General features: G+C 41.5%; 2 protein-coding genes and 1 long non-coding RNA gene across 5 annotated transcripts in view; 1 reads left to right on the forward strand and 2 right to left on the reverse strand.

Annotated features, from left to right (window-relative positions):
- Positions 1–3,702: 3,702 nt before the first annotated feature.
- Positions 3,703–51,097, reverse strand: LOC132541708 (uncharacterized). 2 transcript variants are annotated; one of them, XR_009552808.1, is made up of 4 exons: positions 50,942–51,097; positions 34,584–34,659; positions 10,143–10,244; positions 3,703–4,001 (listed from the first exon to the last, which is right to left on the reverse strand). It is a non-coding gene; the product is annotated as an uncharacterized LOC132541708 (long non-coding RNA). The 2 variants fall into 2 exon arrangements; XR_009552806.1 differs by lacking the exons at positions 3,703–4,001; positions 10,143–10,244 and adding an exon at positions 16,458–18,382.
- A 9,893-nt stretch (positions 51,098–60,990) lies between these two features.
- On the forward strand, positions 60,991–62,059 carry ADO (2-aminoethanethiol dioxygenase). The gene has a single exon (XM_007517393.3). The coding sequence runs from the start codon at positions 61,139–61,141 to the stop codon at positions 61,949–61,951; it is 813 nt and encodes a 270-aa protein (XP_007517455.1). The 5' UTR covers positions 60,991–61,138; the 3' UTR covers positions 61,952–62,059.
- A 6,144-nt stretch (positions 62,060–68,203) lies between these two features.
- Positions 68,204–72,089, reverse strand: part of EGR2 (early growth response 2) — a 7,235-nt gene continuing 3,349 nt past the window's right edge. For both annotated transcript variants that reach the window (XM_060192995.1, XM_060193043.1), the window contains exons 2-3: positions 71,963–72,071; positions 68,204–70,692 (exon numbers count right to left, since the gene is read on the reverse strand). In XM_060192995.1, coding sequence (XP_060048978.1) covers positions 69,443–70,692; positions 71,963–72,071 — 1,359 coding nt within the window. In that variant the 3' untranslated portion in view covers positions 68,204–69,442. The remainder of the gene's footprint in view (positions 70,693–71,962; positions 72,072–72,089) is intronic.

Consider the following 72,089-nt stretch of genomic DNA (forward strand, 5'->3'; position numbering starts at 1 on the left):
AATTCAAAACAAGAAAACAAGCATCCCAGGGAAAAAAGTGGGCAAAAGATCTGAACTGAGAATCTTTTAAAGAAGACATTCAGATGTCCCACAGACATATGAAAAAAAAAAAAAAAAAAAGACCATCCACATGCTTATCAATAGAGAACTATAAATTAAAAACCACTGGAAGATATTAACTCATACCTGTTAAAATGGACAACATTAGCAAAACATGAAATAACAAGTGTTGGTGAAGATGTGGAGGAAAAGGAACTCTGATATTCTGGTAGTAGAATGCAAACAGGTAATAGCCCCTATAAAAATATATGGAGAGTTCTCAAACAAATAAAAATGGGAATGCCATATGATCCTACTCCTATGAATGAATGATAGCCAATGAACACTAAAACATGGACTGTAAGAAATGCACCCCTATGTTCACAGTTGCACTATTCACAATATCTAAAACATGGTGGCAACCTCAATGCCCAACAACAGGTGACTGATTAAAAGTTATGGGATATATATCCAATAGAGTATTACCCTGAAATTTAAAATGATGAAGCTGTATTGTTTGGGACAGAATAGACAGAGCTAAGGGTGACTATGCCAAGTGAAATAAGTAAAAGGTAACAGTCAACAAGCAGATATTTTCATTTATAAGTGGAATATAGACAACTAAAGCAAATTAACTTATAAAAAAAATGGTAACCAAACTTTCTCTTAAAACTGTAACACTCCCCACCTGCAGGGGAGTCGATTCACAGGCGGTGAAGCAGGTCTGCACGTGTCTATCTTTCTCTCCTCCTCTCTGTCTCTCCTCTTCTCTCCATTTCTCTGTCCTATCCGACAACAACAGTAACTACAATAAAATAAAAAAGGCATGGCCTGGGAGGCATCGGACTCTCAAATATGAGGTCCTGAGTTCAATCCCCAGCAGCACATGTACCAGAGTGATGTCCGGCTCTTTCTCTCTCCTCCTATGTTTCTCATTAATAAATAAATAAAAGCTTTAAAAAAATAATAAAGGGCAACAAAATGGAATAAGTAATTTAAAAAAAAAACTGTAACACTTTGGGTTGGGGCAATGGCACATCCAAATTAATTGCATTCATCATCATGAACAAGGATCCAGGTTCAGGCCCCTGGCACCCATCTGCAGGGAGGAAATTACTTAACTGGTGAAGCAGTGCTGCAGGGTCTCCCTTTCTCTCTCCTCTCAATCTCTCTATCCCCCTTGAATTTCTATCTGTCCTGTCATATAGGAGAAAATGTGGGGAAAAGACAACCACCAGTGCATGATGATCTTACAGGCACCAAGCCCCATCAATTACCCTGGTGGAAATATGAAAACAAAAGCTTGTAAGAATTGTGGTGGTTAAGCAGCCATTAAAAACAATGAAACCACTTTCTCTGACCCATCTTGGATGGAGATAGAAGGAGTTATGTTAAGTGAGCTAAGTCAGAAAGATGAGTGGGAGGATTCCACTCATAAACAGAAGTTGAGGAAGAAGAACAGAAAGGGAAACTTAAAGCAGGATTTGACTGAATTTGGAGTAGGGCACCAAAGTAAAAAGCCTGGGGTGAGGGTGAGGGTGTATGTTCGGCTTCATGGGGCCGGTGGGGGCGGGTAGGATGGGACACAGTCTTTTGGTGGTGGGAATGGTGTTTATGTGCACTTCCATTAATCTGTAGTCATAAATAAATTAGTAATTAATAATTAGTAAATAATGGTAATTAAATTACTATTTAATTAATATGAGAGGGGAAAAATTGAATGTCTCAAACTTTTTAATGCACAGATCATAGGCTGAGTTTTCGATATGTTGACTCTCTTAAAAGTTTAGACCAGGGAGAACAGAAGCAACCAGTGGCACAGCTATATACAAATAATATCAAAGGACATAAATTATAGTGATGTTGTGTATGATACAGCAAATCCTAACAAAGGTATTTTGCAAAGTTAGACCAATTTCCAAATAATATGATTATAGCAATAACTATCTATTGCCTTCTTAAACCCTAAGACAGCAGGAACCTCCCACTTCCTCTAAAGACCCTATATTTGCCTAGTCCTGGAACCTCTAGGATGGGGCTCACTTTCCTGCATGCTTCTCTCAATTCATACCAAATGATATTGCATCCACTGATCCCAACCTAATCAACACAACGAGTACCACCTCAGCATGCTTCACTTCAGACTGTGTCCAGAGACATATGGCATGGAATATCATCCCCTCAGCCTCATTACTCTGGTGAGACCTTTCCTTTCATAAGATTCTCTAATTCCACTCCAGGTGATTCACTTCCCAATAAAGTCCAAAAACCTAGATATAGACCAGGTCCTATAAGATAGGGCATATATTCACATGTATCCATAAATTAGGGCAAAATATATACCTGAAAGCAAAAGTACACAATAATCTACAGTGAATCAGTATGAAGTTCATAATGAAATAGTATCTACTTGTACTTAGATACCCTCCTCACCTATTACCTATTATATTTCCCTCATTCACTCCCAAGCTATCAAAACAAGGACTGCAAAAGCTTAATAGGGGCAAGAGACTGGCATACTTTAATGATGACTCTTTAGTCACTATCAGGCCACCCCATCAGCTGGGGCCCTATCTGGGGAGTCCTGAGATTCCCAAACAGACATGATGGGCCTAGACCTCAAATAAATCCCTCTCTCCATTGTTACCAGTCATCTCTATCAGGAACAACAAAACAGACCCCTTTATGGGCCCCCATAGGACCCTGCCCTCAAGTTGGATAAACAAAGGTAGAGAATGTTCCATCCTCTGAAGAAAGGATGGACAACATACTCTATGCTACACTTCAGGAAGATGGGTCGATACTGGGGCAACTTGGAATGTTCCTACTCATGACCACAGAATGTGAGGTTGAGTCTACAGGGATGCAGAGGTCACATAGGCTCCTAAGCTGAATATGGGCCCCAGGTCAGATCAAAGTGATGGGGTTTACAGTCAACAATATTTATATACCTTTCCCATATTTGGGAGCTACTCTCTTCCCTGATCCAGCTTTCTGGTCCTTTTTCCAGTCATGACATCATCTCCCCAGACAATAACTAGAATCCACCTGCATATCAGATTTCAGGCTCGGGGGGAAAAAAACTAGTACATCCACAGGACCTTTGGAATATAAATGAAATATGCCTACTAGCTATCTACAGAATGGAGACTCCCCCCAACTCTATTCCAGTCTTTAGGTTCATGATTGGTCAAAAACTTGTTTGGCTTTATATGTTAACTCTTTTTAGCCACCAGGTTCCAGATGCTAGCATGATGCCAACCAGACATTCCTAGACAGATGACCCCACCAGTGTGTCCTAGAGCTCTGATTCCCCAGAACCCTGCCCCACTAGGCAAAGAGAGAGGCAGGCTGGGAGTATGGATTGACCTGTCAACACCCATGTACAGCGGGGAAGTAATTATAGAAACCAGACCTTCCACCTTCTGCATTCCACAATGACCCTGGTCCATACTCCCAGAGGTTTAAAGAATAGGAAAGCTATCAAGGGAAGGGATGGGATATGAAGTTCTGGTGGTGGGAATTATGTGGAGTTGTACCCCTCTTATCCTATGGTCCTTTCAGTGTTTCCTTTTTATAAATAAATTATATATGTACATATATATATATATATATATATATATATATATATATATATATATGAATTGTGGTGGTTATCAGAGGAGGTGGGGCATAGGACTTTAGTGACTGGTGCAATGACTTAACACTTACCACATGTGGTTATGAAACTATACCCCTGAAATCTTACAGTTTTGTAAACCACTGTTAAATCACTAAAAACAAAAAAGTAGTGGAACTCTTTTATTCACTGTAAATAAACTTTTAAATAGGTTCACAAACTGATAGTGAAAAACTTAAGCTTGTTAATCCAGATAATTTGGTCACTGCTTTATTCTAGTCTTCTTGAGAGAATCATAGTTTATTTCAGGCTTTTTTTCTTCCCACTTTCTTCTTTCTCATTCCTATGGATGAGAAAACATGTTGAGAGAGAGTATTTCAGTACTTTCTGGTGTTAGGCCATAATTGTTAGTAGGGATGTACTTGAGATTTTCAGGAAGGAATACAGTAGAGACACCAGTCCATCAGCACAGACATCAGCTGTCACAACGGACAGGATCTTGCTTGTGAGTGAGAGCTGGTACCTTCTCTGTCCATTTGTTCTCATTCACACTGGCTTTCAATGGAACATGCCCTTGCATTCCTGAGACCTACCACTATTGTATCCCTGCAGTTTCCTGATTTCAAGCTGATGGATCTTTTAGGCTGATTGAGTTCATGCAAACAACAGCAGTTTGGGGGTCAGATACCATCTAGGCATGAGGAAGGAAAATTAGAATACATTGATTCACATTTACAGGAATTATGAACTTATTTTTTTCTTTGTTGGGGGGATTAATGGTTTACAGTTGGCAATAAAATATAGTAGTTTGTACATGTGTAACATTTCTCAGTTTTCACATAACAATCTAACCTCCTCTAGGTCCTCCTCTGCCATCATGTTCCAGGACCCGAACCCCCCACCCCAGAGTCTTTTACTTTGGTGCAATACACCAACTCCAGCCCATGTTCTGCTTTGTGTTTTTGCTTCTGTTCTTCTTTTACAGCTTCTATGAGTGAAGATGATCCCAATCATAGACAGAAGTTAGGAGTTATGAATTCTATGTGTTAAAGTTGCTAATTTCAAAAGTTTTCATTACAAGTTAATTTGGGGGTGATGGGGAATTCTTGACTCTGGAATCTCCTAAGGGCAACAGGCATGTTGGAGCGCTGCTTTAACTTTTCCTGCCTAGATCTTCTGTTGCCTCACGCCTTTCTCGTTTTGCTGCAGAACCAAGGTATAATGGGAGGTGTGACTACAAGAATTGGTTTCATTAGCTTGAACTTCATCAGGAAGAAAGCCACAAGACTCCAGATCCATCTTATCTTGCTTGCCATTTGGTTCTCCAAATTTCAACAGGAAGAGGAAATGGGGCACTAAGCATTTACTAAGCATCCACTCCAGCTCCTCTCGCAACTTCTAACCTCTATTTATCCTCCTGGGGGACAGTTATTCAGCCTTCATCTCCCTCATCCAACACTCATGAGCCATTCCTTCCCACTCTGTGGTTTGGCATAAACAGTGTGCATTGAAATTTTGTGACACTTAAACTTTTGGAGCTCAGACTGTTGCTATAAAAACTCTCAGACTTTAAGAGCAATGTTTCTTTCTGGAATTTTAAAAATAAATTCAAAAACTAACTTAACTTCTTTTAGATCATCTATTTTGATCTTCTCTCAAAGTGACAAATTCCAGTAATTCAATGGGTACAGGAATGTAAAGAATTAAAGAATATGTCACAAAGAAAAGCACATGCAATAGCCCTCATTGTATAAAACCATATCCTTTATTTATGGTATGGTTATTTCAATATTGAAGGAGGAGATCCAGAGGTTCCTAAAATAATTCATATGAATTAAAAGCTATACAATGTTTTTGAAAGGTCATGTATACATCAGTAGTTTATAAATGTGATGCGTTGAAGATATTTAAAATGTAAAAATATCTTCAAATTCAACAAATTGTCAAGATAGGTACAGCAGTTTTCTGACTTTGTTCACAAAGAACATGTTTCAAAAGACCAACTCCTCACTCTCCAGAAGAAAGGATTTGTAACACTGAGTTTTTTTCGTAAGTCAACACCTGTGGATGCTGACAACCTGTTTCTTTTTTTTTTTTTTTTGTAAACACTGGTTTAAAAGGAGTATCTCCCACTTGGATTCCTTCCCCCCCCCCCAAATTCATGAACTTTTACACACACACTCTTTCTCTTTACCCCTCCCAGCATTTACTGTATCATACTAAAATAATTTTATATAATGACTCATACTTAAATAACAATTCTATCATTGAGAATTGAAGATTGAAACCCTGTTGAGTATGGTAGCAGTCCAACATTAAAATCTCTCTTTGTCTTCTTTATAACCAGGAAGATGTTGTTGTGTGCAGTGGAGAAGAGGGAGAGGAGGTCCAGAGCAAAGAGGGAACACAAATCTTTATTTGCACTGGCACCTCAGAGTTGGGTGCTAGAGAAACAGGTTGGGCCATGTGGAGGTAGCGAAAATGGCCGCCTCATGCAGTAACCTTTCCTGCGTCTGAACACCAAAGTGAAGCGCTGGCAAGAGAACGAGGTGCGGAAGAAGAAGGGCTTTTATAGGAGTAGCTTTCGTGAGAATGGGAAGGGGGAGGAGTAACCATAGCACTTCAACTATGGTGGGGAAATAGACAATGCCCTGAGGGCACAACATGGTGGAACAGGTGCTCCGAGAATGTCCCAACTCTCGCAAGAACTAGCAATAGCCTGAGGGGACAACATGGCAGATGTGACTGCACAATTTCCCAGCAGGAAGACATAACGCATCATCCTGGTGGTAAGAGTGAAAACTGAACAGAAAAAGAGGTAAAGACAAAAAGAAGGGGGCACATATGTATAAAGCACCTCAGAGACTCCTACAAACTCCTCCTTTTGTCCCCAAAACAACCTGAGCAGCAGGAGGCTGATGTCACCATTCCTGTTTTACAATGAAAGCAGTGTTGAGGAAGACACTCAAGGTCCTGTAACTAGTAAGTGGTGATCTTAAACAGATACAACCCAGGTATTCTGATTTCTTCTCACCAAACCACAGTGTCATCCCAATAGAGTTGCACATGGACTTACAAGCTGCAATTGTTTCTCTATGAGACCATTTACACTTACCAAAAAAAAAAAGTGTTTTTTTTTTTTTTTTACATATGTTGAAGCCCATAGAAGAAAATGCTAACACTCACCAGTACACATTCTAAAAGAAGGAAGAAGGGGACATCTACAGGCTTCCTCAAGAATCCACGAATGAAGAGTATCCCTATGAAGACTTTCAGAATCTAAAATGGACTGAAATGAGCAAGCTCCCTTAATTTACATAGAAATAAAAAGGCAGCCTTCCCGGCCGCCTAAATAGGCTACCAAAGACACATCAGTCCAAACTAACATTAGTTTATAATGACATCAGGAGCACTGTGATCAGTGCAGAACCTGAATCAAGTGTTTCCCAGGATGCACTTTGGCAGGACTACTCTTGATGTTTTGAGGTGTGTACTTCCTCTTTAATGACTACTGCAAAACAAAAGTGAAAACCTTCTTCAGATTTCTTTCCACCAGCTGATATAGGTACTAATGTAGGTCTTTCATAAAGTACAAGGTAGAGTAGACATACTTTAGACTGTTTGGGGGTGTGGATGCCAAGAGGTAGCTCAGTCTGTTAGAGCAATCGACTAAGGCCTCAGAGGCTACAGGTTCTAGCCTTGCTTCATCACAGTCTGCCAGAGCTGAGCAATATTCTGACCCTCTCCTGATTAATCTCTCTCTATATAACTAGCTCTCATGATAAGTAATTAGATGATTAAGTAAATAAATCATTTTAAAAAATTGTTGGGACCAGGCTATGGCACACCCGGTTGAGCACATAGGTCACCATGTGCAAGGACCAAGGTGGGGGGCAGATTTACTAGTTATGAAGCAGTAATGCAAGTGTTTCTCTTTCGCTTTCTCTTTCTTGTTCTCATTCTTTCTCCCTATCTCTCCTTCCCCTTTCAGTGTCTCTGTCTTATCAAAATAAATAAGTTAATTAACTTAAAATAAAACTGTCAACCTTTTAAAGTGAAGCAAAATGACTAAATTGTAACAAATGAATTACAGGCAAAATGAGGCATACCACTTTCAGATCTAAGTTCTAGGATCTCTTTTACCAATCTCCCCATTTGTTTTCTCATCACATCAGCTTCACAGATGAAAAAGAAACAGTGAAGAGACCAGACAGAAGAACTGGTGTCCCAGAGAGATGGCCTGGAGCAGCAGAGGAACCTTTAACATAAATGGCATATAAATCTTTAACATGAAAGCTATCTTCTAAATGTTTATTGTGAGATCATTACCGTGATTATAGCACTAGTGATTTATCTTAAGTTATACAAAAAAGCAGGGAAATATTCATTTTAAAGCCTAGGATATCTTGAAGCCAAATATTATTTTATGATCATAGCAATGTATCCTAATGATTTTTCTCTTTTTCTTTCTTTTTTTAAAACTGTATATAAACCTCTAAATTGCAGCAACACATGCAAAAGCACTAGTACATACAAACTAGTTTATAGTAGAGTCTTTAGCATATTGGCACGACCTCCCATCTCCCTTTCATTGGTTTCCAGGAGATAGACACATCAGGATCCCAAATAGTTCAAATATACATACACCCTTTACTGTATATTAAACCATATTATTCTTGGATAAGGTACATCCAGGTTTAGAAAGGACAGAAACAGTTGTAGTGGAGTCTTCTTGAAGAACCCAAAATTAAGTACAAAAGTGAATATTTAATGTTAAATTATAAAATAAATTATAACTAATTTAATATCTAAAGCTGAAAAATACTGTAAGCACCACAAAAGAGAAAATGATACCATGCTCCTTTAAATTAAAATCGGCATGGCATACCTACAGAACGCTTATCTGAAAATTTCTTTTTCTTTCCTTTTTGTGGTGGAGAGGGATAGTGGCTTACAGAGCCATCCCTGTGCATGTACATGAGTTTCTTCTTCTCTGCAGAACACTCTTCCCCACAACCTACATCCTTTAACATCATTATGAACCAGGACCCCAAGGCTCTCTTCGGCCCCTCCCTCCCTCCTCCTTTCCCAGAATCCTTTGCTTTGATGTTATACACCATGCCCAGTCAGAGTGTCACTCTGTGTTCTCCTTCCCTGTGCTTATTTATTAAGTCCTACCTATAAGTGAGATTATTTGGTATTTATCCTTCTCTTTTTGGTTTATCTCACTTAACATGTCTTCAAGTTCCATCCAAAATGAGGCAAAAGAGATGACTTTATCATTTTTAACAGCTGAGTAGTACCCCATCATATAGATAGATAGATAGATAGATAGATAGATAGATAGATAGATAGATAGATATAGATAGATATCTCATAATTGTTTTAGCCACTCAGCTATCACTGGACATCCGAGTCACTTCCAAGTTTTGGCTAATATAAATTATGCTGCTATGAACATAATAAGTAGGCATAAATTTCTTCTTATAGGTTCTTTTGTTTCCTTTGGGTAACAAAATAACCCAGGAGGAAAATTGCTGGGTCCCAAGATAGGTCCCTTTCTAGTGTTCTGAGAAATCTCTAGACTGTCTAACAATCTTTTTGCCTGCATACTCTTTCATCCTCCTTCTTATGATAATGACTTCATATATATTTAATAGACACAATTGAGAGAATATTTTACCAGCATTAGTGGTCACAGTTTATTTTTATTATTGATGATAATGTCATATGCATATGTAAGAATCATGCAAACCTTGGAAAACATGTCAAAGTTGTTCAGAAGAATTGGTCGTCTACATTCATCTCCGTGTATTTCAATTCTCATCTCTCCTTTTCAATACATACACACTCCCAGTGCTAAGGAACATCAGACATAATAATACGAAGACAGAACCTCTGCTCCCAATCTTTGCATCATGATGTAGAATGAGTCGGCACTATAGGAAACAGACTTGTCCTAGATGATGTACAGATACCGGAGTGATGAGCCATCAATCACACAGAGGTGATCACAGAGTATGTAGGCATCCCACCAAGCCTGTACTGCCATGCCGTGTGTATGTGTAGCCTCAGCTCTGCTTTCCCTAAGTCACAGGGTTATATATATATATATGAAATCTATGACTCCCCCCAGACCAAAGGAGATAAAAAGAAATGTTGCATGAGAAATGCAAAGCTGGAGAGGAAATCGAGAGTGTAACAAGGAAGTGAGTATAACAATTAAGATCAAGGTTTTCCCCACTGTTCACAAAGCAGAACTTCCCTGTGAAATCTCTGCACAGAAAAAGGCTTATAGCAAAAGAAAGGCATTAACGTTCAGTTATAGGGAAAATAGCTGAGTGTTCCCAGGTCCAAAAATAACCTACCAAATAGCACATACAAACTAAAATAACACTAATGGATAATAGAAGCAGGGATGATAGGTTAAATGCACAGCCTGTATAAAGTGGAAATTATATACCCACAGTATTGCTTCACTTACCATAATTAGGAGAGCAGCAAACACGTTGGCAGGTACAGAAGTGGTGGTGATACAGAACTGGGTGGAATTGTCATAAGTCAGGATAGTAAGATATGCCAGGAACTGAGGTGTTCGAGAGAGGGGAAGAGAAGGAGAGTTAACCTTTAACATCTCACTGCCATGTGAATCCATTCAGCAGGCAAGTAACTAGTCAGCACTTTCTTCTATTTTGGTTATCAAGTCCGAAGTCTGGATGCTTGCTGACTTCATGATAATTGCTATGAAACAATTAGTAGATGCTGTCTTTCCTTTCCACCTCTTCTCATAACAAATTACTATCAGACTACCTTATCACCAAAGAAAAGAAGTAAAAGTTACAAACATAGGTGTTTTGTATGGCCAAATATCATAAGGCAAGTTATCAAAAGAGTGGGGGATATATGTACTGGAAATGTTCCTGAGGGCAGGGGAGATAGCATAATGGTTATGCAAAAAGACTTTCATGTCTAAAGCTCCAATGTCCTGGGTTTAATCCCTGGTACCATCATAAGCTTTGGTTTCTGTCTCTCTCATTAAACTCTTGTTTTTTTTTTTTAGTTTGTTTGTTTATTTGTTTATTTACTTATTGATTTATTTACTAGTAGAGCACTGCACAGCTTTAGATTATGGTAGTGCTGGGACTTGAACCTGTGCCATGCATGTCTTTTGCATAACTATTATGTTATCTCTCATTAAAAGAAAATATTTTTAAAATGCTTCTGTGCTGAATGTTTTCTTGAAGTTCAAGCTTATGCACAAAGTTTCTTTCAGGGTTTGGAACATTAAAATTCTCTGTGTCCAAACTGACGAAATCATAAATATCACTCAGGAAATCATAAATAAGTTTTGACCACATTTATTGAAAAGTAAACATCTTCATGCTTTTATTAGGTAAAAATAAAGCAAAATATTCTCAAAGTAAGTCCAACCATATCCCATAACATCTCTTTCTCATTGTAATATAAGCAGTCTAGCAGTTACACTGACTGCTGTGGCTACTCACATAAAATAAAGTTAAAGACCAAGGTGCCAACGTGCATAACTGAAAGGCTCTGCTCACTCACACATAAGTTTTGAAGCAATCACATTAGCTAAAAACAGATTTTTTAAATCCTTTGAATTTCCCACTAAGTGTATTGAAATGGAAAGTGAATTGAGATATATGAGTTAGAAATTGAGAGAATTTAGTCTGGGAGTGTTTCTTGGGTGAGATATGTAATTTGGTGTCGTATCAGATATCTGTTCAGCTCCCTAGTCCATAGGACATTGTCTGCTGTGTTAACTAGCGGATTCAATGCCAATTACATCACTCAGAACACATGAAACAATCAATACATTTTTATCTGTATGGATGACAGAAGGAAGGAAGGAAAGGGGGATGGAGAAAAAGAGTGAAAGTGGGAAGGAGGGAGCAAGAGAGATCTTTGCCTCAGGTAAATCATAAGTTAGAATTTCTCAGATTCTAGATTCCTCACCTGCAAAATGAGGATGTAACTCATCCCTTGTGAAACAGAACGAGAGACAAATAAGTGGAAAGACAGCCCATGCTCATGAACTGGAAGAATTAACATCGTCAAAATGACCATCCTGCTTAGAGCTAGATACAGATTTGATGCCATCCCCATCAAGGTACCAATGAACTTCTTTAAAGGAATAAAACAAAAAAAGCTTCAGAAATTTATCTGAAAGCCCTCCCCCCCGCAAAAAAAAAAAAAAAAAATCCTAGCATTTCCAAAGCAATCTTAAGAAGAAAAGAAGAGACAAGACAAGAGGCATTACACACCTGACCTCAAGCTATACTACAGAGCTACTGTAATCAAAACTGCTCCCAGAACCAAAACAGACACACAAACCAGTGAAAAAAAAAAATTGAAGGTCCAGAAATAAGCTCCCACATCTATGGCCAACTAATTTTTTGACAAGGGGGCCCAAACCATTAAGTGGCGAAAGGAGTGTCTCTTCAAAAGATGGTGATGAGAAAACTGAATTGAAACAAGCAAGCAGATGAAATGGAACCGTCACATCACCATGCACAAAAGTCAACTCCAAGTGGAACAAGGACATGGATGTTAGGCCAGACACTATCAAATACATAGAAAAAAACATTGGCGGGGAGCTTCATGACCTATGTTTCGAAAAACCCTTCAAGGATTCAAATCCAACAGCATTGAAAACAAAAGTGAAAATAAATCAGTGAGGTTACATCAAATTGAAGAGCTTCTGCACAGCAAAACGTGCCACCACCCAAAACAGAAAGACATTTTACAGCACAGGATAAGATCTTTACACAACACACACCAAAGGACTAGTAACCAATAAGCAGTTCAATAACTAAACACACACAAAAGCAACCTCATTAGAAAATGGGGCCAGGACACAGATAGACATTTCACCAAGGAAGGGGTCCAGAGGGCCAACAGATCTATGAGAAGGTGCTTAAAGTGACTGATCATCAGAGAAATGCAAATTAAGACAACAACAAGGCCAAGCTTTACACCTGTGAGAATGTCAGTTATCAGAAAGGACAGAAATGCCAAATGTTGGAGAAGATGTAGAGAAAAAGGAACACTTCCAAACTCTTAGTGGGAATGCAAAATTGTCCAGCCATTGTGGAAAGCAATCTGGAGACAATCAGGACACTAGACATAGACCTACCCTACAATCTAGCCATTCCTTTCCTGAGGATTTACCCAAAGGAAACAGAAATATCTATCGGAAGAGATCTATGTATACTTGTGCTCATAGTAGCACAGTTTGTAGTCACCAGAACCTGGAATCAACCCAAATGCCCAATAACAGATGAGTGGCTTAAAAAAAAAAAGTGGGAGTCCGGCGGTAGCACAACAGGTTAAGCGCACGTGGCTCAAAGCGCAAGGACTGGCATAAGGACTGATGTAAGGATCCCAGTTTAAGCCCCCCCCCCCCCGGCTCCCCACCTGCAGGGAAGTCACTTCACAAGAGGTAAAGCAGGTCTGCAGGTCTCTATCTTTTTCTCTTCCTCTCTGTCTTCCCCTCCTCTCTCCATTTCTCTCTGTCCTATCCAACAAAAACGACATCAATAACAACAACAATAATAACTACAACAGTAAAAAACCAAGGGCAACAAAAGGGAAAATAAATAAATATTAAAAGTATTTTTTAAAATTTTTTATTTAAGAAAGGATTAATGAACAAAACCATAGGGTAGGAGGGGTACAACTCCACACAATTCCCACCACCCAATCTCCATAACCCACCCCCTCCCCCGATAGCTTTCCCATTCTCTATCCCTCTGGGAACATGGACCCAGGGTCATTGAGGGTTGCAGAAGGTAGAAGGTCTGGCTTCTGTAATTGCTTCCCCGCTGAACATGGTGTTGACTGGTCGGTCCATGCTCCCAGTCTGCCTCTCTCTCTTTCCCTAGTAGGGTGCGTCTCTGGGAAAGCTGAGCTCCAGGACACACTGGTGGGGTCTTCAATCCAGGGAAGCCTGGCCAGCATCCTGGTGGCATCTGGAACCTGGTGATTGAAAAGAGAGTTAACATACGAAGCCAAACAATTTGTTGAGCAAAAAGTATTTTTAAAAAAAAACATTTTAAAAAAGTGATGTATATACATGATGGAATACTACTCAGCTGTTAAAAATGATGTAGTTGTCTGCTTTGTATCCTCTTGGATGAAACTTGAAGACATTATGTGGAATGAAATAAGCCAAAAAGAGAAAGAGGAATACCAAATGATGTCGTTTATTAGTGGGACTTTAAATAAAGTAGGCATGCGGTGGAAGAGCACAAAGTGAAATATGGACTGGACATGGTGTATTGCACCAAAGCAAAGGAATCTGGGGAGGGACAGGGAGAAAGGAGAGAGAGGAGACTTAGGGGGCCTGGTACATAATGAAATTGTGTGCATATGTCAGTTATTGCACTGGAAAACATTAACCCCCCTCAATTAAAAAAAAAAGTTCTTAAAAAAAAAACTAGTCCCTTTACATAAAGTTTCTGTGAAGATTGAATTAGCTAATACATACAAATCTATAATCACTTATACGGGAAGGGTTGGCACCCAACGAATCTGAGTCTGCGATGAGGAATATTTGGTCCTCACTTCATTCAAGTATATCCCATAGGAGAGGATACTGCTAGTGACTGGCAGACAAAAAGAACTGAAGTAGAAGGCTCACTGGCAGGGAGAGGAAAAACTATTCTAAAATGTTTCAATCTAATGGAAGAGTTCAGAAGATCTGGGATTCGATTCTGCAAGAGAAACGAGGAGAATAAAAGAGCATGTCTTGTGACGTGGCAGGAAGACTCATTTCAGACCTCACTGGGTAAGCGTAATCAATAACATCCTGTCAGGAACTTTTTGTGGTCTCATGTGAATAAAAGATTTTTAAAAACCTGTGATTTCCTCTCTAGTGTTGCAGTGTGATGATTTGTCTACGCCTTTGAAGAAACTGAAAAATTGCTTGAACTTTCCTGGCTGTATGTGTCCATTATGGAAGATAGAAAAAAAAAAATGAAGATGATAGAATTTTTAGGGCATTTATAGAAAAGAATGAAGAGTCACTATTTCATTACAATGGACAAGTCATTGTAATTACTCCTCTGACAATTTACAAGGGGAAAAGTGTCTGTCTTGGGTTATTTAATCAGTCTTGAACTGTGGGGGTGACTAGTTACAATTAGATTCAGTCCTGAACTGCAGGGGTGACTAGTTTTCTAGTTAATACAATACAGTTATCATTGGCCAGCCATAATCTTAATGCAATGTTTCCATATTCTTTTTTTTAATTTTTCCCTTTTGTTGCTTTTGTTCTTTTATAGTTGTTGTAGTTACTGTTGTTGTTGTTGATGTCGTTGTTGGATAGGACAGAGAGAAACGGAGAGAGGAGGGGAAGACAGAGAGGAGGAGAGAAAGACACAAGACACCTACAGACCTACCTCACTGCTTGTGAAGAGACCCCCCCCCCCCGCAGGTACGGAGCCTGGGGCTCAAACTGGGATCCTTCCCGCAATCCTTGCGCTTTGTGCCACCTGCGCTTAACCCGCTGTGCTACTACCCGACTCCCTCCATATTCTTAAAGAGTCATTGTAGAACTCTCTGACTTAAGATTTTCACAGAAAATCTTATTTCTTAAGATTACTTATAAATCATAAAGCATATGATAACCAAATATGTTTATGTTTAAGTGGCAATATAAAAATCTGACAGTTTGGTAGCGAGCAAGATGGCCTAACACCTCGGGGAAATGTATCCTTCTGATTACAACTCTGTAAATCAACATTTCTCCAATAAAGTGATACTGAAGCTAAAAATGAAATCGCTGAGGCAGAATGTAGATGCTATTTTAACATAGAGGCAAGCCATTTAAATCCTTTAAATAAAAAAAGGCTGACTTCTGAGCATAAAGAATCAACTCTCAACTGCCTCCCACTATTGACAATTCGCTTTTGTTCTTCAGGGCAGTGTGTCATATTCAGCAACATCAACGTGGAAGTCTTTATAAAATGCATTGCAGAGTTCTGTGTTTCCAATAACCTTGTCAGGGGGCGGGGAGGGGGGGGAATGTGAAAATATTCTGAGCAGGCAAGTTGAAGGCAGCAATGGCTCCCCAACTAGGCTCAGCCTGAAGGCTCATCTCACCTCACTTGGCCATTGTCGCAGGTTGACACTGTTTAACATTAGGCCCTCAAGCCTAAAGCTTCCAGGATACATATGAAATCTTACTGTGATCAACCATAAGGGTGAGTTCAATAGGTTTCCACATGTCTTAGCTTAACTTTTGAAAAACCTGTACTTCAGATTATTTATTTAAACAAAACTAAAGATTATTTTCAAAGTTCTGAAATAACAGGACACGGTTTTATAGTCATTTTTATTTATTCATCAAATGAGTCGATATTCATTCAGAGTTAAAATGGCTGTATCATAACCATTCCAAATTGCAGCAGCAAATGAGATTGAAGCATAGAACAAAAGTCAGACAAAGCTATATAGAGTAAGATCTCAACTTACTAGAAATACAACCCAGAATAAATTACTTCACCTGAACAATCCCTTCCTTTTAAATTTTATTACATATATATTTTTTAATTTTTCCCTTTTGTTGCCCTTGTTTATTGTCGTTGTTGTTATTATTATTGTTACTGCTGTCGTTGTTGGATAGGACAGAGAGAAATCGAGAGAGGAAGGGAAGACAGAGAGGTGGAAAGAAAGAGACACCTGCAGACCTGCTTCACTTCTTGTGAAGCGACTCCCCTGCAGGGGTGGGGGGCTCGAACCGGGATCCTTAGGCCGGTCCATGGTCCTTGCACTTTCCACCATGTGTGCTGACCCTGCTGCAACACCGCCCAGCTCCCAATCCCTTCCTTTTCTTAACTGTAAATGAAATTGAGAAGTTGTACCTCATAAGTTAGTTTGAAGAAGTAATACACATTCTAAAGAAATAGTAAGGCCTCAGGGCCAGGCGGTGGCACAACTGGTTGAGCGCACATGTTGTGTTGCGTAAGGACCTGGGTTCAAGACCCTCGTCTCCACCTGCAGGAGGAAAGCTTTGCAAGTGATGAAGCAGTGCTGCAGGTGTCTCTTTGCCTCTCCCTATTACCCCCTTCCCTCTCAATTTCTGGATGTCTCTATACAATAAAAAAAAAGTAAGGCCTTAATAAATACTCTTATTGTTATAGAGAACCATCAACAACCTAACAATTTTACAGTAACTCAAGAAAGACAGAATTTTTAGTAGATCTGAATTCCACTTCTGCAGGACCAAAACACTGTCACTCAGATGATATCAGACCAATCAATCAAATTCAATTTCTTCTTCTTTAAATGAGTATTACCAGCTGCCATCTTTACAACATAGACATTTTAAATGATGATAAAGTGAAAATCTTTACAAATCAAAAAACACAATGTAAGATACTGGTCTTTTTAATTTATTTTCCCTTTTGTTGCCCTTGTTGGTTTTATTGTTGTTGTAGTTATTATTGTTGTCATTGTTGTCAGTTAGGACAGAGAGAAATGGAGAGAGGAGGGGAAGACAGAGAGGGGAGAGAAAGATAGACACCTACAGACCTGCTTCACTGCCTGTGAAGCGACTCCCCTGCAGGTGGGGAGCCAGGAGCTCGAACCAGGATCCTTTTGCCTGTCCCTGTGCTTCCCACCACGTGCGCTTAACACGCTGCGCTACTGCCCGACTCCCATAAAATACTATTAATATAATTGGTGGCGCTGGTAGAATGACCAAATGTCCCTTTTGGTTTTGTTGTGGCTGTTTTCTATGTCCTCTCGGACTTTCTGTGTCCAACCAAATGTATAAGATGTCTGGGCTCACAACAAGGGCAACAAAAGGGAATAAATAAATAAAATAAATATTAAAAAAAAAAAGATGTCTGGGCTCACCTCCTTTGATCATGCCAGCGCTGTGAGGGCAGCACCAAACCACCTTTGTTCTCTCCCTAAAGAAAATATGACATTCTTCCTAAGATCTGGCAGTATTAAACAGGATGTGGTGGTGGTGTTCAGTATGAAGGCTGATATATTTTCTCCCCTTAGGAAATACTCAGGAGGAATCCTTGTCCTACTACACAGTGTTTTTATTATCTGGGACACTTTATCTCATTTATCATAAGAGTTTTTCACCTCTTAGCCCTTCAGCACTTTTCCCAGCGCCCCTTGTTACTAATTTTGAGCTCCTCTGGATAGGCCTTATTTTCCTAGGCAAACATACCTTGAGGCCAGGGTCTTATTATTTTTGAAACTTGCATATCCTTTCTTCTCTACTGTCTTCACATTGGTTGATTGATTCTAATCTCGGATATATACTTCTTTTTTTAAGTACTTACAACCTGAACTGAGCATGATTATTTACTTATTTATTTAATTTTTTATTAGTGATTTAACAATGATTAGTAAAATTTTAAGATAAGAGGGGTACAATTCCATACAATTCCCACCACCAGAGTTCCATATCCTACCCCCTCCATTGGAAGCTTCCCTATTTTTGGTCCCTCTGGGAGTATGGACCAAAGTTCTTTATAGGGTACAGAAAGTGGGGAGTCTGACTCTGCAACTGCTTCTCCATTGGACATGGATGTTGGAAGGTCAATCCAGATCCCCGGCCTGTTTCCCTCTTTGCCTAGTAGGGAAGGGGTCTGTGATGGTGAGGTTCCGGACACACTGGTGAGGTCATCTGCTTAGGGAAGTCAGGATGGAATCCCAGTATAGTCTGCAACTTGGTGGCTGAAAGGTGGTAAAATATAAAGCATGAGAAATTGTCTTAAAAATAGGAACTTAAAGGTAGGAATAGAGCAGATAAAAGTAGGAGGTCTTTGGGAGGAAAGAAGCTAGGAAGTCTATTTTAGGTATGTTCCAAGAGGCTCATGACTTTAGCAATTTTTGCCTGAGCCTGATAGCTAAACATGCAATTGGACTAAAAAAAAATGTCTGGTAAAATGGTGACAGAGTTGGGAATAGGTCTAGAAAGTTGGATTTGGGGGCGAGGAAGGGAGAAGTCAGTGGCACATCTGGTTAAGTACTAACTGCAAGGACCAGAGGAAGGATCTGTGTTTGAGCCCCTGCTCCCCACCTGCAGGGGATACATTTAACAAGTGGTGATGCAGGTCTGCAGGTGTCTATTTTTATCTTCCCTTTCTCTCTCAGCTTCTCTCTGTCCTATCCAATAATAATAATAATAAAAATAATAATAAAAAAGGTGGCCACCAGGAGCAGTGGGGACTGAGCACCAGTGATAACACTGGAAATAAAATAAAATAAAATAAAGCTGGATTAGGGCAGAGAGTACATAAATGCAATATATATATATATGCATATATGTACATTTATATTACATATATATGTATAATGGCATATAAATACCATTAACTCTTTACACCTTCGATCTGACAGCAAAAATATTTAGTATCTCCAAACTCAGTGGCCAGTCACCTAACTCAAGTTGGACGTGCTAAGATAGACCCAGTCTGGAAAAGAGAAATTTCCCATGAGTGGTCATCCCACTTCCGGTTATCTTGTCCATCTCCAAAACTCTCTCCCTTTACACTGTCTGAACTGGAAGACGCTTTGAAGAGGGTTAAACCGGGAACAGCTGCTGGCTATGATAACATCACCCCAGAACTCATTCTTAACCTGGGCCCCGCGACAAAGAAGTGGCTCGCTTCATTCCTGTCCCACATCTTGGAATCTGAGTCTATGCCCAAAGTTTGGCGTCATGCGAAGGTAATAGCGGTTTTGAAACCAAAGAAAGACCCAACACTGGCTGCCAGCTATACACCAATTTCTCTCCTCTCCGTGTGTTACAAACTCCTTGAGAGGCTGCTTCTGTCACGTATTTCTCACCTTACAGAGAAATTCCTATCACCCGCCCAAGCTGGTTTCCGCCCAGGAAGATCTACCTGCGAACAAGCCCTGGCCCTCTCAACTTACATTGAAAATGGATTCCAGAAGAACTTAAAGATGGGTGCTGTCTTTGTTGATCTCACAGCAGCCTATGACACGGTCTGGCACTGTGGTCTCCTAGTCAAGATCTCAAGATGCCTGCCTCCATGGGTGGCCAACACTATATCATTTCTTCTCCAAAACAGAAGATTCCAGGTGCATCTGGGTGACAAGTCTAGCAGATGGAGACTTGTCTCAAGTGGCCTCCCCCAGGGCTCTGTTCTGGCTCCTAAGCTATTTAATATTTGCATCAATGACTTCCCAGAAACTTCTTCAAGGAAGTTCATCTACGCCGATGACATCTGCTGTGCAACTCAGGCATCCAAGTTCGACATCCTCGAGGAAACACTCACGAAAGACATGTCTCTGATATCTGATTACTGTAAAAAATGGCAACTAATCCCTAGCACTGCAAAAACAGTATCATCTGTTTTCCATCTACACCATGCCTCGGCCTCTCGTGAGCTTAATGTGCAGCTTGGCGATACGAGAATCCGGCATGAAGCCCAGCCAGTCTATCTTGGCGTTACTCTCGATCGCACTCTGTCATTTCACGAACATCTCATAAAAACTGCAGCAAAGGTGGGCGCGAGGAATCACATCATTGCAAGACTGGCCAGCTCCTCATGGGGCGCGAGCACTTCCACACTACGATCATCATCTCTGGCATTATGCTATTCCACTGCAGAATACTGTGCCCCAGAATGGTTTCCGTAGCCCCCATGTCCACTTGGTCGATTCCAAATTATATTCCTCCATGAGGATAATTTCTGGAACCATCCGTTCCACCCCGGTTCCATGGCTGTCAGTTCTTAGCAACATCGCCCCGCCAGATATTCGTCCGGATGCGGCATCATCTAAGTTCATTTCCCACATCTACGCTCGACCGGACCTGCCAATATACGCAGATATCTTTGCCCACCCTGTCCAACACTTGACGTCTTGTCACCCAATCTGGTCCCCTACGCCTACACTGAACTTCTCTGTTCCAGACTCTTGGAAACAGAGCTGGCAGTCAGCTGAGGTAAAGAACAAACACCTCATCACAGACCCCTGCAAGCGTCAACCCGGCTTTGACCTAGCACGTTATGACTGGGCCCTCCTCAATCACTATCAAACAGGCCATGGCCGGTGCGCCACTATGTTCCATCGCTGGGGAGGCAGAGACGACCCGAACTGCCCCTGCGGCTCCAGACAGACTATGACCCACATAGTCAACGACTGCCACCTCTCCAGATTCAAAGGAGGTCTCGAAACTTTACATCAGGCTCAACCTGACGCTGTTGACTGGTTACAGAAGAAGGGCAAATGCTAGAAGAAGAATCTGAAATTAATAAAATGATTATCCAGCATCATAATGGGACAAGTGTGAATTTTCTATCGGATGAACAGGATAACACTGCATGATGATGACAATAATACTAATTATTACAATTAACACATTTCAAAACTGTAGAAAATCCCATTCCAAGCACTCTATAAATATGACTCTCTTTCAGCCTCCCGGTCACCTAGTAAGATAGCTATCATTATCTCTACTTTGGAGAGAAGCAAGGGAGCTAAGACAAAGAAGAATAAAGGAATTTGCTCAAGGAGTAACGTAGCCTGCTCAAGTCTGTGGTAGTGGAGGCAAGATCCTTACCCAAGGTCTATATCACCTGATATATAACTCATGTACATTCAGTTTCTCCAAATTGTACCAAGGAAGAATTAACTTTCTTTTGGATAGGACTATGCGAAAATGCCTACATCTCACAAAACTTTTAGGAGCCCACAAAAATGTTTTAATTACCTTAGGATACCTTAGGATCCAAAGGAAAAGTGCAGTTTCAGGCTAAAGGAAACATTATGACCTATCATTTTAATATATTTATCTACTTACCAAAATATTCCTAAAATTCATTTATGTTGAATTTTATTTCCATGAAAAATGGGGCCAAGAATGGCCAAACAAAAAATGGCTTGGATTCCTGAAAGTCCTACTGTGACAGTGACTCTCTGCGCAGGGCTTGGCAATACTCTATGTGTTATTGATATAATTTTGTCCCAGTGGTTATACTGTTGCTACATTGTGACTTCTGCCTCTCTCCTGTCAAGTGCAGAAAGGCCTGGCTTATAGATACTGTGACAAGTGTTCTTTGCTGTAAAGAACACATATTGGATGTGAAGTGTTAGAAAGGTGGTTTCCCTCTCCCTTCAGTGTGACAAGGAAATGAGACTGAACTGAGCCCTCTACAGCCCCCACCACATAAAGGTTTTCTGGCCACAGATGGTCTAGCCACTAGAAAACATTGCAAACAGTAAAAGGATATTACAGAGAGGAAATACAAAATGTCAGGAAAAATTTTTGTTCACTGTGTTGCAGGAAGCGTGTACTTGTTACAACCAAGTCACAATGACAGTTCTAAGGTCCTCATGGCCAAGACCTAGAAGACTTTCCCCAACTGGAGACTACTTTGGGTCCATTCTTCCCCTTTCCCAGACTCTTTTTAAGAAGCTCAGGACCCAACTGTTTAAAGATGAGACCCCCTAGCCTCCAATGACAAACTCGAGGAGGTCCTTGGGTTATGTCTCCAAGGCACAAGGAAGCTAAGGAGACGGTAAGTATCATTTGGGCCCCAGCTAGGCTGGGTTTTGTACACTGAAACCTGTAGGCGTTGACTTCCATCACACGTGAACTGTAATGACTTGTATTTTCAAGTCTGGTCTGTGAATAATAAATACAAAGTCCTCTTTTCAGCCTCTTCGTTTAAAGAAAGAGGAAGGAAACAGCCCATTGTTTTTTCTAACCTTGCAGTTTCCTAGTGTCAGATGGAAAACTGAGGATGGCAAGTGAAAGCAGCAGGCACCTCTATCGAAGGACATCCGGTGAGGCCCGGCCTGCTCTTTGAGGGGGCGATTTGTTGACTGCAGGGCAGTGGGGAACAGGGACAAAAACAAGCTGAAGCAAGTTTCCTTAGCAAATACATCTGAATACTCATTACAATCAGCTCTCTAAAACCTAGTAAACAGTCTATCAATTCTGTATATTCAATCCAGGGGGAAAAAAAAGAAAAGAAAAAAAAAAAACATGTTTTACCCAAAGTAGGAAAAATGTTTCATAGTGGTGGTTATTCTCTACAGTTAAACAATATATATATATATATATATATATATATATATATATATATATATATATATAGTTATATATATAGTTATATATATAGGGTTAGGGTTAGGGTTATATATACATAAAATCTGAAAGGAGTGACCAAACTGATTTTTTTTTTCATATTCTATTCTGTTCCTCCACTAATATAGTAAAAAAATGCTGTCTCAGGTATGTTCAGCACAATTTGACCTTCATAATTCATACACAGGTGATTATGGGCCCCTATTAGAGTTTTCAAAGAACTTGGTACATTAGGGACCTTTAAACAGTCTCCTATAATAAAAACAAGCTCATAAAAATCCCACACATTTCACATAGGCCTTTGATAACCCATCACATAATAATGAGCTTGCGTTACTAGCAGCCTGTGCCACATTTAAACCAGTACCTTCCAGGTAAGAGTTTTTATATCTTATTATCTCTGCCTAGAGTCACCCTGGGCTTGAGAAGAGGCACACACACTCATACTTGCTTCGCCCCTAGTTGAGCAAATTCCATGTGTCATCGACATTCTCACCTTCCTCTTCTAATCACTTTCTTCTGGGCAGGTTTGTCAGAGTGGAAAGTCTGGATGGGAGCTCCAGCCTCAGTCTACGACTATCTCTCTGTGAAATTCCCCATCTCTTTCTCTCTTTGAGCATCAGTTTCTCTTCTGAGGAAACAGAGAATTTGACCTCTACTTAGTGTAATTCTGTGCACAGGGCTTTTATGTTGGGGGAAAAACAAAGGAGTTCTGTCCACCTTCTCTAAATCAAAACAGATCTCTTAATGCTTCAGAGGTAAGGCTCTGAATTACCTTCAGTTGGGTGGGGGGGGGGGGGAGGCTCTATCAGACTAGCAACTAAAGGACCCTTCATTTAAACATACTCTGAATCTGTGACTGCTAATAGACTGGCCTAGGTGCACAGCCCCTTTAAGTCAAGCAATTATGAGGGGTGTGGGGGGAGGAGTAAAAAGATTCATAGTTACCTTTTTGTGGCATGGTGCCTCATATATATACAATTTACTTATCCTAAAATGGCTTTTTCTCTCAGATAAGGAAACAAGAAAGAGAGACAGAAGTAGATACACCACAATACCAAAGTCTCTCCTCTAGCTGTGTCAATCCTATGTGGCACCAAGGCTTGAGTCAAGTGCAAGACAAGGTCAAGTACATGACAAGACCCATGGCCTCATGGTTGAGCTATCTCTTTGACCTCCAAGGGGATTTTAATGTATTAATATCTGTCAGTAGATTTATTAATTAATTCACTTTAGTAGAAAGCTGAATTCTAAAGAAACAGAGTATTGGGCAAATGTCTTGACAAAGAAGCAGAGAGAAGATCAGAAGAGACTGGGAAGCAGTAAGGCTTTCTCTGAGGAAAAGAGGTGTCAGCAGTGCTGCCTTAGAGCAACAGGATGCTTTCGAGCTTCCCCAAAATGGCCACTGGGCTAAGATCAGAGTTCTCACCTTTTACTTGGCATTGGCTTTGACACATGGTCTCTCACTTTCCCTTTTCAACAAAGTTGGCAGCATCCCCACTTCCAGGTGCAGGAAATAAGATGCAGAATGAGTCCCCAAATGACACGTTATCAATTCCAGAGTTGGAATCCTGACACAAGGAACAAAGAAATATCACAGATGGAGGGGAAAGAAAAGACCAAATCTGAGGACTCTTTCCCATTTTGTTTCAGTTTTATAGTCATTCAGTTACCTAATATTTATGTAATTTGATATTTGGAGAAAAGCAAAAAGGAATGAGTCATCATCTGCAGCTTCAAGAAAAAAATTTTAAATGTATTTATTTTGTATAGAGATAGAAATTGAGATGGGGGGGCAGAAGAGAGAAAGAGAGAGACCTGTTATACTGCTTCACCACTTAAGAGGCTTTCTCTCTGCAGGAGGGGACTAGGGACCTGAACCTGGGTCCTTGCAAATAGTAGCATGTAAGCACAACTAGGGTTCCTGCTTTTAAGAAGTTCGTGGCTGGTAAGACATATATGTAAAGGTGGTAATATTCATCCATATGCATCTCTTCTCCAACAAAACACTATTATAGAACTTTTAATTTTCTGCTTTCTTACAGTTGAGAGCATCCACACTTTGGTTGAAATGTGTGCCACTTCTAAGTGGAAGCTCTCTTTTTTTTTTAATATTTATTTATTTATTCCCTTTGGTTGCCCTTGTTGTTTTATTGTTGTAGTTATTATTGATGTTGTCGTTTTTGGATAGGACAGACAGAAATGGAGAGAGGAGGGGAAAACAAAGAGGGGGAGAGAAAGACACCTGCAGACCTGCTCACCACCTGTGAAGTAACCTCCCTGCAGGTGGGGAGCCGGGGCTCAAACCAGGATCCTTACACCAGTCCTTGCACTTTGTGCCACATGTGCTTAACCTGCTGCACTACAGCCCGACTCCCCTAAGTGGAAGCTTTCTAAGCCTGGGCTCAGTAATGTGCAACACCAATACTCTGTTTCCCTGGGCCCTGACAACTGGCAACATGCTCCACAGTGCCTGGTCCATCCACCTGAGTCCACAAGGGAGGCTCATTTGGAGCAGAGTCCCAGACAAACTGATATGTTCTTTTCAGGTAAAGAAGAAATAAATCTTATTGTTTAAACCACTGAGAGTTTTGCAATTATTTGTTGACTCAGCATTCAGGGGCCTAACCATAAGCTACACCTTTCCTATTCTGACTAATGTAGTAAATATCCACCAAGACAGACCTAAAGTACTGAGAAGGGTCAGACAGTGGTACGCCTGGTTACCACATGCAAGGACAAGGGTTCAAGGCCCTGACCCCCACCTTCAAGGGGAAAACTTCATGAACAGTGGAGCAGTGCTGCAGATCTCTCTCTTTCTTCCCCTCTTTCTCCCTCTCTCCTTTCAAGTTCTCTCTGTCTCTATCAAAAATAAATACATAAATATAATAAAAAATTAAAATATTGAGAAACAGAGAGTCCTCTGTCAATTATCACCCACGTTAATTGACCTACAACAGCAATTCTTTTAAGACAGTCGTTTTCTCTTCTTTCTTCGTTCTGAGACCTAACAAAATGCACTTCACTTCATTTGCCTGTGAGAATGTGGGCAGCAGGAATCTTTAATTGAATAGCATGCATGCTAATGAATTCCACTGATACGACTTATTCTTAAATTGAACTTCTTTTAAGGTCACCACATTCTTTTTTATATATTTATTTATTTATTTTGAATAGAGACAGAGAGAAATTGTGATGGGAGGGGAAAATAGTGTGGGAGAGAGACAGAGAGACACCTGCAGACCTGCTTCACCACTCATGAAGCTCTCCCCCTGCAGGTGGGGACAGGGGACTTTAACCTAGATCCTTGCACACTGTAATGTGTGCGCTTAACCAGGTACGCCACCTCCTAGCTCCAGATTACCACAAAAACAGGGATAGAAACTGATGTAGATTTTTTTTCAGACCCATTTCTTCGACAGCCATAATACACCTGGAGAAAGAATCAGGGATACCCTGTAAAGATGGGGAAAGGATTCTATGAAACACTCTCACTTTGCACCCTGCTGAGCTGCTGCCAGTCTCTTTGATTTACTCCATATAATATCTTTGGCAAATTCTCAATTCCAGAATTACCTTTCTGTGATACTTAAACTACTGCTGCAATTCTCATTAAAAATCATAATTCTCTGTTTCAAATTTTCTCCTTTCATTAAAGAGTTATCCCTATCCTATTTCCCTTCTAAATGCCTAAACCTTTCTTAAAAGTTTAACAGTAAGAGACCATTTGTAAACTATGGCTCAAGCTCTTGGCTTTGTATAAGTTCTCTTACTGACCCTTATAATAAAGGTATTAAATAGATATTTCTTGTTACAAATATATAAAAGAGGAAACAGGGACAGGGGGAGGGGTTGGTTCAGAAGCAAGTAATTTGACCAGGTCCCATGACCAGTAAACCAGGCAGTTTGCTTTGGGTACCCTCACCCTGGCCTCCCTGTTATTACAACACTCTGGATAATGTAGCTTGGAGACCTTAGCCCTCAGACCCCTATTCCTGCCACAGTGGGACATAGGAACAGCAAGGAGGTCAGAGACTCAGGGTTGCCTGGGGCGCAGCCAGCCAGCCAGAGCACAGAGGCCTCACACCCCTGAGAACAGACTGTGCGACTGGAGGCAGCCAGCCAGAGCCCATTGTCCTGGGGCTCTTCTGCAAGAGTCTTAAAATAGCATTTGGTAATGTGGAAACACACAGGTATCTGCTGTGACTGAGCTCTAGAACTCCACGGATGCCTTGAACACTGTAAAGAGACAGATGGTCCAGGATTGGGCTTGACTTCGTCCTTAACTAGCTCCGTGACAGTAGCTGATAATAGTAAACAACACTGGGCAAGAAGCCTTAGAATTACTGCCAAGTCCTTTGCTTGAGACTTCATCTGTATATTCGCCTTTCATTTACTCTTCTTTAAAAGAGCAAATAATAATAATAATAACCATTTCTATTGGTCTGCACTTTAGAGAGGGCATCAGATTTTTTGCACATATTATAATTTTCACAGTTGACTTGTCCAAGAGCACACAGAGCGGAAGCTGGAGAGTCAGGCTTGGTTACAGACATTTTCTTTCCGTGGGACCTAGTCTATTCATCTATAAAATAAAGTTTGCTCTGACAAACTCAGAAATCTATTTCTGCCCTAACATTCAGTCTCTTTCTTTTTTTTACTCTATTGTAAAGGACCCTTTATACAAGCACACAACTCCAGGGAGAGTGAGATATTCAATCTACATCAGCTTGAAATAGCAAGATGTCCTCATTCCACTCTCACTTTTGCCCAATTTCGCCGGGACTGGCCAGACTAAACCAGTACTTATCAACCCAGCAACTTTCCTACAGTTCTCAAATATTACTGTCACATGCTTAGCAGTTCTACTCTGAGATTAGTTTTTTTAAATTTTATTTCTTTATTTTATTTGCCTCCAGGGTTATTGTGGGGCTTGGTGCCTGCATTACAAATCCACTGCTCCCAGAGGCTATTTTTCCTCTTTTGTTACCTTTGTTGTTTATTGTTGTTGTTATTATTATTGTTGTTGTTGCTGTTCTTGGATAGGACAGAGAGATATGGAGAGAGTAGGGGAAGACAAAGACACCTGCAGATCTGCTTCACCGCTTGTGAAGCGACCTCCCTGCAGGTGGGGAGCAGGGGCTCGAACAGGGATCCTACGCTGGTCCTTAGCTTTGCGCCACACGCACTTAACCCGCTGCACTACCATCCGGCCCCCGAAATTAATTTTAATGACATGAAAAATGACATGGAAAAGCAAACATTGAAACATCCTTTTTCTGGTGGCAGAATAATGTAACTCTGTCCTTGTGGATACAATAAGGAAAAGAGGTTCAGAATTAAGACTAAGAAAGAATGCATGCTGGAGTTAGCACTAACCCTGAGGGTAATTCTCAGATACAAGTTCTTAATGCTCATGTGTCTTTAAATTAACAGACCAATTAAGAACGATTCCTGGGGGTCGGGCAGTAGTGCAGCGGGTTAAGCACACGTGGCGCAAAGCACAGGACCAGCATAAGGATCTGGGTTCCAGCCCCCAGCTCCCCACCTGCAGGGGAGTCACTTCACAGACGGTGAAGCAGTTCTACAAGTGTCTGTCTTCCTCTCCCCTTCTCTGTCTTCCCCTCCTCTCTCCATTTCCCTGTCCTGTCCAACAATGAATGAAGTCAACAATAACAATAATAACCATAACAAGGGCAACAAAAGGGGGGGAAATGGCCTCCAGGAGCAGCGGATTCATGGTGCAGGCACTGAGCCCCAGCAATAACCCTGGAGGCAAAAAAAAAAAAAAGAATAATTCCTAAATTAATGAATATTCCTTAGGTCCAGAATGTTTTCTTGGTCATCCCATCTCACCCCAGGTATCCTCAAACCTTAAAACACAGCAGAATTAACTGGAAAGCTTATTAGAAGTTTGAACCCCCTCCATTGATTTGGGATCTACAGCAAATTCTTGGAATATGCTTTCTTACATTTCCTGCTCCTCCAAGCAAATTCCATGATCATATCTTGTGTATTATACTTTCGAGAAATCCAGCTTGGGTTTAGATTGTATTAAATTTATACTAGAGTTATAGCATTGTATTAGATTTATTTGACTTCAGTTTCCTCACAAGAAATAAATACTTTTGTTTCTTTCCTCCTTTCTTCCCCCCACTTTATCTAGGCACAAACCAATCAGGCCAGTTTAGATGACCAGCTCATTAGAGGTTGTTTGGCTTGTTGAGACAGTATTGATGGTATTGATGGTAGACAATAAAAAAAGATGAGGTTTTACTATCTGAGATAAAATGAAGGGAACTAGAGATTATATACTAGTGAAATCAGTAAAGAAATGATGGACAACTACCAGATGGTTTCACTCCTATATAGAATACAGGTGACTAAATCAAATGATCTTGCAAAAAACATTATGAGCAGTCTCTCAGACTCTGAGAAATTTTAATTATGACATACAATTGATACTCAGTGTTTGCTTACATTGAAAAAATCACCATTTTATGTTTTTCTGTAGAGTGAATAGACAATTTTCATTGACTTAACATACCCAACTACTTGCTCTGGGTCATTAGTCTCTGCTTTAAAATCTCTTCAAAACAACTGGGTTTGTTTCCTAATTGTATGAACCTAGGGAAGTTAGTTTCTCTGAGTTTTATTTCTCTATAAAATACAGGTGACAGTACTGACCTGGTATGTAATAATGCTAAGATGATCAGATGAGATAATCTTATCACCTATCAGAGCTAGCTAGACAATAATAATTCCCTCTCTTCCCTTTCAGAAAGTCAGGTCCTGCTGAACAGATACAGCTAAACTAGAGGGGAAAAAAGTCATTGCTTAACTGCTTTAGTTACTACTGCAACATACCAAACCATTCCCAACTCAACCAATGTAAAGTAACCACCTTACTTCATTCACTGACTCTGTGTGCCAGGAATTTGAAAAGGATGCAGTGGGAACAATTTATCCTATTCTGTATTATATGAGACCTCAGCAGAATGGCTCTGAAAGTTTGTGGTGATTCAAGCTCTAGGGCTAAGAATTATTTGGAAGCATTCTTCACCCACACTCCTCATGTTTAATGCCGCAGTAAGCCAGGAAGGTGCCACGTGACCTTGACTTCCTTGCAGAGGGAGACCACCAATTTCATACACAAGCATTTACAGCTCCGTAGGCTGATATTCTCAGAGAGTGGGCAGAAACCTGAATAATAATATGTATGTGTGTGTATTTATTTATTTATTCTTTACCCAGTCATTTTGGATAGAGATAAAAACCGAGATAGAAGGAGGAGAAAGATCTTACTCACAGGCAGAAGTTGAAAAACAAGATCAGAAGAGAAAACACAAGGAGAACCTGAACTGGAGTTGGCGTATTGCAGCAAAGTCAAAGTCAGGAGACACTTCACAAATGGTCTTCAGGTGTCTCTTTTTCTCTCTGTCTCTCAAATTCTCTCTGTTCTATCCAATAAAATAGGGGTAGAAATAGCCTCCAGGACAGTGGATTCATTGTGCCAGCACAGAGCCCCAGTGTTAACCCTGGAGGCAAAATAAATAAGTAAATAGGGGCTGGATGGTGGCGCACCTGGTTGGGCGCACATGTTACAGTGCGCAAGGAAGCAGGTTTGAGCCCCCGGTCCCCACCTACGGGGGGAAAGCTTCATGAGTGGTGAAGCAGGGCTGCAGGCATCTCTCTGTCTCTTTCTTCTATCTCCCTCTTCCCTTTTGATTTCTGGCTGCCTCTATAGCCAATAAATAAATAAATAAAGATAATAAAAAATTAAAATACATAAATAAATAAGTACATAAAGATGTTAATGGGAAAGTAGGAGTGATAAAGCCAGGTAGGATGATCCCTAGCCAAAGCAGGTGCTTCCCATCTCTCAGGATTTCTTCTCTCGTGATTCCATGTTTCTGTGCTACACACACACATTCATGGCATATACATACAACACAGCCACTTAAAAGTATCATGAACACCTAGGAGCTATACTGTTCAGGAAATTTAGAGAAAAAGATTCTCAGAAATGTACAGACTCATTTTAATGAAGATATTTCAAAAATTTACTGATCTTTTCCTACTTGACAAGAATCTCTTCAATCTTTGGATTCCTACTTTTCAAAACTACATTCATCTCACCATGAACATAAAATTACATTTTATATAGTCTTTAAGATACATGTGATTCTTCTTATTGGTACATCTGAGCACCTCATCTACTAAACATTGCCATCAAAGGGAAGAAGTCATAAAGTCCTCCTTTATAATTTCATTTCTTTTTAAAAATATTTATTTATTCCCTTTTGTTGCCCTTGTTTTATCATTGTAGTTATTGATGTTGTTGTTGTTGAATAGGACAGAGAGAAAAGGAGAGAGGAGGGGAAGACAGAGAGGGGGAGAGAAAGACACCAGCAAACCTGCTTCACCGCCTGTGAAGCAACTTCCCTACAGGTGGGGAGCCGGGGGCTCGAACTGGGATCCCTAAGCCAGACCTTACACTTTGCACCACCTGCGCTTAACCTGCAGCGCTACCGCCAACTCCCTATAATTTCATGTCTACCTCTACTTTGGTTACTGGGTTTTCTGTAAACCCAGGCTACACTGTCTAGTCCAGTTTTAGTTACTCTCATCTTCTTTTTTTTTTTTTTTGCCTCCAGGGTTACTGCTGGGGTTCAGTGCCTGCACTATGAATCCACTGCTCCTGGAGGCCATTTTCCCCCTTTTGTTGACCTTGTTGTTGTACCCTTGCTATGGTTATTATTGTTATTGTTGACGTCGTCATTGATTGTTGGATAGTTGATAGGACAGAGAGACATGGAGAGAGGAGGAGAAGACAGAGAGGGGGGAAGAGAAAGATAGACACCTGCAGACCTGCTTCACCGCCTGTGAGGTGACTCCCCTGCAGGTGGGAAGCTGGGGGCTAGAACCGGGATCCTTCCCCTGGTCCTTCCGTTTTGTGCCAAGCACGCTTAACCTGCTGCGCTACCGTCCGACCCCCACTCTCATCTTCTATGATTCTTGATTTCTTCTTTTGACTCCTTGCTCAGTAGTCTACGAGTCTCCAAATGGGACTCAGCCTGTGGATTAATCTCTGCGTCTAGTGATTCCCAGCACCAGTTCCCACCTTAATGAAGCACTGTCCTCTGTTCTTTTAGCTACAGCTGGAGAAGTCCTGCTAGGCTTGCTGCCGGTCATTCTCTCTGCCTTGATCTACAAATATCTCCTTTGTTACTAGCCTTTGATGACCTCCATCTACCTAAAAAGACTGATTACAAGGGAGCTAGTAATGCCAGAAACACTGGGCAATTTTTTGCATGCTCATATGCAAGTTTGTTTTTCTTGAGAGTGAGTCTTTAGAACTTTCTGACTTCTAAGAGTTCCATGACTCTGAGAAGGCAGAAACCAAACAGTAACCATCTTCGAAACTAAGAAATATGATATACATATCAGGATAATATTCATTTTTCATTTTTTAAAATATATTTATTTTCCCTTTTGTTGCCATTTGTTGTTTTTATTGTTGTTGTAGTTATTATTGTTGTTGTTATTGATGTTGTCATTGTTAGACAGGACAGAGAGAAATGGAGAGAGGAGGGGAAGCCAGAGAGGGGGCAAGAAAGATAAACACCCGAAGACCTGCTTCACTGCCTATGAAGGGATTCCCCTGCAGATGGGGAGCCTGGGGCTTGAACTGGTATCCTTATGCCACTCCTTGTGCTTTGCACCACATGCACTTAACCTACTGCCTACCGCCTGACCCCCTTCATTTTTTTTAAACAAAACCAGTCTTTAGTGATAAAATGGTATTTGCCAAAGATCCTCAGTGTGTGAAGAGACCAATACACAAGTCTAGTTATGCCATTTCTTTTCCACTTTATCTCTGGCCTATGTATCTCCTCCAATCAAACCACTTTTGCATTTCCCTTTGCTGGCCATGCTGTTGACACTATCTCTGCTTTTAAACAAGGCAATGCAGTATATGGAACACCATAAATACATTCAACAAAAATGCCATGTTGACAGTCTCAGTCAAGTAGGCCCCCTTTAATTTAAGTGAAAAGTCATGTTTTAGTGACCTTTCTCCCTACAAACACTATGAATTTTGTCCATATACACAATTGAATACTACTCAGCTATTAAAATGGTACTTTCACCATTTTCAGCCCATCTTGGATGGAACTTGAAGGAATCATGTTAAGTGAAATAAATCAGAAACAGAAGGATGAATATGGGATGATCTCATTCACAGGCAGAAGTTGAAAGACAAGATCAGAAAACACTAAGCGGAACATGGACTGGAGTCAGTGTATTGCACCAAAGTAAAAGACTTTGGGGTAGGTGGGAGGGCAGGGGAGAGTTCAGATGCTGGAAAAGGATGGCAGAGGACCTGGGGGGGTCTGTATTGTTGTGTGGAAAACTGAGAAATGTTGTGCATGTACAAACTACTGTTATTTACTGTCACTGTAAAACATTAATCTTGGAATAAATAAATTTCTAAAAGGTTAAAAAAAAAACACTACTAATTTGATTCCTAAGCAATTCCTTTTCCTGAGCAAAGACAGACTTTTTCCTTACTTTACACAACCCCTAGTGAGGCACAAGGTAACAGCAAAATTCAGATGGGTCCCAAACAGGACGCTCGTGACTGTTGTTAGCAGCTTAAAGAACTCAAGGATCGTGGCCAATACTTGTCGACAAAGCATTATGAGGCGATGTGTAATATTTGTTGGGATATCCTTCTTTATCTCTCAAATATTCCTTAAGACTTCCTAGTTATCCCCCTCTGTCTCTCTCACCTTGAAAGCTAACGGCTAAAGTCTCAACAAGACCAAAATAAATAAATAAATAAGAGATGACAGTCATGAGGTACAGAGACTAGTGATAGCACTACTATTCTCCAAGGGACACTCAAGGCTGAAGTTTTCTCAGATTAAACTGACTTCACTGGTACATGACGGTGGAAAATCTCCTCATCTGAGAGGTGAGAGACTTCCACTATCTCAATGTGCTCAAATGAATCGAATGTAAATACCAGAGCCTTCTGGAAAACAAGAGACTCGCCTCTGAATGCAAAGAACAAATATTTGCATTACTTATTTATATTAAAATATGCAGAAATTTCCTAAGTATTCAGCCAACTTATAAATTTTTATAACTTCTTCAAATTGCTAACATTTTTTTAACACACTGCATTATTTCAGCTTTGTGAAGGGCTAAATAACAATCTTTCTGGTCAGGAAAAAGGAAAGGACATTAAATAAAGAATGCAGAATAAATAAAAACAAGACAGTACAGTTCGTACATTCACTCATACAAAGAAAACTTTCATAGTGAACTATAAGCAATTATAATAACACAATGTCCTTCATGTTGCTTTCAGCAGTGAAAAGAATTTCTCTAGTTATTGAAGACTTTCCTGGCCAAGTTTCAGAAAGAAAAAAAAAATCTGATTCTATCCCAATCTGACTTCTGTGCAATGCAAGTCATGCACATTTTAAATGCGGATATAAATGCTGCCATTCTTCTGTGAACTGTTAACAGCTGTAGAAACTATAGCCTGCTTCAAAACATGTCTGTGTAGTCAGTGCTCTCCAGACACTTAGCAATCCCAAAGCTATTCCTGGACTCACTTGGATTGCAGTACGAACACAAAGTTTTGATTTATGCTGGTAATGAAACAACAAACTTCTGATCTTTCCTCTAAATGGCCATTCAGATTACATGGACAGCATGTGCTTTGGGGGGAAGTGGAGGGCAAATTTACAGAAACAAAATGGAAACAAGAAAAGAAATGAAGGGGCCACCCACACTTACCTTAAGGAAAACGCACAGTTGTTGGTATAAAGTACTGTATTGGAGTTACATCTTGTGGCCACAAAAGGCACTTGTGCTTGGGGAAAAAGAAAAAAACAAAAAAGCATTAGGGATTCTAGATAAAGAGATGACCCAGGGAGACTATGGCAAAGTCAGTGATGAGCATTAATACGCCCAAGGTGTCACCTTGGCTTTGAACAAAGATGCACAAAGACCATGAGAGTCTCACTTCAAATGAAAGTTCCACTTTACTGAACCATGAGTGGTGAAGCAGCACTATGGGTCTCTACCACTCCCTCCCTCCTTCCGTCTTCTCTTAATTTATCTCCATCTTATCGAATAATAAAAATAATAATTTTTAATATTTATTTATTTCCTTTTGTTGCCCTTGTCTTAATGTTGTAGTTATTATTGTTGTTATTGATGTCATTGTTGTTAGGACAGAGAGAAATGGAGAGGGGAGGGGAAGATAGAGAAGAGGAGAGAAAGACAGACACCTGCAGGCCTGCTTCACCACCTGTGAAGTGATTCCCCTGCAGGTGGGGAGCCGGGGGCTCAAACCAGGATCCTTATGCCGGTCCTTGTGCTTCGCGCCACCTGTGCTTAACCCGCTGCATTACTGCCTGACTCCCCAATGCCCCCCCCAAAAAAAAATTAATGGAAAAAAATGACAGCCAGCAGAGGTGGATTCAACATGCAGATGCCGAGCCCCAGCAATATTTCTGGTGACAATAGAAAAAAGTATAAAACCAAGTAGACCATAAGGTGTAGGTGGCAGATAAGAGTGGAGGAATCTGAGCAAGACAAAGTTGAAAGACTGTACAGTGGAGCTGGACGGTGTGGGTGGTGCACGCGCCCAGTAGAACACGGGTGTTACAATGCTCAGAGACCCAAGTTCAAGCCCCTGATCCCCACCTGCAGAGGGAAGCGTCACTGTGAAGCAGTGCTGCAAGTAGCTCTCTTTCTCTGCTTCTTTACCTCCTCCTCCCCTAGCAATTTCTTTCTGTCTTATGAAATAAATAAATAAATAAAAACAGTGATGATGGCCTGGGGAGATAGCATAATGGTTATGCAAAGAGACTCTCATGTCTAAGGCTTCAGAATCCTAGGTTCAATCCCCTGCACCAACATATACTGGAAAGGAAGGAAAAAAGGAAGGAAGGAAGGAAGGAAGGAAGGAAGGAAGGAAGGAAGGAAGGAAGGAAGGGAGGGAGGGAGGAAGGAAGGGAGGAAGGAAGGGAGGGAGGGAGGAAGGAAGGAAGGAAGGGAGGAAGGAAGGATGTCTATATAGTTATGGCTATATTTAGGCTCTGAAGTCAGAATACAAGTACAGCTACAGTACTGGGAAGAGAAAGATGACAGGATGTGTGTGCATTGCATTCCTACCACCTGGTACGTTTTAGGTTGTAAACACCCAAATCCAGTTGCTAAGCGATGAGGACAATATAATAATCTTATGTAAACAGAAACTTGAAAATGGGTAATTCTAGGCTTGAGATACTGATTTAGTATCTTCCTACCTTGTTTCACCACAAGTTGCCTGGGGAGCTAATATGCATTTATTTTTATGGCAGAGAGAGAGAAAGGGGAAAGGAGGACCTAGGAAATTGTCTTCTAATACATTTTTTCCTTTGTGTCAAAAAACAAGGGCTATTCCAGAAGATTGTTGCTGATTGATCCAAACTGTATTGACAGCAAGGAAAACTGGAAATGTGCATATGTGTCAATGAGATTAACGTGATAACTCTGGCTGATGCTTCTGTCTCGGTAATCTGCATCACAGTGGCAGAAGAAATTAAACTTCATTAACCGGGAAGACAAAAATGAAGAGAGGGAAAATTTTGAAAAAGGCACCCTAAGGCTGGGCGGTGGTGCCCCTGGTTAAACACACATATTACTATGCACAAGGACCCAGGTTCAAGCCCCCATTCCCCACCTGCAAGGGCAACACTTAACAAGTGGTGGAACAGGTCTGTCTGTCTTTCTCCCTCTCTATATCTCACCTCCTCTCTCAGTTTCTCTTTGTCCTATCCAATAAAATAGAAAGAAAAAAAAAGAGAAATGGACACCAGGAGCCATCAATTCATAATGCTGGTGGGGGGTAAAGGCACCTGGATAATCAATATTATATTCATAGCTGCTTTGTCTTAATTCTATATGTTAATTAAGAGCTTAAATTGTCATTCTTCTTTTTAACGAGAAGCAGCTCTTAATTTTTGTTGTTCATGAAGAGTATTTCTATCTTGTTCCTAATGAAAGCATGCTATAAATCTTGTCACCTTTTTTCTTCTGGTTCTACATAATACTAAATGAGATTAAGAAAGTATACAACCATTAAAAAAAACAAACTTGCAGTGGATAGTGTCAGTGTTCTGCCCTACAACCATTTGCCACAGTTCTTTGTTCACTGAACCCTGCTCTTGACTATTCTTACTTGAACCATCTGTCCAGTGATCCATTTAGATGTCTAGAGAGTCAGTCATAACTAATCTAATCCAGTCATCATCATTTTATTTCCCAGGGGAAACTGCTAAAGCCCTCCGGGGAAAGTTTTCCTCTTTAATAATTGACAAAGTGAGATATTTCTGGCAAAAACAGGTGAGGCTATGAGCCACCAATGGTCACCGTGTAACCAGGAAGACATAAAATTAGGGAAAGGAGAACATGTTGAAAATAGTAAAACAGAAACCGGGGCCAAGAAAATCATTGTTGAGTCACTGAATTAAATAACTCTGATACTAACCTTATTGTTGTTGTTTGGGAGTTTTTGTTTGTTTGTTTGTTTTTTATGTGAGATAACCCCTTCTTCTTTAAGACCTAGTTTGTCTTCTATGAATCCAAAGTATCCTCATTAACCTGTCCCTGTCCTTACTAGCACATGTGCTAGGTTCCTGTTAATTATGTCATTAATTGATTAACTGAATATTGATGTAGCATTATTCTACTAGTAAGTTTATTTCACTAGCCAAAGTGTCACGTTCTTATCAGTTCCCAGTTCTCTATAGTTCACTGTGAGGTTCTTTGAAAATGCTTAAGGAGACTTATCCTTCTAGCCCATGCTGCCCCCCCCCCCACCCCAGCCTTAGCTGAACAAGCTATTCTCAAGTCCACAAGGTGAGAAATCCAACCTCAGTTATGGTCAAAGAAGACATTGAGGCTCTTCAGGTTCACCACTCAAAGTTTCTCTATTTCCCCTTAGTTAGCCACAGCCCGCCTACACTCATTAGTTGTTAAGAGCGGCTGCATAGTCCGCTCCTGAAGTCCTGGGCAAACAAGCAGGGAGACAGCATAGCAGCAGGGCTAGCTAGGACTTGTATGGAAGAGATCCCACCTTTGGTTTTTAGCACTGAGTATCCTAGAATTGAGTGGTCTCCTGGACTCTCACTCTCTCTCAATAAAAATAAATAAATCTTTACAACAAAGAAAGAAGCTGTTTAAAGGAAAAGAGCCATGCAGTTCCTGAATCAAAATAAAACTTATTTTATGGCAATTTAGTTTAAGCATGTACTCTTATTCTGCTAAGATCGTATATGATATGACAGCAGCAATGATGTGAAAAGATGAAAAAGTGGTAAGGATTCAAAAATGTACCTAGATACAGATGTGCTATAACTTGGAAAATAATATTTAATTATATTAAATAACTTAAAATAAACCACCTTTCATAGAAAAAAATTAATGTAGTCATCCAAAATGTCAATGGACACATGCGTTTTTTTTTTCTAAAATATGGTTGTTGTGTACAATTTGTATGCTTGTTAATATAAGAAAATCTTATAAAATAAAAAGATAAAACATTCCTTTCAACTTTTTAGTTTTTTAATTAGGGGGTTAACAGTTCACAGGGCTGGGGAGACAGCAAAATGGTTATGCAAAAAGACTTTCTGAGGTCCCAGGGTCAATGGCCAGCAACACCATAAGCCAGAGCTAGTCTTTCTCTCTGTGTCTTTCTCTCTGTAAGTCTCTCATTAAAATAAAGTAAATATAACATTTAAAGAAATAGTTTAAAGTATAATGTTTGACACATAGGCACAACCTTTCATGTCTCCTTGATAGGTGTCCGGGAGGTACTCACTCCCCGAATCCGGGGCCTCCTCCCCGTCTTACATCACCACTCCCATGTCCCTTCATCCCATACCTTTCACTCCCTCCCTGCTCCTTTGCTTTGATGAAGCACACCACACCCAGTCCAGGTTTCAACTCAAGTGCTTTTTTACTATCCCTCTTTTGTTCTGAAGTTCCATCTGTGAGTGGGAGCATGTGGTATTGGTCTTTCTCTTTCTGGATTATCTCACTCAAGATGCTACCTTCACATTCTGACCAAGATTGCAAAGGAGATCTCATTTTTTGGCAGCTGCATAGTACTCCATTGTATACACGCACCCCGACTTGACTTTCTTATCCACTAAGCTGCCGTTAGGCATCTGGGTTGGTTCCAAGTCTGGGCTATTACAAATTGTGCTGCTATGAACATAGGTGTGCAGAGGTCTTTGTAGATGGGTGTTTTTGTTTCCCCTGACTCTATCCCAAGGAGAAGAGCTGCTGGGTCATAAGGTAGGTTCATTTCTAGCATTCTGATGTCTCTCAAGACTGCTTTCCACAGGGGCTGGACCAATTTTACATTCTTTATACCCAGGACAAACATGGCTAAAATATCTGTCTTCTAATTTGCTATGCCAAGTTTCCATGCTTCCCAGATGAAGAAAGACTTGGGATCAAACATACAATTCGATGGAGCAAATGATTTTATTTTCATCTTTTAATATGTCCATATATTTCTGATTTCAAATATTTACACTCAAAAGCTATTTTTTTTTTTTTAGAATAAAGCTAAATGAGACTGCCTCCTTCATCTTGGTCACCAGAGAGAACAATTTTTAGAGTGGGGTAGATAGCATAGTGGTTATGCAAAAAGACTTTCATACCTAAGGCTCCAATTCCCCAGGTTCCGTCTCCTATAGCACTGTAAGCCAGAGCTATGCAGTGCTCTTGTGCGTCTCTGTATCTCTCTCTATGCATCTCTCTCATTAAAATAAAACAAACAGAATATGTTTAAAACAGAACAATTTTCAAATGGGAAACATTAGAGCAATTATCACTAAGAAGACACTGAAATTCAAGACAGAGAATCACTGCTATTTGAAATGAGAAGGCAGAGAGACATATCATATGTGACCAGCAGAGTCAATGCTTCTCAGAGACCTTAATTTCAGTGGGGAGATACAGGGCTGTAAATAAGATAAAAAGTAATTCAAAAAGCAAGTTATTTCTAGAAAGGAAAAAAAAACTAGACTAGAATGTTAAACAAATGGCACCAACCTCTAAAATGCTAGGAGGAAAAAAATTAATCATAATTATGCAGATTTGAAAAAACAAAGAAAAAGTGAAACTAACTTGTCTGAGTTCATAAAGCTGAGTGTAAATGGGACATTAAAAAAAAAACCTGAGAAAACTTCAGACATTTACAGTTCCAAGACACTGGCTCACTAAAAGACTGAGACTTAATCATATGACAATAGAGCATCTCCCACCTGTCCCCATACCTCCCCGCAGCACTACTAAAGACATTGCAAAAGTAATTCCTGTCGTCTAACACATCATGTTCAGCTTCAAGGAAAAAAAAAAGTATACTAAAAACCAAAATCATGGGCAGGGGTAGATAGAATAATGGTGATGCAAAGAGACTCTCATGCCTGATGTTCTGAAGTCCCATGTTCAATCCCCCACACAACCATAAGCCAGAGCTGAGCAGTGCTCTGGTGTAAAAAAAAAAATCATAAAAACAAAATCATAATTTGAAGAGAAACGATCATGCCTTGAATAGTAAAGTTTTTGTCAACATACCTTGCAATATATAGGAACCAAAGTCATACATGCTGTTCACTGAAAGCATACTTGATGATGTTTGCACAATAGAGAAATCACTGAATGGCATGTTGTCTCAGAATGCATCCTCATTATGAAGTGCATGACTATAGAGCACGTTTCAGAAACAGACATGACAGGGATGTTGAAATTAACAGGCCATTGATTTAAGATGATTATGATCCTTGTGTTATTGTCAAGGCTAGAATGGATAAAACAGACTGTGTAAAGAACAGGTGGACAATGCAGAAAAAATCATGGGAATCATAATAAGGAGCTAAAATAATAACTAGAAAGCTAAATTAATGTAGAAAAGAAGAGAAGAATATCTTCAATGGACTTCTGAGAAGACAGAAGATGCCTAAGGAAAGAATCGCTGATCTTGAGGATATCTTAGTAGAAACTCCAAATTGAAAACTGAAAAGATCAAAGAGTAGAAAAAATAAACAGAAAAGACTATCAAAAGTCTGGGAGACAACTGAAAAGGATCCTGGTTGGAGCCCCCGGCTCCCCACCTGCAGGGGAGTCGCTTCACAGGCAGTGAAGCAGGTCTACAGGTGTCTATCTTTTTCTCCCCTTCTCTGTCTCCCCTCCTCTCTCCATTGCTCTCTGTCCTATCCAACGACCGCAACAACAAAAACAATAATAACCACAACGATAAAAAGGTTACATACATATATGTAACATATGTAATATATATACACATATAATATAGGAGTGCTAGACGGAGAAAAAGGAAATAGAATATTTGAAACAGTAACTGAAAATGTCCCCAAAATTCATGTCAGACACCAAACTAAAGAGCAAAGAAGCTCAGAAAACACCCATCAGGATAAACACTGAAAAATACAAAACAAAACCAATTTTAAAGCTTTTTTTGCTTATTAAAACAGAAAATTTCATATGCGAGGGAGAGAAAAGAGGAGAGGAGGTGAAGCAAGTGGATGGAAGAGAAGGGGAGAAGAGTGGAGAGGAGAGGAACTGGGAAACAGACCAGCAAGCTCAGGCACGTTAGACGGATGCCAGGCCAGTTGAGGTATTTCTTTTGTCATGACAAAAACAAAACTGTTAAATCCAACTACACCTGGGAAAATCATTTCCAAACTACAGTCAAAGAAAAAGAAAAAAATCCCGAAGAAGACAGTGTGAGGAGGGGTGAGGACAGAACTCTTCATCAAGGAAAGTGGAGGACTAAAGATAATAAAGATAGTGATATCCATCTGGAGAACTCTCAGAAGGCTAGAAATGGACCTACACTATGATCCTGCAATTCCTCTCCTGGGGATATATCCTAAGGAACCCAACACACCCATTTAAAACGATCTGTGTACACATATGTTGATCGCAGCACAATCTGTAATAGTCAAAACCTGGAAGCAACCCAGGTGTCCAACAACAGATGAGTGGCTGAGAAAGTTGTGGTCTATATACACAATGGAATACTATGCAGCTATTTTAAAAAATGGTGATTTCACTGTTTTCAGCCCATTTTGGATGGAGCTTGAAGAAAGCATTTTAAGTGAAATAAATTAGAAAGAAGGATGAATAGGGGATGATATCACTCACAGGCAAAAGTTGAAAAACAAGATCAGAAGAGAAAACACAAGTAGAACCTGAACTGTAGTTTGTGTATTGCACCAAAGTCAAAGACTCCGGGTGGGTCATGGGGGAGAGTGCAGGTCCGGGAAAAGTATGACAGAGGACCTAGTGGGGGTTGTATTGGTATATGGAAAACTGAGAAACGTTATGCCTGCACAAACTGTTGTATTTACTGTCAAATGTACAACATTAATCCCCCAATAAAGGGGAAAAAGATAATAATATTCAACACCTCCTCAGAAACCACACAAGCAACTGGAAAGTGAAACAAAATATTTAAAGTGTTCAGAGAATAAAACCACCAGCTTGGAAGCTTGTCCTCTACCCATCAAAAATAAAGGAGAAATAGAGACCTCTTTACAACAAAACAAAAATTTGAGAAACCCTGTTGCTAATATAACTGACATACAAGAAATGTTAGACGAAGGTTAAGGAGATATGTGTATATTCATTGATGTGGTTTTTTATGTTCGTGTGTGTGTGTGTGTGCAGTGAATGGCGCTAGTGATAGAGGGAAAGTGGGAGAGATTAGGCTTGTTTATTTATTATAAGGTGCTCATACAACCCATAAAGTGTTACAGTATTATTTGAAATAGACTTGGACTACCTATAAAAAATACATCACAAAATCTAAGGCAGTAACTGAAAAAATATAACCAGTATCTTAGAAAGCAGGAAAAGTGGAGTCATGAAAAATGGTCAACTAAAGGGGGCTGAGTGGTGGAGGCCCTGACGGAGTGCCCATGGTTCCATGCTCAAGAGGATCCAGGCTCAAGAGTTCAGTCTCCAGCCATGGTGGGGGCAGGGTGACTTCATAAGTACTGGAGTAGTGCTACAGGTCTCTCTCTCTCTCTCTCTCTCTCTCTCTCTCTCTCTCTCTCTCTCTCCCTCTCTATCTTCCCCTCCTCCTCTCAAAGGGAAAAGGAGGAGGAAAGGGCTCTTGGGAATGGCAGAGCTATGATGCAGTCACCAAACTCCAACAATAACCCAGGTGGCAATAAAAAATAAATAACAAACAAACCAAAAAACTCAATTAAAAACACAAACGGAAGAAAGTTGAAGATAAAAAAACAACAACAAAGAATAAGGCAACAAATAGAAAAAGTAACTAATATGACAGATATCAATCCAACTATGTCGATAACCATACTAAGTATCAACAATCTAAATTTACCAATTTAGAAAGATTAACAGAATGGCTAATAAATAAGCCCCAAATTCGCATCGCCATTACAGGTGGAGACTTAAATAGCCTTCAATCAAAAAGGGGAAAATACAACAGGCAGATTGTGGGGCACATGGTGGCACACCTGGATATATGTACAAGTTACAATGCGAAAGGACCTGGGTTCGAGTCCCCAGTCCCCACCTGTAGGGAGAAAGCTCTGTGAGTAGTGAAGCAGTGCTGCAGGTGTCTCTCTTTCTCTCTAGCTCTGTACCTCCCCTATCCTCTAGATTTCCAGCAACCTCTATTCAATAAATAGAGACCAGAAATATTAAAAATAAAACAGATTGCCAGAACACAACTAACTGTAACAACATCAGTTGTAAACAATAGCCATCTGTAGGCTCTTTCATCCAATAGCAGAGTGCACACCTGAAGTCCATATGGAACTTTCACTGTGGTAGACATGCTCCACCTCTAACAAAGCAAGTAATCTCATCAAGACTGAACCCATACAGGAAATCATGGTCCATCCCCAAACTTGGGTTTCATCCAGGAACTCCACATCTAAGTCAGTTGAAAAGGGCAACTTCAGCAGTGAAAGCTGGGAATGTGAAGGAAGCTGAGGTGTCTGATAGGCTCAGCATACTGAAAGGGAAACTCAGATGCTATCTTGGCGGGGGAGAACTAGAACCCAATGTAAAGCATACAACATATAACGGTTAGTTTTCTTCAAATATTTGATATGCGTCATGAGAGAGAGAGAGGGAGGGGAGAGAGATGTTGCATATCAAAGGGAGTTTTCTTCAAATATTTGCTATGCCTCATAAGAGATAGAGAGGGGGGAGGGGAGAGAGAGAGCTGTTGCATATCAAAGGGACAAACTCGAGCTGAGATTAAGGAAAAACAATTTCATCCTGACAGTAAGAACCGTTTTATTAATCACACAATCTGGTCCAGGGATGGTTGTATCATCAGTATGTGGCCAACAACAGGCATTCCAGCATCACAGGGTGGGATGGAAATCAGCCAGCCATTGGCCAGGGAGGCTCTGAAAAGAGCTCCTGCAGTTCATATAGTCAGGATAAACCAGATGATTGCTAAGATCTCCTTTAACAGCTAAGACCTTTGCTCCTAAGTGTTACCCAGAGGCTTTGAGATTGACTGTATAGCACAACTCATAAACCAACTTTTCAGCTCCTTATCTTCTCCCCAAGGTTGTCAGCCATGAAAGCCTTGTCCACATATGCCAGCCAACATCTTTTCAACCCTAATCACTTCTTCACCGCACCCGCCCCCCAAGTCCCTAACGCTTCTTTCTGAGATAACTATCAACTTGGCCAGACTGCCAGTTTTTTTCTCCTTCCTGTAATTGTCTCTTTGGCCTTCCTTATATTCTGAATCTCCTTAATGAGCTTCTGGGTCTAAAACTGGCTCTCTGCCCAGTGTGGGGTTTCCCCAGCCTCGAGGTGTGAAAAGACACATCACAACCTGTGGCACAATGGGGAAGTCCCAAGGCCCCTGGTGAATTGAACTTTTCTATGTTAAATATTAAATTTAAAAGGAGCTTGACTAGAGAGTGTGGATGGTGAGGATTCAGTTGTGGAACAGTGACTAGATACTATTGTCACAGTAAAAGATGACTTATCTTCATTGATACACACACACATATGTCCTTCATCAATTTCTTTGATCAACTGTACAATATTCTAATAGCATCATTAGAAAAATCAGGTCCAGTGGTAACGCTGTGGCATCTAGATGATGTACTGTCAGCTGAACCAACTAAGCAGAAAACTTGTGACTGTTTTTCTAAAATATTGAGGAACTGTTAATTTCAGGTATTCCCTAAGTGTTGCAGCCAGGCAGTGGCACACCTGGTCGAGTGTCTACTTCATCTGAATGTTTATCACTTATCAAAGGCCTTGGACAAAATGTTGATTAGCTTTCATCAACTAACTGAAAAATACCATGAAATTTTTGATTGAATTATTTCACTTCCTATGGATGAAAAATTAGCATCCCTCAAGTCATACACGTTCTCCTTAAAGAAGTTTGTAATGGAGGGGGCTGGGTGATGGCACACCCAGTTAAGCATGCATAGTATTATGTGCAAGGACCTGCACAAGGATCTGGGTTCAAGCCCCTAGCTCCCCACCTGCAGCCAGGACACTTCTTGAGCAATAAAGCAGTGAAGCAGGTCTACAGGTGTCTTTCCCTCTCTGTCTGCCTTTCCTCTCTCAATTTCTCTCTGTCCTATTGAATAAAAGGGGAAAAAAGAAAAAGAAATAAGAAAAATGGCCACCAGGAGCAGTGGCTTTGTAGTACTGGCACCAAGTCCCAGCAATAACTCTGGTAGCAAAAAAAAAAAAAAAAAAAAGGTTTATAGTGCTTCAGGAAGTCTTTCTGGAACCATCCGTTCCACCCCGGTTCCATGGCTGCCAGTCCTTAGCAACATCGCCCCGCCAGATATTCGTCGGGATGCGGCATCATCTAAGTTCATTTCCCACGTCTACGCTCGACCGGACCTGCCAATATACGCGGATATCTTCGCCCACCCTGTCCAACGCTTGACATCTCATCACCCAATCTGGTCCCCTACGCCTACACTGAACTTCTCTGTTCCAGTCTCTTGGAAAGAGAGTTGGCAGTCAGCTGAGGTAAAGAACAAACACCTCATCACAGACCCCTGCAAGCGTCAACCCAGCTTGACGCTTATGATTGGGCCCTCCTCAATCGCTATCAAACAGGCCATGGCCGGTGCGCCGCTATGTTCCACCGCTGGGGAGCCAGAGACGACCCGAACTGCCCCTGCGGCTCCAGACAGACTATGACCCACATAGTCAACGACTGCCACCTCTCCAGATTCAAAGGAGGTCTCGAAACTTTACATCAGGCTCAACCTGACGCTGTTGACTGGCTACAGAAGAAGGGCAAACGCTAGAAGAAGAAGAAGGAGGTCTTTCAATGTGTATAGTATGCTGGTTCTATATGTGAGTCCAGGTGAACTCTCCAGCACAGCATATGACTATGTTGTACTCTATCTCTCACTCTTGCACTTTCTCTCCCGTTCTCTCCCTCCCACACACATGCTCCCTCTCAGTCTCTTATATACACACATAAATCAATACCAATATTTAAAAAATGTTATAGTAGGGACCAGGCAGTGACACACCTGGTATAGCACACACACTACCAGGCACAAGGCCCCAGGTTCAAGCCTCAGTCCCCATCTGCAAGGGGGAAAGCTTCACAAACAACGACTCAGAGCTATAGGTGTCTTTCTTTCTCTCTCCCTTTCTCCCCATTCTCTCTCATTTTCTCTTTTTCTATTAAAAAAAATATACCACCAGGAGCTATGGATCCATGGTGCAGGCACTGAGTCACAGCGGTAACCCTGGTGGCAAAAGAAAAAAATAAATAATTATAGTAACAGACCCAAGCTAAAAGAAAAGCCTGTAAGTTTATGTTCACTCAAAGTCCACCTAGAGTACAAGGGCATGGTGTAATAAAACAAAACAATTTGTATAGGTCTACTCATGTGGGAAGGAAAACAGAAGTTGAGTCACTTTGTCCAAAATAAATAAACACCTAACAAAGGAAAGCTTCTGGTTAGAAGAATTTTTTTTTTTTGCCTCCAGGGTTATTGCTGGGGCTCGGTGCCTGCACTATGAATCCACTGCTCCTGTGGCCATTTTATGATTTTATTATTATTATTATTATTATTATTATTATTATTATTATTATTATTTGATAGGACAGAGAGAAATTGTGAGGGAAGCAGAAGACAGAAGGGTAGAGAGAAGTGACTCCCTTGAAGTCCTTCACTCCTGTGAAGCGACTCCGCTGCAGGTGGGGAGCCAGGGACTCGAACCGGGATCCTTATACTTCATACTATGTGCGCTCAACCTGGTGCACCACCACCTGGCCCCTAGAAGAATTTTCATATGGAGATAGATACAAGATATAGAGATAGTAACTCAGCTTCAAAATCAACACCTGGATGCTGAAAATGAAATTCTAGACAAGAAACGACAAAGTCCATACAGATTAACATCTGAAGAATTCCCTACTGGCCCATTCTTGTTTGTATCTTTGTATTGTGAATATAAGCTGAGGCTGCTGGCAATAAAGGCTACTGTCTATGTAGGTGGGCCTGCTTTGGTTCTTCCTAAGCAATACCAAGAAGGAATGATCAACAGGAAAAAATAATAAAAATTGTGGGAAATTACAAAGAAACCTAAAGGGCAAGATGTAGGAATTATTACTTAGAAGTATGTTTGAGACATGATGGGCCTAGACCTCAAATAAGTCACTCTCTCCATTGTTACCAGTCATCTCTATCAGGAACAACACAATAGACCCCTTTATGGGCCCCCATAGGACCTTGCCCTCAACTTGCATCAACAACGGTAGAGAATGTTCCATCCTCCGAAGGGAGGCTGGACAACATACTCTATACATGATAATTTCCTTTCCACCCCGAACACAGTATTATGAGAGAAATTGAACTATGCGACTGTGAGTCACAACCATTAACTTATCTGTTACTGTTTCTGGCCAACATATCCTTGACTCATTATTTCTGCTAACTCCATGAAGCTGCTATAAGAGTCCTACTTCTTTATGTCAAAGGCAGCCTGACAGTACTAAAATCTCAGTAACTTTTTAAAATCTATTAAGGAGTGGTCTGGATGGAGGTGGCGCAGTGGATAAGACACTGGACTCTCAAGTGTGAGGTCCAGAGTTTGATACCCAGCAACAAATGTACTAGAGTGATGTCTGATGGTCTCCCGTCCTCTCTCTCTCTCCTCCTGTCCTTCTCATTACTAAATAAATAACATATTTAAAAAAATCTATTAGGGCCAAAAAAGATAGCTCACCTGGGAAGAAGCTTGTTTTGCAAACCACATAGCTTAGAGATGCTTCACTGTTATGGTGTCATTCTGTCCCTACGTCTCTTCCTTTCTTCTATCTTATTTTATTTCATTTTTTTGTACTTGTGTATCATCACAGGGACTTAACCACTTCAAGTCAGCTTTTTTTTTTTTTCAGAAAGAAAAAGAAAGAGTGAAAGAGACCAAAGAAGAGATAAAAAGGGGGAAAGCTAACAGCACAGAAGCATCCTTCAGCATGGAGTATGGGTTGGGTTTAGGTGAGTTGGAATATGAGTTGTTTGCCTGACACAGCAGAAGCACTATCCATGTGAACGATCTCTTTCTATCTGAAAAAGTTGGTCTTGACCTACCATTATGCCATCCTGACTTCCCTGGGCAGAAAACCTTACCAATGATCACCTCCCCACAGCCCTGTGCCACTAGGGAAAGAAAGAAACAGGCTTTGGGTATGGATTGACCTGCCAACACTCATGTCTAGTGGAGAAGCAATTACAGAAGCCAGACCTTCCACCTTCTGCATTCCCATGAAGAAGTCTGGTCCATACTGTCAAAGGGATAAAGAATAGGGAAGCTTCTAATCAAGGGGCTAGAATACAGAACTCTGGTGGTAGGAATCATATGGAATTATACCCCTTTTATCCTACTATCTTGTTACTCATTATTAAATAACTAATACAAAAAAAGTCTTTTAACTATCTTTTTAAAAAGTGGGGTGGTAGATAGCTTAATGGCTACACAGAGACTCTCATGCCTGAGGCTCCAAAGTCCCAGGTTCAGTCTTCCATACCACCATAAACCAGAGCTGAACAGTACCCTGGTACTACAAAAAAGGAAAAGAAAGAAAGGAAGGAGGGAGGGAAGGAAGGAAGGAAGGAAGGAAGGAAGGAAGGAAGGAAGGAAGGAAGGAAGGAAAAAGTTGGCCTGGAGTAGTGAAGCCTGGGTGAGGACAAAAAAATTAAATAAATATTAAAATAAATATCAACACTTTGCTTTGCACTTGGAGCATCTTTTACACCCCCTTCACTATGTAAAATGGTTTATCATTTATCTCCTCCCACTCCCTCCCCCCAAATATCTAAGCAGAGTCCCAAGACAAGTACCATATAAACCATCAGCAACAGGATCAGTTGCTATTCCGATGTGAGCTTACAGTTGCCTACTAAAATGTTAACATTCTCTCACCAGTAAGAAATACCCCTGCATTTTTTTCTCAGAAAAAATAAGCACTGCAGCATGAAGTATACTTTGCAAATTAAATAATTAGAAGCAGAATGCCAAATGGCCAAGATAAAAATAGTAGCATTCATCAAGCTTCCTACATACACTCCTTATGACAGGGCCTTACAGTAGGACTATGGCAAAATGGAAAATTCATTTTCACTCATCCTATTCATTTAGACACAAGAATTTCTTTGTTTAAGCATTAGAGCAAGAAAACTATACTGGTACCTGAAGCCTATTTCGTGCATTTTAAAATAAAGCTTGTCAATTAGAAATGTGCTTCTAGTCCCTGGCTTTCAGCTCTAGCTCATAGTTGTGGGTTTCCCCAAGCAGGAGAACAAATGTCTATGTGGGAGAGAACACACACTGCTGACTGGATCAGGCGGGAGAAGCCACAGAGAAGATGCACCCATGGGAAGCTTCTGGCAGGATTACAGAATGTTGGGGAGAATTTCACTAAATTGCCTAGATGCTGTGGTCCTGGAGGTGGCACAGTGAATAAAGCACTGGACTCCCAAGCATGAGGTCCTGAGTTCAATCCCCGGCAGCACATGTACCAGAAAGATGGCTGGTTCTTTCTCTCTCTCTCTCCTCCTATCTTTCTCATTAATAAACAAATAAAATGTTTAAAAAAAATACTGCCAAGATGCTATGACTTTGTGGACTCCACAGTGCACATATAACCAAACAGGAAATGTATATAATACGGATAATTCAAAAATATCCACGTAAAGAGAATATGACCTGAGCATTGGCTCCAGACTTTTCTGCTGGGAATCCTGCTGTCTCCTTTCCTTCAAGTTGCTTTTAATATTTGCATGGGGACTTCGGTCAAGCTGTGCAACCTTAGGGCAGCTTTGTAAACCCATCTTGTCTAAAACTCAAGGAGTGAGTGACTTAGCAAGTGTTCTCACAGAATTCCTTCTGAAAGACAACGGAATCTTTATGTAAGAACTGGAGTTTGGAAAACTTTGTGAGATGATGGGAGGATGAAGAAAGAATGTTAAATGCATCAAGCTCTTATTCTCTTAACTAGGAGAGGACAAGAAAGGATCTTTAGGCTAGACAGCACCATTTAAGGGTTGGACAGAAGAGAAAGGACACTGAGGAACACCAGAGAGAGCCAAGGCTCATGATCAGGAAAGAACGGTGGCACCAAAATAAGGAGGGTTAGCTATTGCTGAGCAATGAATGAGAGAGAGAGAGAGAGAGAGAGAGAGAGAATCAGACACACAGGGTGAGGATGGAGGTTGAAACATAACCAAGTTCACTTGTTGGACACCGGAAGAGAATTATCAGACAAAGGTTTCCCCCAGAGCTCTGTTGTCCCAAGATGGTATCTTCCCAAACCACACCCAGCTCTGCTGTTCTGTGACAACTGAAGCCTGAAATTTCCAAGGACTCCACGGTGATTAATGTGCTGATTTCCATGGTGATATTTTTTGGCACTTCACCTGACTCTCTTTAAAAAGTAAAATAAAGACGTAGATAGTAATGCTTTCTAGGACAGATATTTCTCGGGAAATCAAAATTATGTCAGCTGGGCATAGGTCTCCCATTGTCCACTGCTGATTATTTGGAAGCAAACTCCCTAGGCCACCTGACCTTACCAGTCCCCCTGGGATCCACAATGGGTAGCAGAAGATGCAAGGCAGAGGCAGTTTCCTCCTGTGACCCTCTCCCTACTTGAGGTAAAGCTTCTTTCCTAAGACAAGTAGCATGAGATAATGTGCTTTCTTCTTAGTCAATGTCTGTCACCAGTCAGCCCTGTTTCCCAAGGTATGTTCTTTACTGGAGAAGAGATAGCAGGGCAAGTGAGGTGCAATCAATTCCCAACCACAGATTTTCAAATTGACCTATTATTTATATTTCATTTTAATGTTTGATTAAAAAATAAGGCTCATAAATCTAAAAGAGAATTGTTTATTTCCCCTCTAATATACCAATTCAAATTTCACTTTCCCATCGTTTGGGCCAATCACACATTAATAAAGCAGATTTTCTTTCCTGCCCTCAGTGCTGTCTTCACACTCCTTAGTCACCATCACTATAGTAGTACATTCTAGAAGTTGCTCTGTTTTGAAATGCACACAAAAGAATAAGCTGCCATGATCACTATCACTGGTTATGACATGCATGGTGTCACCCTGGTTCTACTTAAAGTCTCTTAATAAGTAGAGTCTTTGTCCTCAAGAAATGTGTAACGAAATGTAGGAATAGGAATTCCCCCTCCTGTCCCTACTTCCACTAGAGGAAATGCTTTAGTCTAGTGGCAGCATCTTGAATTCTCAATTCTGCCTGTATCCAGAGGCTTCTGCCAGTTACCTCTTAGAGGCTTAGTGACCACATTTGTCCTCCTTTGAAAGCTGCATGAGTGGAAACAATATTAAGTCATATTAAGGAAATTCCAAATTTTAAAGTAGGACTGGGATTATTTTCATAGGTCTTTATATTTTAAGAGAAAGAAAAAGGCTAAAGAAAAGACTCATATGGCTATCAATATCAATGATGCTTTTAGTAATCTTAACAATATAACGTTGTCCAAGTTATAATGTGGAGGAAACCTGAGTTGAGAAAAGAAAACTGACAAAACGGCCAGCTTAGGAAAATTATATTAAGAGGTACTAGTATAAAAATTGTACATTATACTAAACAAGAAAGAATATTTTCTTTTACTCTGGTCTTCAGTTGAACTTTAAAAAAACAGGTTGGATTAAGCACTGGAAAAATGTAAGATCAGTAACTAGGCAAAGAGTCTTATAACTTGACAGAATTAAATCCTTACGAAAATACAGATATTTGTCAAGATGCTAAACAGGCCTCTGCAGTGGAGATGCTTGTTGTCTAATTCAAGTTATAATCGGTGCTGTATCTTGGTTCTATCACTTTAGGAAATAATTAGGAAATGAAGAAGTTCCTGACATAGGATGAAAAAAATTAAAAAATAAACAATGTAAACATAAGGTCACCAATGTGCAGTGAACCAGTAGTTATATAAAGTTAACCAGACACAAATTCAAAATGAACAACTGAATGCTATTGTTACAGAAAGGCTGAATGTAGAATACAAATGCATCATTTAAGAAAATATTCTGGGTGGGGGGGTGGAGGTAGATAGACTGAGATTCCTGAGGTTCCAGAGTTACAGGTTCAATCCCCCACACCACCATAAACCAGAGCTGAACAGTGCTCTGGTATAAAGAAAAGAAAATATCCTGGAACCAACTTGAGTAGGCTAGCATCAGATCTCCATAACACCCATGTTTCATAAAAGTTGTCTTTACTTCAGGTGTGGAACGACAACCCTTCAGCTTCATCACTCGGGTGAGACCTTTCCTTTCATAGTATTCTCTAATTCCATCCCAGGTGGTTCACTTACTAACAAAGTCCCAAAACCTAGATATAGACAAGGTTCCAGGAGATAGAGCATATGTTCACAGGTATCCATAAACCAGGGCAAATATATATCTGAAAGCAGAAGTATACTAGAGTTTGCAGTGAGTACCCCCCAACACTTCATCTCCACTATTCCAACCTTTGGGTCCATGATTCTTCAACAATTTGTTTGGCTTCGTATGTTAACTCTCTCTTCAGCCACCAGGTTCCAGATGCCATCAGGATGCCAGCCAGGCTTCCCTGGACTGAAGACCCCACCAATGTGTCCTGGAGCTCCACTTCCCCAGAGACCCACCCTACTAGGGAAAGAGAGAGGCAGACTGAGAGTATGGATCGACCAGTCAATGCCCATGTTCAGCAGGAAGCAATTACAGAAGCCAGACCTCCCACCTTCTGCAACCCACAATGACCCTGGGTCCATGCTTCCAGAGGGATAGAGAATGGGAAAACTAGTGGGGAGGGGATGGGATATGGAGATTGGGTGGTGGGAATTGTGTGGAGTTGTAGCCCCCCATCCTATGATTTTGTTAATGTCTCCTTTCTTAAATAAATTAATTAATTTTTAAAAAGTTGTCTTTACTAGAACTTTAGAATGGTTTTATTTATTTATTTTGTTTGTTTGTTCTCCTCTATTGAATATCAGTCCAAATACTTACAGGGAGTAGTCACAAGCAAGGCTGTCTGTCCCTTATGGTATCTGGATGCTGCCATCAGTCATTTCCATCTTTTCAGGTCTGAAAGCCTTAAGTCACTGACATGTTAAACAGGGATGGGGGGAAACAGGCTTATGACGTTGACAGGTCATCTGGTAAAGTCAAGAATTTTCAAGTAGTAGTATTATTCCAGTGTCCTGTAAAAATCACTCTGAACCAGTCATGAGCAAAATAATAATTCATTTGTTTTATCTCTATTTTTCTAAAGATTTTATTTCTTTGTTTATAAGAAAGATAGGAGAGATCAAAAGAAGATATCACTCTGGTATTTGGATTGAACTCAGGACTTCATGCTTGACAGTCCAGTGTTTTATCCTCTGAGCCATCTCCTTGACCACTGTTTATCTCTACTAAGACTTTACTTACTAAAGGCTATTTAGACTTTCAAATTCAACACACATTTCCCATACTGAAATGCTTTCAAGGAAATTGTCAAGATTTCCTTCTATGTTATTATCAGTCAGGAATGGTTTCCCTCAACCTGAGGATTTTGTCAACAAAATTTGGAAATATTTATGGTTAATAGAAAGTGTAACAGGAGGAGGCTAGAGACTAAAGTGTTACTGAAGCTTGGATAGTAGAGGCCAGAAATGTTGGTCAACACCCAACAATGCACAGCAAAGCAACCCTTCGTTTCAAGATTTAGATAATCCAAAGAACAGTGCCAAAGTTCAGAGACCTTCTTTATATGAGACACTGCCATAAAGTTGATATTTTGATAATATAAATAATCATTACAGTTAGATTATTGTGCCCATGCTAAGAGCAAAAAATGACCATAATTTGGATGAATCTATACTATTTCCTTAACATTTCTGAGACATCTTAATTCTGGCATTGAATTAAATTACTTTTTCAAAAGAGTCAATTGAATAAAATGAAGAGGGGCTTTATATAGTTCATGTAAGTTTTTCTATTTTGGAAATGAGAGTTTTGATTAAAACTGGCATTTTGAAACTCTAATTGCTAGTTATTGCTGGGGGGAAAAAGAAAAAATATATTTCCAAATCAGCCAGATGGAATGTCTCAGATAAGAATTTATAAGTCAGTGTTCATATTCCAATCAGAAGGAAAATTGTTTATAGCTTTTTAATTCAGTTTAAAAAGTAACCAATATATTTGTTTGAGTAATTACTATACTGAAGTTAACCAGCCAGCTTGCTTACATTGAACCTAAGCCCTCAAATCTTCTAGGTTATTAGTAAATATATATAAATATGTATCAAGCATGAGAGCCATTGTGCATAGCCAGTATGCTATACCCCAGACTCTCAAAACCCAATTCTAATTGAGAAATAACAAAGTCTTTTAGCTTACATGCCCCAAACCAGGCTAATACAAAGGTCATGGTGACATTTACACTTAGTCACATTAAGTCTTACAAACATGACCTCTGTGATAACTTCTATTCTACCATGTGTAAAGAGCTCTTCTTCCTCTCTCTTCTTTCCTTTTCTGTCATCTCTACTATGAAGAGGCAAATGGAAATGCCTTGCAATGGAAGAATTTGAGGAAAAATCATTATGGTTCTTCTGTCCACCATGGGACTGAAAACTGTCCCCAAACAGAAAAAGATGGACAAATATGGACTTTCACTTACTGAAATTTGTCTCAAGTCCTTCCAAACAAATAAATATTCAGACTACAAAATGAGACTCTTACTGAGAGTCTTGCCTTGCCTATGGTAGATTTGTGGAACTGCTTCTTCTATTTAAGATCTGCTAAAAGCCCCTGAGAAGGAACTAGAAATTGAGGTACATCTCTTGCTAGTTGCTGAATTTGACAAATAAAGCAATCATCAGAATCAAGGAGTGTGCGCTGCTTTTAAAAGCCCTATTTATTTGACATAATACAGCAGTGGGATGGCAAGGCAAATAAATGGCATTACTTAACATAATCACTTAGTGTTGTGCAACCAAAGTCAAGTCTCATTGCTCTGTCGTTTGCAAAGATTTCGATGATAATAGAGTTGATTGTTAGTGTGAAGATATAAATTGCTCAGTGGTCAGAGTTGTTAATGAAGGCAAAGGAACACAAAAGAGAAAAAGTAGGGTTTAGCAGCCCAAATTCATTGCTAATTGTGTGTGTATTCATCATAGGCTGACCAAGGCTAATTATCTAATTAAACTAAACCTCTGCTGCTTTACAAGAATTTCTCCACGCTGTGATGCTGGTTGTCAATTACCTCCACAGGGCTTAGTGAAATGTCTACTTAACTCAAGGCATGTTTTGCTTTTCCCTATAGTAACACAAGGTCCTCTTGTGGCATAATCTATGCTTAGAATGAAAGGGAAAAAAAGTTTCTCCTTTAAAAAAAAATACTGTGGGAACTTAAGAATAATGACAAACATCTTAAGCCAGAGTTCTTGTTCATTTCACTCTATAATTTATATTCAAGGACTATGAATATAATCTGCTTTGAGCAGAGACATCACAGACACAAAAGAGAAACCAAATATCCTTGTATGCATGTGAGTGAATGCTCGCTTCACATGTTTTTAAAGCTATATTAATTCTTTTGTCATGCTCTGCAATATATCACAGTATGAAATTACACTACTTAATTTCATATAATGACAATTTTTTTAATTTATATTTTTAATAGCTGGAAGTGGCAAATCATCTGTACTAAATCATTCACTTTACAAAATAAGGACATTGTAGCTCTGAGATACAAAGTGACTTATCTAGAGACACACAACAGGCTGCTGGGACTAGGGGAAGCGGTGGCATCCTGTCAGTCAACTGTTCTCTTCCTCTTTAATTTTTGTTATTCCATTTTCAAACTGTACTTTAATTTCTCTAAAATGCTGTAACAGAGGGATGCATTGTGTTTATTTATATATTTATTTATTTTTATCAAAAGAAGACTTTTGAGCCAGGGAGATATAGCAGTTCATGTAACACACTTTCATGTTTGAGACTCTGAGGCCCTAGATTCAATCCCTGGTATCACCATAAATCAGGAGTGCTGGTCAAAATAGATGGATGGATTGATGGATGGATGGATGGATGGAATGGAATGGATGGAATGGATGGACAGATTGATTGATTGTGATAGACAGACAGATTCATTGTGATTAGTAGTATCTTACTCCTCTGATGGAACACAATATTATTTTATTCATTTCTAGTCAGTCAAATAGCCTCTGATGTATTATTCTCTAGTGAAAACCCAAGGGGTAGGGAAAAGAAACACCATCCACTTTCTCAAACTAAATATGAAAAGATGATACATTTGTGATAACTTTTATTGGTGCTAAGCCGATGAAGCATAAGCCATCAAGTAACATTTTCTTATTTCCTTCAGCATAGAAACAGAAGCAGAGAAGAAGGAGGAGGAGGAGGAGGAGGAGGAGGAGGAGGAGGAGGAGGAGGAGGAGGAGGAGGAGGAGGAGGAGGAGGAGGAGGAGGAGGAGGAGGAGGAGGAGGAGGAGAAGAAGAAGAAGAAGAAGAAGAAGAAGAAGAAGAAGAAGAAGAAGAAGAAGAAGAAGAAGAAGAAGAAGAAGTAGAAGAAGAAGAATAGAAGGAGGAGGAGGAGAAAGTGAGAGGGGGTGGGTGGCACCAGAGCTTCCTTCAATGTGATGGGGGCCAGGCTCAAGCCTGGGTCACACACATGGCAAAGCAGTGTGCTATCCAAGTGAGCTGTCTCCACAGTCCCAAGCAACACTGTCTATGCATCCCTTGATAAAGACAGTAAAATCTCACTCTAATAACTTCTCCCCATGTCCTCCTCATCTTGGGACATGTGGTGTCTGCAAGGGCACGGCACCCTGGAACCTTTTCCTGCCCCTTTCACAATCATCTTCCAGCCAGACTCCAGCAATGAACATACAGTTCTCTTCTGCCAAGTGAAGGAAGCTGATTTTCCCTTTCACTGCCTCTCAAAGATGAACATCAACTGTTTCACCACTTGTGATTCAAATCCATTAATTAAAATAAATACAAAGTAAAAATCTCTCAGCCAAAAGGAAAAGGACAGATGGGGAAGCGGAGGAGGTGAAGATAGCTGATGTCTTCTTTCAGGAGAAAGAAAAAAGAGGAAAAGAAAAACAAGATGCATGGATTGGGGGTGGGGGGATTAATTAAGAGAGGTAACACGTGTCTGGATTTAATATATAGTTATGTACTATTTTAGGTCTCATAATAAGTGCAGTACTTAAGAAGAAGAAAACCTCTCTACTAACAACCTGGGGGTGGGGGTGAGGGGGCGTGATAATCTAATACCTCTAAGAATGGTAAGACCTGGCCTCTGGCCCTGCTTCGGGGACAGCACAGCAAAAACTGCATTTCATTACTGACTGCACTTCATTACACATCTCTTCCTTCGATCCCTTAATCTCCCTCTGAATGCTTCTAATTAGTTTCTTCTATCTTGCTTCCCATCGTCTAAAATAAGTAAGATAGAGAGAAAAAAAAAAAAGAATCAAGTTAAGTCCTTCTTCATCCCAACTCCATATACACTGATCCATAAAGATCATAGTCAAAAAAAATAACATCTACAGTTTCTATCAAACAACGCAACTCCCGCAATTTATCAGCAAATGTGTAGAATGTTTACACCCGAAGTCTACCCTAACACTAAGAATTCTTGAGTTGAGCATATGTAGGAGGAAGGTCATGCACGCCAGTGACCTAATCACAGATTAATCACACAAAGTTAAACCAGACTGTTTAACTGCTGCTGTTACTTTAGTTAGATGCCCTGTTACTTTAGTTAGATGCCCTGAGTGGAGAGGAACAGAGCTAAGAAGGCAGTTCTGTATGACTTTAGATAAAAACAATGAAAGATAAGGCAAATGTTTGGGTTTGTTTGTTTTCTGAATTGTCCTCTATGTTAAGCTAATGAGATAGTGGAATCTTAGCAATCGTTTCTCAAAACGATGAAGGGGGAAAAACTTAGGCACTAGGGAAAGTAAGTGATTAACACACAACCAAATTAGTGGCAGATCCGTGCCATCATCCAAAGAACCTGCTCTTCAGATGTGACAACTGTTCTTTTCTACAAGTTGACATTCATCATGGTGATGAATGAGAAATATGTTGGCTTTCTTTTAAAACTGACAATGGAGTCACAATAGAGACTCTAAGTATTTCAAACATACATAATATAATCAGAAAGTAGAAATGATTATCAACTTAACATGCTCTATATAAACATCAAAGGCAGATAAAGAGTCAGGTGACAAGGACTACCAAGCAAAAATAAGCCTTCCTATCCATTTATGAAAAGGAAAGGAAAAGCAACCACAGACGAGAGACAGTTAAGTATCTGTGAATGTCAACATTTTTGCACTTATTTTCACTGATTTCACAGTGTGACCAAAAGAGGACAAAAGGAATTCTGAAGAAAGGCTTGAGGAAATGTCAGAGGTAAAGGACCTTATGGCTAAGAAGGTGGGAGGGGGGTGGCAGTGGAAGTGGAATGAGAACTGTATTTCAAAGAATAAAGAGATAATATGACTGAGCAGGTAGCATTAGGAAATGATATATAGATCTATTTTTAAAAGCTTTTCAAAAAATATTTATTTCCTTTTTGTTGCCCTGGTTGTTTTTATTGTTGTTGTAGTTATTATTGTTGTTGATGTCATTGTTGTTGGATAGGACAGAGAGGAATGGAGAGAGGTGCAAAGCGCAAGGACCGGCTTAAGAATCCTGGTTTGAGCCCCGGCTCCCCACCTGCAGGGGAGTCGTGTCACAGGCGGTGAAGCAGGTCTGCAGGTGTCTTTCTCTACCCCTCTCTGTCTTCCCCTCCTCTCTCCATTCCTCTTTGTCCTATCCAACAATGACGATCTAAGCTTTTATCAGTCTTACCTACCACCATGTAGCTATGATCTTGTGAAAAAAAAAAAGTGACAAGCCTGTACTTTAAGATTGCTGAAGCAATAGCTTATCAGCAAGCCCTCTCAACACCATCTACAAAAATAGATTCTCAATCTTTACATTAGCTTTCATCTTTCCTCTGAATTATTGCTTCCAATCACATTTGCTCTGGCATTATTCCAATCAGTCTCTGAGAAATACAAAGCAGATCAAGTCATTCTCCTACTCAAAGCTCTCCAGGTTTCTAATGACACTTAATTAAAATCCATCCACCTACCGTAGCTTTCAACCTCTTTTAACTATGATCTAAACTATCTGTATTTGGTATATGTAGTGCTGCTGACCCAACATTATCTAAGGGTAGGGATCCTGACACTTAATATGTAGTATAAACTACAAATTCTCATGTTCTCAATTATATCAAGTTCCTTCCTACCTGGTCACTGTTTCTAATACTGTTTAACAATTAAAGGGTTATTTCTGGGTCTGAGAATATTCAGACCCCAGATTTTTTCCATGATTGACTTCTTAATATGCAAGAGCAGTTCAAATGTTATTTTGTTATTTTTAAGTCGCCTCTGACAATACAGATTTAAATAATGCACCACCGGGAGTCGGGCTGTAGTGCAGCGGGCTAAGCGCAGGTGGTGCAAAGCACAAGGACCGGCATAAGGATCCCGGTTCGAGCCCCCGGCTCCCCACCTGCAGGGGAGTCGCTTCACAGGCGGTGAAGCAGGTCTGCAGGTGTCTATCTTTCTCTCCTCCTCTCTGTCTTCCCCTCCTCTCTCCATTTCTCTCTGTCCTATCCAACGACAACAATAACTACAACAAAAAAAAAAAAGTTGGCAGCATACTGGCCCATCTTGTGCTATTCTTAATTTATTTTTAAGTTCTTCTAATATTGGTACCTACTTTTTAAATTATAATCTAGCATGAAGCATCTCTCTACACATACATTCCAGATTCTAGATATTCATTCTGACAGATTCCTGGAAAGAGAATTGTGGGTTAATTGGTGTGAACTTTTATTTTAAAGCATTTAAACTAGAGAAAGCACTGCTTCTTAACGCTCCCGGCAGGCTGTGCTAGCTCAGCGGCACGAGGAGCTAAAGTAAACTCAACAGCTTCCTTCCTAAGAGGGAGGCCAGAGGACCGCGATGGTGGATTGCGGACCAGGCAGGTGCTCCAGGGCCAGCAGGTTAGCACCCTCGATCCCCGTTCACGGCCAAGAGCCTGCACTCCTCCAAGGCCAGTTGCCGGAAGTACGTCACCTCGTCTGCAAGGGATCCTGGGAGTTGTAGTCAGATGACTACTTGTCTGCACCTGGGTTTTTCACCTTTCTTTACCCTTTATCTTTCCAACAAGTAAACACCTGGAGGCCCTAAAGAAAGATGCTTTATTACCTAAAGATCTAGTCCTCTTTTCCAACAGACAACGATGACGTCCGCAGAGCACCTCGGCGGAACACAGTACTACAAGTCCCAGCATGCCCTGCAAGGCGCCCAGACAGCCCGTCCGTAGTCGTAGGTGCCCGCCGCTTGAATGGAGCGTTGCGCTTGAGGCGCAAAGCCCGTCACCCTGTGCGCGGCCGGTCCCATCTCCCCGAGCGTAAGTGCGGGCTGCGGCGCGTGCGCGTGCGCACTCAGCGGGGACGCCGAGCGGGGACGCCGAGCGGGGGCTCCGGGCCGTCGCTGGCTCGCGCCCGCCGAGACTCACAGCGGCGGCGGTGCCGCGCGCCCGGCCGGCCGGTGGTTGCGTGGCCGAGCGCCTCGTTGCGGGCCGCGGAGAGCCGTGGCGGCCGCCGGGGACCGAAAGGGGCGGAGGAAAGCCGGGAGCGGAGGGGTCCGGCCCAGACCCCCGGAGGAGCCGCCGAGAATGCCGCGGGACAACATGGCCTCCCTGATCCAACGGATCGCCCGCCAGGCGCGCCTCACCTTCCGGGGCAGCGGGGGCGGCCGCGGCGCTTCCGACCGCAGCGCGGCGTCAGGCCCCGAGGCGCAGATGCCGCCGGGCTTCGCGGACAAGCTGAACGAGCTCAAGCGGCTGCTGACTCAGGTCCGCGCCGAGGACCTGAACATCGCCCCGCGCAAGGCCCCGCTGCAGCCGCTGCCGCCCAGCCTGCCGCCCGTCACCTACATGCACATCTACGAGACGGACGGCTTCAGCCTCGGCGTGTTCCTGCTCAAGAGCGGCACGTCCATCCCGCTGCACGACCACCCGGGCATGCACGGCATGCTCAAGGTGCTGTACGGCACGCTGCGCATCAGCTGCATGGACAAGCTGGAGGCGGACGGCGCCCACCGGCCGCGGGGCCCCCCGCCCGAGCAGCAGTTCGAGCCGCCGCTGCCGGCCCGGGAGCGGGCGGCCCTGCGGCCGGGGGTGCTGCGCTCGCGGGCCGAGTACACGGAGGCCAGCGGGCCGTGCGTGCTGACGCCGCAGCGGGACAACCTGCACCAGATCGACGCGGTGGACGGCCCGGCCGCCTTCCTGGACATCCTGGCCCCGCCCTACGACCCCGACGACGGCCGCGACTGCCACTACTACCGCGTGCTGGAGCCCGTGCGGCCGCCGCGCAAGGAGGCCGCGAGCTGCGAGCTGCCCCGGGAGGTGTGGCTGCTGGAGACGCCGCAGTCCGACGACTTCTGGTGCGAAGGGGAACCGTATCCGGGGCCCAAGGTGTCGGCCTGAAGGCTTCCCCGGCGCCCAGGAGCCACCCGGGCGGGCTGGCAGGTGCCCCCGGCCCGGCCCCCCGCCACAAGGGCTCAGCCTCCCCGCCGGGCCCTGCAGGAACAGGCGCCTCGCCGCGGCGACCTGCTTTGCAGCCTCCAGGCCTGGCCAGCGGGGAGGCGAGGATGCAAGAGAGACTTTTTGTTTGTTTGTTTTCTTAAGCTTTGGGGTTGTTGTTTTGTTTTTTTTTGGTTTTTTGGAGTTGTTTGTTTCTGTCGTCGGCCCCCGCCCCCGACTTTGTCACTGCCACCAGGACTTTGGGGGTGGTGGGAGGAGGAGGGACTGCTTTCTGTCCAGCGCTTCCATCCTAAAGCCATAATCAAAGTTTATTTCCTCTGGTCGCCATCCCATTACAAAATACACTAAGTGGGTTTTTTTTTTTTTCCTGTCTCTGCGCCCCCTCCACCCCATCCCGATTCCCACCCCCGCCTTGGGTAAATAAGAGTTTGTTTTCTCCTTTTTGTCCTTAAGCCCTTTTTCCTCCTCGATGTTTAATTTATTGTCTCGTGTGTGTGTGTGTGTGTGTGTGTGTGTGTGTGTGTGTGTGTGTGTGTGTGTGTGAGAGAGAGAGAGAGAGACAGACAGACAGACAGACAGACAGACAGAGACCCGGTGGGACGGGTAACACAAGATTCTGAGAGATGAACTGTCGTTTAAATTGAGCTGCCCAGTGTAAAATTTAGCAGTGCAGATTATTCTTCTTCTCCCCCAGAGTTGAAGGGGTCAGTCCCCACAAGTAACTATGCACGTAGAGGGTAAGATTTCTTTTCTTCTCTCCCCTGGGCCCCCTAAGGTATGTGTGGGTAGCATCTGCTAAAATGCTCAGCACCTGCACATCTGGGTGACAGCTGGTCACGTACCTTGCCCTCAGCCTTCAGCTCTATGAACTGAGCAGATTTCTTGCTGTTGTGAATTCATCCAATGTAAAAACCATATCCTCAAGGGGCTTTTTTTTTTTAATGTATTTTAAGAGGCAATGGGATAACTCTGCATTGAAAAAACAAAACAAAAACCAGAAGACTCAGAGGAGCTGAATCACTATGCTTCCAAACAACTGAATGTAACACAGCGCTAGACAGGTGTTCAGTTTCATGCCCGTATTTACTTCCAGTGTTGTCTTGCAAAAGCAAGTAAAATTATGCTGGTGGCTTTGAGTCTGCCGGTAACCTTCAGGGCTGATGGAGCCTGTTGTGTCGCTGGTTGTCAGAAGTCTTCCCCTCAGACTTGAAGCAGCCAGCCTTTCATGTATTGTGACCTTCTAGAGGAGAGGAGAAAGCAGGCAATGAGGGCCAAGGCCAGAATATTGAGAACCAGCTTGCTGCTGGCCAGTTTAGGGCAAGAACACTTCAGGCTCCTAATCTCAGAAAGAGCAAGTTATGCTGTGACTGGTATTATTTATCAGCTGGGCAACTTCACCTTGTTTACAGATAGATTGACACCATTTGCTTCAGGCATTGGACCTCTTGTTTCTCCTCCCCACCCCCACCCCTTTTTACTGTTTATAGGTTTTCTTTTTCCATCAAACTTAATAATAATAATTTTAAAAAGCAAATTGTAGAAATAAACACATGAAAATTTGCCCAGCTGTTGTCTAAGCTTCCTTGGTTGACTTGCCCATGTGGCAGTTGGGTTTTATTATCTGTAATAACGAGAGAGATTTGCTGCTGACTGAAAGTATTAATTCTGTAGGGAAACGATTTGTCTTTCCTTCTTAATGCATACTGGTTTACAGGTATCCCTGAATAAAGAAATAACAGTTTCTGGGTTTTTTCTTTTAGTAGAATATAAAATTCTTGATCATTTCTAGACAAAAAAAGAAAAAATTGCTTATTCATTGTGACATGCCCACTGTGTTGTATAACTTGACACAAACATAATTCTAAGCCTGTCTTCCACACTTGCAAAAATTGTTTAACATGCCTTGGGAGCAATTTGAAGCAGTTCTTGCCATTCTGTTTGAAAATAAATTCTATATATGCAAATAATGATTATGGGAAGATGGTAACCATATGGGTTCTTTTTATAGTATAGTACTGAATGTGTATGGTTATCATGTACCTGTTTTGTATTATAGTGTAGCAAGTCCATTAATTTATAAAGGTTGTTGGTAGTGATAATGACACAGCTAAGTGGGTTGTAGAGTAAAATCATTCTGGCAGTAGAACAGTAGCAAAGGAGGAACTGTTTTTTCAAACTTAATTATGAAAGGTCTCAAGGACAAATGAGTTGGATGAAAAGAAAAAAAATTAAGGTGCTTCTCAAAAGAACAACTGAAATGTTTGCAGGCCAAAACAGCAATATGTATTTCTGTAATTCAGTCAGAACGAAGAATTTTTGACTAAGAAATTCAGATTAAATCAATGCTTCAGACAAAATGTAACTTGTAATGAAGGCCACAAAAAATGATGTTAAAGACAAAATGTGGTGCAGAAAACCTTGCACCGTTGCCTAAAATGCTTGTCATAATTAACTTAATGTGCTGCTATTGTGTTTTCTACATACTCTTGCAATATCAGTTCTGTTTTAGTAACTGGGAAAAAGTTGTCTTCCCCTACAAAAGACAAATGAGCACAAGAATACTACCCACTTGTTAACGTTTGTGTTTGATAACAGATGCAATAATCCCCTCATGTGAGTGAGTTGTTTGTCTAAATGCTACTAGAGCTTTTCAGTTCCTGATTAGAGTACTATGTCACCCCTTGTGTAGTTGATTTGTACTAAGCCAGACTTGCACGCATCGAGTGTGTACCAACTGCTGTTTACTGTTGAAAATGGTCATCCTATTTTCAAATACATGAGTTTTGTCACCAGAAGTGTTCTCTAAGCTGTTAAGACCAGTAGCTCTTCTCTAAAACCCACACTTTTCATTCCTCCCTTTACACAGTAAACCTTTAGATGCCTCTGAGTCTCAGGAGCACTCAGCCATGTCTTAGTGACGGATTTGTTGGCACTACATCGACCGCTTTGCAGATACATATATAGTATCCATCCAGGTCTCTGTCGCTATTCAGCTCGCCAGAGGACAGTTACTGCTGTAACTCTTGGTGTGAAGTCAGAACTTCAGGTTACAAGCAAGGTGGCCAGTGATCATGGCAATGAAGCACTTACTGTCAAAGAAATCAATCATTTGTTAAGCCCTGTACAGACAGACTGAATCTTCAGATGCAGGCTTATTGACATTTCTGGTTTAAAGTCAGTGTACTTAATAGAAAATAAAGGCATGTTTGAAATTGCTTAGATGTAGCTTTTATTTGATGATTCTAAAATGGAGAAAGAAAAATCTTACTTTCTGTGACTACGTTTTAACAACTTCAAGTTTCAGACTTTGCTGTGAAATCCCTAAGAACTGATGGTTTGCAAATTCTGAATTTCAAAGCAAGAATGAATTTATGGTTAATAGGTGTCATCATAAAGCGCTGTCTGAAACTGCCTGACAACACATGTGCAGTCACGCTCTTAGGCTATCAGACCAAAAAAGGTAGGGAGAGACATATTGAGTACAAAAAGAAAGAATTCATCAACAAAGTAAAGAATTGTTGGATTTTTTTTTTAATCCTATAGAATGTGTTTAATTGTATTCAGCAGTTTACACTGGCAGCATTTTCAGCGCTTTAGTGCTGGCCATTCTGTACACCTCCGCTCCAGACTACTTGGTCCTGTGGCACTGTCACTGCAGTCATTTTGATATATTCCTTCCAAATAATTTGCTTTGAATACTGAATAAACAACCTGGCTTATGACCACCTGGAACCCTTATGTAGATGTAATAGACCTATTTTATTGGTCCCTAAACCATCTCAAATGCATTATGGTCTTTAAGGCATTACTCTACCGAAGCTTATTTTCAGTAAGAACTCCCCAATAACCTTTGCAACATCAGCAATAACGAAGCATACTAAATATAACAAACAGATTCATATGCTTTAATTCTAGGGAAAAACTAAGGAGATTCTTGCAAAAGCTATCCTTCATATTTCAAGGGGAGAGTAAAATTCAAGTAAGATTCAAGAATGACCCAATTTGTTTCAATTAAGTAAAAGTCACAGATTTGAGGTAATACTGAGAGGTGTGTTCTTTAAGGTGTGATTGATTTGCCACTTCACTCAGTCCACCTCAAGGTAAAAGTGATCCAAGTGATCGTGCGGCTACCTGGGTTCTCATCGAAATCTATTCAATATAGTTGTTTTGCCAGAGCACTGCTTAGTGCTGGCTTATGGTGACGATGGGGTGGGTGGTTGAACCTGAGACTTTGGAGCTTTAAGCATAAGAGTCTCTTCATATAACCATTATGCTAGCTCCCACACTTCTATATCCTTTAAAATTAACTTTTGGGATTATTACTTTGGAAACAATTGTTGACATTTTGACTATAGGTGCTCTGAAATTAAAATGTTGAGTTCTATTAAAGATACGGGGGACCAGGCAGTGGCACATCTTGTTAAGCACATACATTATCAGGTACAAGGACCTGGATTCCAGCTCTGCTACTTACCTGCAGGGGTCACTTCAGCAGGGAAACAGGTCTGCAGGTGTGTCTCTTTGCCTTTCTCTCAATTTCTCTACTTAATAAAAGAGAAAAAAAAATATGGTTCTTAGGAAACTGAACCATATTTTAATATAAATGATGAATGGGAAATTATTTAATCAGAAAGATGCAGTCATTTTACTTTGTATGCTAGGCAAATAAATATTTTCTTTGGAAATTTATATTTTAAAAAGCACGTCTTAGAGGGCAGTCAGTGCACACGCAGCTGAATGACGTGCTACAATGTGCAAGGACTCCAATTCGAGCCTCAGGCCCCCACCTGCAGGTGTCTCACTATCTTCTCCCTTCTCAACATGTCTCTGTCTCTATCCAATAGGTAATAAAACTAGAAACAATTTTCACCATTTAAGAAGGCATTGTCTTAAATACTTAACAAAAATGACCAAATAAAAATTATTTAGGACAAGGTAGGAAATAGAAATCTAATAGACTAACTGTCCAGTCACTAGAACAAGCTTAGAAATGTTGTGTGTTGCACTCGAGAAAAGCTTTGTGTATATCTGAAATACAGAAGTAGGCAATGAAAGGGTTAGTGAACTTCACAAATTAGGTAAGGGCAAAAGTAATTTCCACGTGTAATTACTAATCTAGATTACATCAGCCAAGTTTGCTGGATTTTAACAACAATAAAGACAAACAGATGGTAAGGTTTGCGGACCATGTCCCTGAGATAATGGGTGTTCCAGATGTTCTCCCTTAAGCATCTGGAAGCAACAGGTGAACTGAGCTATTTAGTCTTAAGAAAAGGCTTACAAAGACATTATTTTTGCTTTGTATGATAGATAAGTATTTTCTTGCTGAATGTACTTTTCAAAATCACCTTAAAGGGCTGTTACGTGAACCCTGGGGTGCGTCACCCTAAAACCATCACCTGTGATCATGGAGAACCAGATTTACTTATTCGAATTGTCTTTCTTTGAGAATTTCTTCAGGCTGGTGTATGTAGCCCTTTCTTATCTAACGAACTGAGTATTTTTCTATACATCTGCCAGACCTCTGGCAGATTACTGGTCCTTTTCAAATAGGAATCACCAATTTAGTGAAGGCTGGAGAGAAATGAGTCCCATGTTAATTCCTTTGACAACCCATTAATGCTGTCATCAGCAATGTCTCTGAGAGTATCTTTGATCTAAAGAGGCGATAGTGATTTTCAAAAAGTTTTCTGTGGTGACAAGACTAATCCTGGAACCTTAAAAGTCATTTCCAGCTTGCCCAGGCCACCACACTTTCCACAAAGCCACATCTCGTCTTGAGTCCCTAGGCCTGGTCAGGATTCTGAAAGTAGCCACAAGTGTGTAGACTCCGAGTAGGCACTTTGTTTGTAAGTATTTATTTTCCAGAGCCCACTCAGGAGGAGAAGAAAGCTATAGGCTGTTAGGAGGACAGACGGAACAATGAGTCAAAACAACTCCTCCCCACTTGTACACTAACACACTGGGGAAAATCCCTCAACACTAGCACTTGATATGAATGGAGATTGCTTTGGGTTCAGACTGCAGAAGGCACTTAAAAGAAATTCTGGCCTGGTCAAAGAACTAAGAAACACTGGAGCTCAGGACCTGGATTTTGTTTGTTTGTTGTTTTTTTAAAGCAATTTTAAAACAACTGTTGGATGACAATTGATTTACACTCTGTAAGTCTTTCATAAACGATTTCTGCAACAAAAATATTGTTGTAAAGTATTTATTTACATTATATTCATAGACCATCCATTATCTGAACTTCAGTTAGTGGTTATGTGTTAGAATAAATCACTGATATTTTCACAACTATTAAGAGCTAATAACCTAACAAGTCAGCTCCAGTACGATTATTTACATCTTAACCTGCAATTTGACTACAAAGGTAACACTTTTAAGTCACAAAACAGAGCATACAAAAATATACTTTCTAAAAAAAAATTCCAAATATTAATATGCAGAAATATACAGCCATACTAAAGCCAAGGAGTTATTTCTTTTTCATAGTAAGGCAACCCATTTACATGCAGACCCTGTAACATTGTCTACATCACACAAGGCACCAAAGGACACTTTCAACACAACTGCATGCATCCAAGTTTGAGACAATATATTTACATCCCCCTTTTAAATAAGTTAACCTCTGACTCACTTCAAGAGATCATAAATGCTTTTTTTTTTCCCAAAGGTTCAGAACTTGGAGAACAGTGCACATCAAAAATACACAAAATCTGAATGGATATACACTGAAAAAATAGTCTTTACATTTCTCAAACAACTCAAAAAGGAGCAGATATTGCTATGTCCCTCTCATCGCATTGCACTTCTGTTCTCTAGGTTTATAATACATATTGCTCAAAGGGTTAAGACGACTAGATGAGCTTCGATTCACTGTTCTAGGGCATAAAGGTCCTGCTCCATTCACTGTACAGCATCCCCAAATCAGTCCCAAGCCATAAAGTGCACATCAGTTTGGCTTCTGTCTTTTTGCTGTCTCCACCTGAAAGGACCAGCATCTCCCAACCTACTGTAGAAAGTCTCAAATCAATTCTGAGTCAAAAAAAAAAAAAAAAAAAAACATGTCGTCATCCAAAACTAAAGAGGAGGAGGAACAAAATCTAGTTAAACAAGCCTTTCCAGCAGGGTCAGATCTCAGCCCTCTATGCAAGGCTCCCCCCCACACACACACACACCCCCAATTCCCTTCTGAGCCTCCCCATCACACTGCGTTGATAGTCAACTCACCTAAGAGAGACTAAAGTGGACTAAGTTTTCAGGAGGACTTGCTTTTAACTGGAAAAGGGGGCCGTGCTGGGTTCCACCAAAGCCCTCTGCCCAAGGAAGCAAGCTAGGGGCAGGAAAGGGTGGTAGTGTTTGTTGTGCAGTTTAAGTGGACAAAGGGCCTCCTAGGCCTCAAAGAGCTGGAGTGTCAGCCTGAGTCTCATCTCAAGGTGTCCGGGTCCGAGAGGAGCACGGAGCGAGGGGCCCCCCGCCAATCGTGCTGCTGTTGCTGCACAAGGCCCCCCCAGCCTGGGTGCCACCCGTGCAGGAGGCAGTGGAGGCAGCCGGCATGGATGACGATGGGTTGCTGCTTTTCCGCTCCTTCTGTCTCAGGTGGATCTTGGTGTGGCGCTTCCTCTCATCACTCCGAGCAAACTTGCGGCCGCAGTAGTCACAGGCAAAGGGCTTCTCGCCGGTGTGGGTGCGAATGTGGGTAGTGAGGTGGTCACTGCGGCTGAAGTTGCGCATGCAAATCCGACACTGGAAGGGCTTGTGCCCTGTATGGATTCGGATATGCCTGGTCAGCTCATCAGAGCGGGAGAAGCGTCGGTCACAGCCTTCCGCTGGGCATGGATAGGGCCTCTCGTGCACTGGGGTCTTACTAGGTCTGTTGGGGTACTTGCGGGGCCTCAGAATGGGCCGCAGCGGCAGGTGGTGTGGGTTATAGGCAGCAGCTGCAGCGGCTGAACTGTTGCTGGGCAGCCGGGGCCCCTCACTGGCTCCACTGACTCCTGGCCCTGTGGCCCCACCACTGGGGCCTCCCAGGGTAAAGTTGCGGATGGTAGAGAGTGGAGTGAGTGGAGGGGGGACTCGCAGGGAATCCAGGGGGCAGGGGAAGGGCTTCCGGTCTGGGCCAACCGCACCATGTAGGTCTCTCTGGCACTGTGATGGAAAAAATCCAGGATAGTCTGGAATCATGGGGAAGAGGCCTGGATCTGTGGCTGGTTTGGGGGAAGGGTAGGAAGGAGGTGGAGGATAGGCCAGAGAGGAGGAGGCTGAGGTGGTGGCTGCTGAGAGGAACGCTGAGGGGTCCTGGTAGAGATCTCCTGCACAGCCAGAATAAGGAGGCGGCGGCGGTGGCGGTGGAGAGTAGAGGTGATCCAGGTCTGGCTGGGTCTGGGACATGGTGCACACGCCCAGGGGTCCTGTGGCCAATGGGTTGGGAGAAGCAGAAGTGACACTGGATGAAGCTGTGGTAGAAGCTGGCGAGGTGACCCCTTGAAGGATGCCTGCACTCACAATATTAATGATGCCTTCTGGGTAGCAGCTGGCACCAGGGTACTGAGGGTCAATGGAGAACTTTCCCATGTAAGTGAAGGTCTGGTTTCTGGGTGCAGAGACAGGTGCAAAGCTGCTGGGATATGGGAGATCCAGGGACCTCTTCTCTCCAGTCATGTCAATGTTGATCATGCCATCTGGGGAGGGAAAAAGAATGGAGGTGGAACAGTGATAATGCAGGCAAGAATCCCTTCTCACTCCTCCTTTCACACATGTCCATTTTCAAAGCTCGGGGTTCTAGCACTACAGGGCTGGGGGAAAGAGTCCAACAGGTGGAGAAACTGCAGCCCAGATACAGTAAGAAATCCCACTAGCTCCAAATCCCACTGAAGCAGTCAGTGACAGTCTGGGACTCAAAAACTACCTCCAGGAAAGCATGATGAGTTAGTTACTCCCGCCCCTCCAAACCATCTGTGGCTCTAGTCCCCAATAAAAACACCCAATAATAGCAACAACAACATTAAAAAATTCCCCATCTGCCTGGAACTTCTATCTCCCTCCTTTGCCTGGTGGTTCCACTGCTGGCAGAACACCACCCAGTAGCCTGATCCCAGACAGCTCCTTCAAAGGTCTCAGTGGGAGAGGAGAGGGAAGCCCAGGAAAGGAGTTTGATTTCCTGGTTGCAACTGTCTCTCCGCACATCTCCACAGCTTCACCAGTAGGACTCAGAAGAAGGAATCTTACACTGAGCCAGAGGGATCAATAGGTTTCCCTTCTCTCCCAACCTGACACCGCGGGCCCCAGCCCTGATCCAAGATCAGTGGCAGAGCGTGGAAGAAGGTGAGGGGACCCCGGTTTGCCACCGCATTGCCTAGGCAACCAGAAGCTCCAGTGGCCTCGTGGATCTCTCTTGTGATCGGGGGAGCGAGGCGCGCCTCCCGCTGTTGCTCGCCCTTCACTGCCACCTCCTCTCAGCTTCTCCAACCCCCTCAACTTGGCGGGGGAAGCGCAGGTAGGAGCGCACTCAGAGACACCCCCCCACCCCTGTATCTCGCCTCTGCTTGGGAGAGAGCCGCGTACAGCATCACCTAGGCTTGACTCTCCTGATGCGTAGCTCTCCTCCGAAGCCCTGAACTTTCCCGTCACTTTGCCCCTACTCGGGGCGAAGGCAGGCCGGCCAAAGAGCCCACAAAACCACTAAGTCCAAGGGGCGCCTCCTCTCATCTTACTCCTCCGCCCGCCCGCCTGGGGCATAGCGCGCCCCGCGCATCTGCCGGTGCGCCCAGCTCCAGCGCCCAGGTCCCCGCTCCCACCTGCGCCTCCTACACTGCCTTCCAGTTTCCAAAGCTACCGACAGCTCAGGTAACCCCGTCCACTTCCCTCCTCAAATCTTGCACAGGCACCTCACCCCACCCACTAGCTCAGAACTGCATGCGTCCGGGACCGCAAAGGGGCTGCCCGGCTTACCTCCGGCCACTCCGTTCATCTGGTCAAAGGGGCCTCCCAGTTCGGCATTGGGGAAGATGGTCACCGACGTAGCGGCGAGGTCCTCCACCGGGTAGATGTTGTCAGACAGCTGGTGCACAAAACCACT

Source organism: Erinaceus europaeus, chromosome 1, assembly GCF_950295315.1.
Source record: "Erinaceus europaeus chromosome 1, mEriEur2.1, whole genome shotgun sequence".
NCBI classification, from domain to species: domain Eukaryota; kingdom Metazoa; phylum Chordata; class Mammalia; order Eulipotyphla; family Erinaceidae; genus Erinaceus; species Erinaceus europaeus.

Excerpts from the sequence above, each read along its gene's own strand:
- ADO (XM_007517393.3), top strand. The coding sequence starts at position 61,139 with ATGCCGCGGGACAACATGGCCTCCCTGATCCAACGGATCGCCCGCCAG.